Source organism: Malania oleifera, chromosome 3 (genome assembly GCF_029873635.1).
Source record: "Malania oleifera isolate guangnan ecotype guangnan chromosome 3, ASM2987363v1, whole genome shotgun sequence".
Lineage (NCBI taxonomy): Eukaryota > Viridiplantae > Streptophyta > Magnoliopsida > Santalales > Ximeniaceae > Malania > Malania oleifera.
The window spans coordinates 50992134-51064222 of NC_080419.1; the positions used below are offsets into that span (position 1 = coordinate 50992134).

The 72089-nt window shown below is 35.5% G+C and overlaps 1 protein-coding gene across 1 annotated transcript; it reads right to left on the minus strand.

The window, feature by feature from the left end:
- Positions 1–6141: 6141 nt before the first annotated feature.
- LOC131151647 (alkaline ceramidase-like) lies at positions 6142–32918 on the minus strand. Its single transcript, XM_058102927.1, has 4 exons — positions 32457–32918; positions 30418–30787; positions 6984–7152; positions 6142–6877 (listed from the first exon to the last, which is right to left on the minus strand). Exons 2-4 carry the CDS (start codon positions 30669–30671, stop codon positions 6533–6535), a joined length of 768 nt encoding a protein of 255 aa, XP_057958910.1. The 5' UTR covers positions 30672–30787; positions 32457–32918; the 3' UTR covers positions 6142–6532.
- Positions 32919–72089: the final 39171 nt, after the last annotated feature.

The following is a 72089-nucleotide window of genomic DNA, read 5'->3' on the forward strand; positions in this document are numbered from 1 at the left end:
TATCTTTCAAAGTAAAATTGACTCCAAGCTAGAAAAAAAGGGAAAAAAGTTTTATTATTAAAAAAGGAAAAAGGGAGGTGTATGTCATACTCAATGAGCAGCATGACAAGCAGCAGATCCTAGAGTCTCAGGATGCATCATATTCAACCCATAAGAATATTTTGGAAGAATCGCACGTCAGAGGACCATGCCAAAAATTGCCAAATCGTGCGAGCTAGATCCCTTGGTAGCGGTAGCAGAGGATAAAGGGGCTTTCTCTTAAGTCTTAGGAGTTTCCTATGCTTGGGATAATTCCCCTTGTATCATTTTTTTCTTGGAATAAGCACATTTTTCTCTTCTTCGTCTTAGCAATCATATGCTCAAATTCAACCCAATCTATCTCTAAAGGGGGGGAGGGTGCCAGAAATATAGGCCTGCATATATTTTAATATGTTTAAAGAAAAGTTCAGGAATAAGGGAAATAGGGCTTAATCCATAGCAGATAAGATTTTTCTCCTACATTAATTCGGCAGAAGGAATAATTCCATGGTGGGCCCTTTGTCAAAGTTCCTTGACAATAGCTTGTTCAAGTGGTGACAAAGTGGGAGGCAAATGGCATTAATGGGCTGCGCAAGATAGGTAGATGGAATATTAAATGGAGGCACAAAACATAAAAAAAAAAAAATGAAGCACAAAAAGAAAAGAAAGGAAATGTCACCATCAAGAGGTATTAACCAGATCTGAAGCCCATAGAAATTCAGCTCCCAAAAGCAAATAAGAACTTTGACTTCCAATGATGAATAAGAGAAGCACCAGGAGAAAAAAAATTGCATTAAGGAAGACGATTAAAATAGAAAACCTCCTTTTTAGTAGAATGTTTCCTCATCTAGTAGCATGATCTAAACAACCTAACTGAGGGTTGATAACCTTTACGGATGAGCAGAGCAACAAAACAAATTAGGGTCAAAAAAGAGTTAAGAGCCAACAGACTAGGAGATAAGTTATAAAACTGCAAAGCATCAAATATACAGGAATGGAAAGGCAACCTGATTCCAGCCTCAAAATAATCTATATATAAGCAAATCTCATCTGGACCTGGCTGAAGAGTCGATTTAGAACTAGAGGGTAGCCGAAGGTGAATAGGGTCTGGGATAAAATGCAAGGTATGCAGACAACTCAAGTCATACTAAGTTAAGCAATATTTATCATTTTTCACACTAACTATGATTGAAGATTGAGCCTTAGAAGGTTCCATTACAAAGGACAAGAAGCTGCTATAGAGAGAATAACAAAATAATTAACGTCTTTATTTGTTGAAGGAATAAAAAAGAAGACTCTTGAAAAGTTTCGAAGAACATTCAAGAACATGCGAAGAACATTAGAAGTATAATAAAAAATGTTCGAAAAACATTTAAAGAATATATGAAGAACAACCAAGAACATTTGAAAAACATTCAAATGAAGATTCAAACATTCAAAACATACTTCAAAGAAAAGGATAAAATAAAGGAAGAGAATTCGAGAACATACCATAGGAGAAGCCTCTTCTTTCCAATTGTAAGGAATGAGGAAGGGAATAAAGATATTTATAAGGAAAAAAATGGCATGGGCTGCGATACTATGTTGGGAAGCATATTAACTTGGAAAGGGCCCATCTAATAAGCATCACTAACAAGGTCTGAAGACGTTTACTTGATAAGCACAAATCATAATGCAACAAGAAGTGAGCAAGACTCAAAAAAAAAAAAAAAAAGGCTCATCTGATGAATACTACTCATGAGGCCAAAGACACCCACATTATGAGCATAGCTTATGAGGCAACAAGTGGTAAGCACGACTCACCAAAAATGGCTTATCTGATGAGCATTACTTATGAGGCCTAAAGACGCTCACTTGATGAGCATAACTCATAAGGCAACAAGAAGTGAGCACGACTCGCCAAAAATGGCCCATTTAATAAGCACTGTTCATGAGGCTTGAAGACGCTCACTTGATAAGCACAACTCATAAGACAACAAGAGGTGAGCATGCTCACCAAAAATTCTCCATTTGATGAGCACTGCTTATGAGGCTTAAAGACACCCATTTGATTAGCACAAGTCATGAGGCAACAAGAAGTAAGCACGACTCAAAAAAAATGGCTCATTTGATAAGCATTGCTCATGAGACCCAAAATGTTTACTTGATAAGTACATCTTATGAGGCAATAATAACTAAGCATGACTCACCAAAAATGGCCCATCTGATAAGCACATCTCATAAGGCTCGAAGACACCTATTTGATGAGCATAACTCATGAGGCAACAAGAGGTGAGCCAAAAATGACCCATCTAATGAACATCGTTCATGATGTTACCCTAACAAGGCTTAATCTTGTTTTTATAATGACAAAATATGGTATCTAATTGTGCTGTCAAGTGTGCTTACAGGTATTATAACTTACAAGCACAATAAATGATGTTTTAAATGTAAAGTCATGAGGAACACAAGTAAATGAAGAATGGCAACTGAAGAAAAGCTTGTATGAACATCAAGCTTAAGGATATGAAGACCTAGTTAATTTATCATGTGTTTTCTTAAACTAGGTTTCATGTAAGTACTTTTCAATTGATGTTTGTTATGAAACTCTTAGGATTATTTATTGGACTTAGAGACCTTCCAATCTTGAAAAATATTTTTACAAAGTCTGAATATCATTTAAAAAGTATAAAAATAAGTTTTGGAATAAAAAATATAAAGAACATTGAATTTCAGGGTGTTCAGGCACCTAAGGCTTATGCTTAGTCAACTGAATGCAAGAGTCTGAACAAACTGGTCTAGCATTGGAGAGTTTGGGCAACCGAACCTATGGTTCAGTCGACCACATGGCTACTGTCATTATAAAGTTCCAGATAGTGTTGGTTTGGGCAACCAAACTCAGAGTTCAGTCGACCAAATGGCTATTGTCATTATAAAGTTCCAGATAGTGTTGGTTTGGGCAACCAAACTCAGAGTTCAGTCATCTAAAATTCTACTATCAGTTTGAAATTCATACTTTTTAATTGGTTCGGGCGACCAAACTACTAGTTCAATCGGCCGAAGCATGCAATAACTTTCATGAACAGCAAGATATCTTTCCGATTTTGAAATATATTGTTACCAAAACTTGCAAATGAATACATTGATTATTACAAGGTTAACCATAATCATGTCAGCGCAAGCAAATACATTGATTTTTACATTGAAAATCTATTGTGTGTCGTTCCCTCTGCTAAAACCTATTTTCTGGTTTATACTTCAAGTTCTAAGCTTCCAAACCCAGAAAACAGAGTCAATCTTATTAAGTTTCATAGCAAATATTCTTTTGAGGGTATTATAGTTTATATTGTGTACAAATCCCCTCTATTAAGAGAGTTTTTCATTGTACAAAATCAGTTATTGATTTTTTTGTAAACTAACTTTTCTGGTTGTGAATCGTTGACAAGCAAGATGATTGTTCTTGCTTGAGAGGTGTTTACGCCTACTAAAGGAGAGAGGTGTCTCCACCTACTGAAGGATAGAGGTGTCTTCACCTATTGAACGGAGGGATTAGTGAAATCCTCATAGCAAGTTGCTTAAGGCAAGGATGTAGGCACGGTTGTCGAACCTTGTAAAAAATTCCGATGTCACTCTTTCCCTTATCTCCTTTACTTTTCAAGCATATTTATATTGAAGTATATCGTTTGTGTATGTTGTGAATGGTTTGTTTTGATTTGTGAATGTTGTGAATGATTTGAATATCCATATGAATCAAGCTCTGCTGAAGTTACTAATTTAATTTTGATTAAATCTGTTGATATCGTATTGTATTTATTCATTACTCACTCAAGCTCTAGCATAAATCTTAGGGTGGCTGAGCTTATTCATTATTAATATTGATTTGTTGCAAGCATTGTCTATAGTATGTGATTGATTACATATTGATATATAATTTAAGCTTTCTCATATTTAGGAATATTGATATTGGTATAGTTGTTTGCTGAAAATACTTAGGGGTGATTAAAATATTTAGAGGACATGTTAAATAAGTTTTAAAATTGAATAAGTTTTCGCACATAAAATTTTAAAATATCCAATTCACCCCGCTCTTGGGATTATACCTTAACTTTCACATGAGACCCAAAGGCATAACTTATAAGGTAACAAGAAGTGAGCACTACTCAAGTGGCCCATCTAATAAGCATGACTCATAAGAGTCCTTATACTCAACAAGTAGCTTGGCAGCTAAAAATTACCTACTCAACAAGTAGCTACTCCGCCAAAAAAAAAACCCATTACTCAGCCAATAGCTGCTCAACAAAGAAGAAGCTACTTTGTAGAAGAAACAATTGCTTGGCCAAAAGCTACCCAGTAGAAAATATACAATTACCAACTTTGTAAAAAAAATAAATAAATAAAAGCTGGAAAATCGAGTAAGGCTTAGTTAGGGCCAAACTGGCTCAGATTGAGTTGGTAAAAAAAAAAAAACAACTGATAAAAGCCAAAAATGCCTCGGATTGAGTCGTGCACCCCCAAGGTGGCTTGGATTGAGTTGTGTCTCCCCCAAGGCGACTTAGATTGAGCCTTGCTGCATAAGGACGCTTGGATTGAGCCATGCTCTCAAAATGTGGCTCACATTGAGCCAAGGCCCCCCAAAATCAGCTCAGAATGAGCCGTTTTCTCTAATTGTGGCTTGGACTGAGCCTAAGTCACCAAAACTTAGCTCGAAATGAGTTGTGTTCTCCAATTGTGGCTCAAATGGAACCGAATGCCCTAAAAATTGACTCAGGTTGAGTCTTGCTGTCCCAAGGCAACTCAGATTAAGCTGAACATTCATGTATGGTTTAGATGAAGCCAAAGTCTCTTAAAAAGGCTCGAATTGAAGTAGGTAACTTTAAAAGTAGTTCCAATTGAGCCAGATGGCACACAAAATGGATCATATTAAGGTCAAAATGTGTTTTTTGTTTTTTTTTTGCAAGTGGTCAAGGTCAAAGATCAGTCCACATTTTTTGGCCAATTTTTGATAGCAAAAAATATCTAATATCTAATATCTAAATGTGTTATTTTTTGATCTTCACCCAATGAATACATGCTTCATTTTGGAGTCCTGCTTATTTTTTTTTTTCTTTTTCTTTTTCGTATTATCATTTTTATTTCTCATAAAGGGTAAAGAAATACAAAAGTGACCTTTGAATTTTCCCATTTATTAAATTAGACATTGTGGTGTGATTAATTTTGTCAAATTACTTTAGGAATATTAAGAGCTTGTATCAAACACTTTGATGTTCGAGTGTTTCACTTATTTAGTGATTTGATTCGCTCATAACATCAATTTAAAAGCTATTTAGATCAAATAAATGCTCGTAAATTAATGGAGGAGGTACAAGTGTTCTTAAAATTAAATGCCCATGAAAGTATTTAAAATTTCTTAAATGGATCAGCATCTTCTTGGCAAAATTTCAAGGGTCGCAAGTGTTGTTTCTTGTTTGGCACTTGACAGGGAGGAAGTATAATTGATGGAGTACTCCTAAAATAGTAAAATCAAACATCTAGAGAAAATTATAAAAATTTTGGAAGGAGTACAAATCCCAAGAAAAGTCAACGTCCCTTATCTAAAACAACAATGCATTTTTAAAATAATAATAATGAGGACAAACAAAACGGATTTTCAAAATCTTCTAATTATTCAGAAAACTAATAAAAACAAAAAAAGAAGCGACTGTCCTCACTCTCTCGACAATTTGGAAGTCTTGCAATTGGACTGATCCATTTAATTAAGATATCGAATACAGTTTTTGTATCTGAAAATACCGGATGCAAAAAAACATAACTTATAAAACTCATGTTTAGCCAAATAATTAACCAGCAAAAGCCATTTTTGACAAGGAATTCAAAAGAGCCAACGGTAACTTGGAGGCGTCAAATACCACACCTGCTTCTACAAAAAGCAACAACGAGTGGGCATGAACTTTTGTCCATTTCACAGGTGAACGGATAAATTAGAACCTGGTAGTGAATAAAACGAACTCTGATACATTTGAATTGAACCAAACAAATAAAGTTGAATGGGGAATGAAATTGAATTTATCACATCACTTCATCATTCTACTCTTCTACTCCCATTGCACCCAAAAACCAAACATGACATAAACAAATGCAAGGAAATTGACCAAAAGGGGGGAAAACCCCCAGTCTACTTAAAAGTTCTCCGATCTATATATAGTTGCCATAGAAGACCCTGCACTTTGGCAAATTTAGATTGTCCTGTTTGGCAGACTAGTTCACCTATTGTCTGCCACATTAGAGAGCAAAATTGCTTCAAGAAAACATAAAAATTAAACTCTCACCGACAGCGACTACCAACAGAAACATTTCCTTATGGCACAACGTGACCTGAAACTAAATTTACAATATAAATATGACTAGCATCTAGTCATCATTTACAAACACTTTCCAACGGAAGAATGTTTCAAAAAGATAAAAGAATTTTGGCTGCTCGCTCTCACATGCAAGATGGGAAGAGAAGAGTTTTTATGTCCTCCTGCAAGGGGTTCTATTACTGAGTCTTTGGTTTCTGAATCTTCACGTATGGGAAAACCCCCATGAAGTGGACAACTTTTGGATTCTGTCCCAATTGCTGAGCACGACAAAACATTAAGAATGTGTTCGCATAGTAAGAATTGAAACCCATAAGGACATGCCATAAAGCATGACCCTGGGGGTTGAAATACCCATGAGAAACTTCTTCACAAAACAAACGATCAAAAAGCCAGCAAAAACTCCCCAAAGATATGGTTATCAAATATAACTTTGCAAGCCGCTTTGCAGACAAGTCTTCCGTGTGGATGTAGTACTTGTACATCCGAGGGGTGCAAAGAAGACAAAGTATCACATAATGTACCTTGAGCCAATCCCAAAACGAACAAGTCAGTGGACAATAGCAAATACAGCACCATAAACTTGTACATCTGAGGGGTGCAAAGAAGACAAAGTATCACATAATGTACCTTGAAGGCAATCCCAAAACGAACGAGTGAGTGGACAATAGCAAATACAGCACCATAGAGGAACAAGAAAGTGGGCATTGTACTCCGGTAGTGCCAATCTGGTGAGTACAATATGTAGAAATATAGGAGCATTTCCCATACCATTGGTGTCTCATCACTTTGTTGTTGCCTGAAAATGGCACACAAGTAAACCTCAATTAGGGATCACACGTGCTAGCATTCATTTACTTGAAATGGTTGAGTCAAACAAGGAAGTGGATTTAAACCCTATAGTTTCAACAAAAAACATGCCAAAATTTTCCCCAAGACCCACTGCCCCAGTCAGGCATGGAAAAACCAGGTGTACATTTGTATTAAACATAACAGTTAAATGCATTAACCTCCCAATTTTTTTCAATTTTGCAGTTATTCCTGAGGTTTCAGAATTTGCAGCATCCTCCCTTACGTTTAATTAAAATCACTCACTATACGGCTAGCTGATTGTTAATTGTGGTTCTATGTTTTAACTTACTAGAATGTCTTTTTTTGCCCTAAAACTAGAATGTCATTTGTTATATTAAAACTTCTTGTCTTAAAAAAGTCAAAACTATTAAATTGATGAATTTTCCTTTATACATAGTCTACATGATTTGACATTGAATTTTTCCTTTTTAAAAAATCATTATAAACTTCATACTTTTTATACGGTATTTTTACCCTTACCTTGAGAAAAATGTACCATTAGTACAAAAGGACTAATTTAAATCTTTAATAGTTTAAAATGACAATTCAAAATAATAATTTTTTATAGAAAATTATTATTTAAAAAGTTCGGAATTTTTAAAACAGACATTCCGAAAGCTTAAATCAATAAAATTTTATATAAGAGTAACATTCTCATCTTAAAGACTTAGGAAGAAAAATACAATTTATTAATGGCCAATTAAGAGTAAAGAGTTGACTGCCAAAAGTAAGGGAGTTGACTGCATGTTTGGTAGGAAAAAATGGAACGGCATAAGAGGGAATGGAATTGAATACATCACTTGACTTTGTCACGTTCTCCATTCAAAATTTTCATTTCATTCCTTTCCTATCCCATTCCATTTCGCAAACCAAACATGACATAAATGAAAAGCATGAATCCTTTCCATATTTCTCTAGTAAAGCCCTTACATTAAAGACATCACATCTAATCTACTGAATCCCGCAAGTGAAGTTCAAAAAACAAGAAGATTCTGTCAGCACTTTAACCATCTGTTTGCTCAGTAGGTGGGTGACAGCATTATCTAGAAATCTGAGAATTATGCTTCGTCGACTGGAACAAGATCACAACAATATGGCACATGCTCTAAAATATGATAGATAACCAATAAATTACATAGGTATATTGGTAAAAATATGTAATGGCACTTGTATATTTTAATATTTTATGAAGGATGTTGAAATATTTTTAAATCTAGTTGAGGTTTTAGATTAATAATGACTGAAAATAGAAATATAAAAAAATTCTCCACCTTTACTAATAAAAATATACACCATGCAGGGAAAAAAAATGAATTAGAACTCTAAATCGCTAAATTCAGCATTCTGAAATGAAGAGTACATTGCCTCAGAACACTAATAACAATTTTATTTTTTTGCTAGGGTGTTAGTGTTTTTTGTAACTACTACTATGGTGAGGCATGCACAACAACAACAAAACCAAGCCTAAGTCCCACTAGGTGAGGTTGGTTATATAAATCCTTTTCCACCAATTTATGCAATCATGAACCATTTCTTTTGACAGATTTAGGGCTATTAAATCCTTACTATCTCCTTCCAAGTTATTTTAGGTCTACCCCTACCCCTTCTACTGCCCCTCACAATAACTAATTCACTCTTCCTTACTAGCGCACTATGTGGTCTACGTTGCAAGTGTCCATACCATCTGAGTTGTCCCTCCGTTATCTTATCTTCTATAGTATCTACGCCTAACTTACCGTAAATATATTCATTCCTTAATTTATCTTTCAGTATTATACCACTCATCCATCTAAACATTCTCATCTCAACAACTTTTACTTTTTGGATATTCTGTTTCTTCGTCGCCCAACATTCTAATCTATATGGCATAGCCGGTCTTATAGCCATCCTATAAAACTTCCCTTTTAATTTTAAGGGTATTATATGATCACAAAGCACACTTGAAGTACTTCTCCATTTTACCCAACTTACTTCAACTCTATGTATTACATCATCTTCAATTTCTCCTTCAGCTTGCATAATAGATTCAAGGTATCGAAATCTACAAATGCTATTTATATCTTCATCATCAAGTTTAACTTTGTCTCCAATATTCCTCCTACTATTACTGAAATTACATTTCATATATTCTATCTTATTTCTACTTATCCTAAAGCCTCTAGATTCCAAAGCTTCTCTCCATACTTCTAACTCATCTTCTACTCTGCCCTTAGTTTCATCAATTAATACAATATCATCTGCAAACAACATACACCATGGAACCTCATTTTGAATACTCTTAGTCAGTTGGTCCATCACTACAGCAAAAGGATAAGGGTTCAAAGCAGATCCTTGATGTGCACCTATGGTCATTGAAAATTCTCCAATTTTTCCATCTATAGTCCTTACACTAGTTATTACTCCATCGTACATATCCTTAATAACATCAATATACCTACTACATACACCCTTTTTTTTGTAAAACTCACCATAGAACTTCCCTAGATATCCTATTACATGCTTTCTCTAGGTCAATAAATACCATATGCAAGTCCCTTTTCTTTTCCCTAAACTTTTCCATTAATCTTCTTAAAAGATATAAAGCTTTTGTGGTAGATCTCCCAAGCATAAAACAAATTAATTTTCTGAGACCTTCATTTCTAACCTTAATCTTTGTTCAACTACCTTTTCCCATAGTTTCATCGTATGACTCATAAGTTTAATTCCATGATAGTTATTAAAATTTTGAATATCTCCATTAGTTTTGTATATAGGTATTAAAGTTTTTTTCCTCCATTCATATGACATTTTCTTAGTTTTTATAATTGTGTTAAATAAATTAGTTAACCATAAAATTCCGTTATCACCTAAGCATTTCCGAACTTCAATTGGGATGCTATTTGGTCCTATAGCTTTCCCATTTTTCATTTTTTTTAGTGCAAACTTAACTTCGTTAACTCTAATTTTGCAAATAAATCTCATATTTTTAGTCTTTTCCTCATTTGTCAAATCTAAGTTTAAGCCTTCTATTTGGTTTTCATTAAACAACTTACTAAAGTAACTTCACCATCTTTATTTAATGTCTTCATCCTTAACCAAGACAATATCATCCTCACTTTTTATACATTTTACATTTCTTAAGACCATACTCTTCCTTTTGCTAACTTTAGCAAGTTTAAATATATCTATTTCCCCTTCTTTTGTATCATATCTATCATACAAACTATTATATGATCTGAATTTAGCTTCACTAACGGCATTTTTTGCATTTTTTCTCGTCTTCTTATACTTTTCAAAGTTATCCATGTTTCTACATTTTTGCCACGTTTTATACCAAATTCTTTGTCTTTACGGCCTTTTGGACATCTTTATCTAACCACCAACTTTCTTTTCTATTTGAGAATCTTCCTCTTGATTCACCTAAAATCTTTTTTGCTATTTTTTAACAGAGCTAACTAATCTACTCCAAAGATTATGTGTATCTATCCCATCCTCTATAGTCCAATGGTGAGACACGGCGCAATGAAAATAGGAAATAAGAAAAAGTAAAAGAGATTAAAGGATCAATCTTTACAAAAGGTAAGATTCTCAGAGAGAGAGAGAGAGAGAGAGAGAGAGAGTTGTAACTCCTGCATCCCTATCAAATCCTGCAGTCAATGTTGTCACCAGCCTAAATTGCAAAATTGAAGACAAAAGAGGGCAAGATCCCCATTGACTTTACCACCACATATTGATGTGGTAAGAATATTTCTAATTAGCTCATTTGCACCTTTTAAGCTTATGCATACTTAGATTGCTAGTGACGGCTAAGATGGACAACACCAACGAGAACAACAATCAAACCTTAAGTCACACCATGTGGAGCTAGCTACATGAATCTTCTTATGCTATTTATTCCCCATGATCTAAGACAATATCAGTCTAAGTTATTCTACATCTATCCCTCCCTCTACTACCACTTCAACCTTTTCTTTTTTGGAAAATATGGTGTACGAAGCCCTTTGGACACTTGACTAATCCTCAATGGGATAGTGGGCCCGCCTCTTTACCCTTTCGCCTCCAAGACTCTAATCCTGACATCATACCACTTTGGTAATTTCATTGAAATTTTAGTTGAAATTTATGATTTTGGGAAGTTTTAAACAAAGTTGGTTTTCAATTTTTATTTCATTTTATTTTATTTTTTGTGAAAGTTTAGACAAAATTCTTGATATATCAACTCAAATTAAGAAATTTAGGAAATTTAGAATAACTGGAAAAAAATAGCAAAATTTGGCTTTAAAAAAAAAATCATTCCTAAATAATTTAGTCGTCTATTTTATGGATTGTAAGAAGAGGGACTTGCATATGGTTCTTATTGACCTAAAGAAAGCAAATGATAGTACCTAGGGAAGTTCTTTGGTAGGTCTTAAAAAAGAGGAGGATATGCGGTAGATATATATAACTCATTAAGGATATGTATGATAGAGTAGTGAGTAGTGTTAGGACTGTGAGAGGGGAATCTAATGATTTTTCAATCACAATAGGTGTATATCAAGGTTCTACTTTGAGTCATTATCTTTTACTTTAGTGATCGATGAATTTACTAGGAATATCCACAATGAGATCCCTTGGTGTCTATTGTTTGCAGATAACATTGTATTGATTGATGATAGTAGGAACTAAGTGGAATCTAAGTTAGAACTTTGGAAAACCGCATTATAGTCTAAAGGTTTTAGAATAAGTAGGAATAAGACATAATATATGAAGTGTAGTTTCAGTAATATAAGGAGTAATAGTAGAGAGAAGATTAAACTTGATAATCAAGAAATTAATAGCACTAATAGATTTCAATATCTTAGATTTATTATGCAATCGGAAAGGAAAATTAAAGCAAATGTAATACATAGAATTAAAACAAATTGGGTAAAATGGTGGAGTCCGTCAGGCGTGTTGGACATACTATAGAGTATCCTTAAAATTAAAAGGAAAATTTTGTAAAATGGCTATAAGATTGGCTATATTTTATCATTCAGAATGTTGGACAGTTAGAAACAACATGGTCAAAAAGTAAAATTTGTTGAAATGCGAATGTTAAGAAGGATGAGTGGAATAACATAAAAGATAAAATAAGAAACAAACATATACGCAATAATTTAGGCATAACACTGGTCAAAGACAAGATAAGGAAGGGGCGGCTTAGATATTTTGGGCATTTGAAACACAGACCTAGTTTATCACTTGTGAAGAGTGAGTTAATTATTGTTTCTGACATTAAAAGGGGTAGGAATAGACCTAAAATAACTTAGCATGAGGTTGCAAGTAGGGGTGTACAAAAAATTACAAAAAAACCCAAAACCAGACCGAAACCGAACTAGAATCACAAGCAGTTTGGTTTTTTGATTTCTGATTTCGATTTCAGTTTCCAAAAATGTTAATTTTCGGTTTCGGTTTCAAAATATAACCAAACCGGAAAAAAAAAAAAAAAAAAAAAAAAAAAAAAAAAAAAAATTATTTAAATAAAAAATAAATATATAAATTAATATAATTACTTATATATATATATATATATATATGGGTTGGGGAGTGGGGGACTAGGGTTTCATATTCACTGCTCAGCCAATTGCTCTATTCTCTCTATGAGTCGCTGACACCACTAGGGTTGCATATTCACTGCTCAGCCAGCTGCTCTATTCTCTCTACGAGTATAAATATTTCCTCAGTCCCTGGTATGCCTTGTATAATACTATCCATATCTTCCCAAAATTGTCTCTTAAGATTTTCTGCTAAGCCAACTTGAGGAGCATAAGCACTAATGATATTTATTATCTCTTGTCCTAATACCATTTTGATTTTTATAATTCTATCCCTTTCTCTAATTACATCCACAACGCTATCTTTTAAGTTTTTGTCTATAATAATGCCTACTCCATTCTTATGTTTTTCTTTTCCAGTGTACCAAAGTTTAAACTCTGATTTATCGATTTCTCTAGCTTTCTCCCCCACTCACTTAGTTTCTTGAAGGCAAATTATATTAATTCTTCTTCTAATCATTGTTTCCACAATTTCCATGCTTTTACCCGTAAGTGTCCCTATATTCCAAGTTGCTAATCTAATCCTAGTTTCCTAAACTAACGTCTTTACCTGCCCACGTCCAGAATGATGTAGGAACTCTCACATATTTGACACCATACTCGGGCGCCGACACTGCGCGTCGCTTTGGGGCGACGACCTAGCCCACCCTCACCCACTTTTCGCTACACCCGAGTGGTTCAAGTGCAACCATCATACTTTTTAAATCAATATTATTTTTTATTTTTATTATTTTCATAAATATTTTTTAGTTGTTATTTGATTCAAGGACAAATGTCAGCATTGTTCAATTAGGTGTTTAATTTGTCTTAGGTTTGAAAGTATTAACCAACACTACTTTGAGGTTTTAGTTTTCATTTTTTATAATTCTTGATATCAATACCAAACGACTCCTTAATTTTCTCAACGTTTTTTTTCTTTTCATAATTTCTTAATTATATTATAAGCTTTGCATGTCGCTTAAAATCAAAATCAAAATCAAAATTTTAGTCCTCGCATTAACTCACTCCTCATTGGTGCATAGTTTGGCATACATTGCAAGTGCTCAATCAATCTTAATCATCCTTTCCATATCTTACCTCGTGTAGGTGCTATGGCTAACTCACTATGATTATGTTTATTCTTAATTATCTTTTAGAGTTGCATGCTCATCCACCTAGGATTCTAATTTTAACGACTTTTACTTTTTGGATATGTCATTTCTTGGTTCGAGGGCGGGCCTTAGATCACCGGTAAGGTGGCAACTTTGTGGCCGGTTGGTCATGGGGTCGAGTCCAAGGAAACAGCCTCTCTGCATAAAAGCAGTGATAAGGCTGCACATACTATAACGACTCTCCCCTACCCTTGCAAAGCAAGGAGCCTTGTGGCCTAGAGATGCCCTTTTTCGTTTCTTGGTTGCTCAACATTTTGATTCATATACTAAGCTATATAGCTTTTTTTTTTTTGGATAATAAAAGAAGCTACATTAGATAGAAAGAAGAGAAGGAGAAGGTACAATGTGTGGGGACAAAGAGTTTGCCAAACAAAACAAAAAACAAAAAAACAAAAAAAAAAAAAGCAAAAAACTCAAGATGAAAAAATAAAACTAGACTAAATTAACCAAGGAAACCCCTTTTCAAACCCTTCCAATCATAATTTATTGAGCTCTTCAAACTCGATAACTCTCTTTGACCCTTCATCTTTTGGCTTTTTCCACCACCCAATCACACTTCATTTCCTCTAAAATCAGTCAACTTTAAATCCATTTTATCCAAAAGATATTGAGCTTCTACCTCCTTCATAGGAATCTCCACCGGTGTAGGCAAAATTCCATCACTACGCTGTAAAATATTAACCAACCCATCATTTTCAACAATATATACTCCCTCTAAACCTTCCAGCAGGGGAGGATGAACATAAGATGAATCCCCTAGTTTGTCACAAAAATCAGAAACATAAACATGTTATTCTCAAATCTCAGCTAACATCAATCCCCCAACACAGTCGAACTCACTAGGTATAGTAACTCTCTATATCTGAAAAATACCCCCATTTCTTTATCTCCTTCCCTTTATTTGCCCCATTGCTAGCCCCAATTTCCTTTGCAAAAGAGTCTTCCACAATGCTAAATTCTCCTTTGGAATCTCTACTTATATCTTTGACACTGACTCACTTGATTTTTCTCTCTTATCATCAAACATCTTCCTCATCTCTGCACCCATACAAGCTGCCTTCTGACAAGCATAAATCTTGTTGCTCTCAAATCGGTTAAATTTTGGACAAAAAACATTCGAAATCCCCCCCGAGACAAGAACTTTTTACTCCTTTCCATCCCACCTCTTAATCCCTCTTCGACGCTAGTATCTTCTTTAACATCACAATCTTGTTTCGAAACTAAACTGCTACAATTCTGATTTTGTTCCGAAGCTTGATCATTTCAATTTGTATCTTGGAGAGCCAGAGCCGGAGCCTGTGAAAGAAGTGCATTATCAAAAAGTAAAAAGTCGTCCTTCCCACATATTGATTTCTGAATACTAAGAATGGTATTTTAGGCCGGCCTATTATTAGGATCCAGAAAGGAAGTATCTGAATCACATTGTTCCTTTAGCGTGGAACCCGAAAGATGTGGTCCTCCCTCAATCTCCACATTACTGCCCACAGACTTGCCTAAACATTGGGCCTGCTCAAATAATTGACCCAGTTTAGACAAGAGAGGCATACCTCCTTTTTCAACCATTTGGGCCAGGTACAACACAAGAAATAGACCACTCAGACCACACCTCTTTACAATCTCCTCCCCGAAAACAACCCTAGCTACCTCACAAAGACGCACAGCTCCGCCTAGAATGCTAGCTTCCTTCGCATTCTAGTCAGTTGATTCCGGTTGGTTAGTGTTGAACCTGTCTTCAAGAACCCATAATCCTTCTTCAGTATTGTACCTCCACACCTACAACACTGCTCTTTTCTTCTGACCTCCCTATCCTGATTTTCAGATAGATCTTGACTTTTGTGACCTTCACCTTCCTCTTTTTTACCTTCCTGCAGCACCTGACTCCCCAATCTGGAAAGAGAAGAACCATCTGCAGCTGCCCCTCCAAAATCCTTTTAAAATTCCTTAGCCAATTCGCTGAAATCACTCGCAAAGTGACACCACCCCTCACCCTTTGCACTGCCAAGAATAAATACTGAAAATGTCTTACCTTTCCACCCCAACCCTAACTCCAAACCCTTCCACAGCTTCGTCCACCTAATAGACAACCAAAAATGAGTGATACCCTTGCACATACATCGAAATCCCTTGTCCATCTGACCAAAAACCGACAATCCATCAGCAAACCAGGATGCAGCCTCATGCGAAAACATAATCAACCTGTTTCGGACAACATTATTCTCAATCACAAGCAAAGACGAAACCCCCTACCCTTGTCTAAGTGCAGATTGAAGGATTTTCCTTCCATCTATAGTGTTCGATTCAATATACCCTACAGCAGCAAGCTTCAAAGTAGCATATGCAGATTGTTTCCCGAGGGAGGAAGCGAGAGAATAAGAGAGAGGAACCGAGGCATCCCTGACCTTCCTGCTCTGAGCCCTGAAGATGACCTTTGAAGAAGAATATTTGACCTTGCTAGGGCTTTTTTGTGAATATGAAGCTACAAACTTGCAGCCTTGCACACAGTAGGTTTCCACTACCTTCTAAAATGCTTATCGCTGTACCAACTGGGAAGTATCGCTGCTTCTGGTCTATCTCTGTTGCAGCAACTCCTCTGGTCATTGAAGCAAAACTGGCTACCTTCAAAACCCTAGGGAGATTCATGAGAGAGGGAAGGAAAGTTGTTTTGCGAGAGAGAGAGAGAGAGAGCCCAGAAGCACTGCTAGGCCAGCGTCAGAACATTGCCACCTATCTTTGAAACCCTTTGCGAGAGAAAAGGCCCAGACCTTGTTTCCCAAGAGAAAGAAAGCACTTATCATAGAACATATTATTAGCTATAGAGCTTTTCTTTTAATTTGTTTTTAGATGATAAAACATATCTATTAAAAAGAAAACATAATTACAATGACAAGCGGATAAGAAATCCTCCAATAAAAAGCGCAAAAAACAGAGGAAAAACTAACAAATTACATCAAAGCTGCCTTCCAATCCCTTCAAATATCAGACAGCAAAAGAACCCCCAAACTACTAAAAGAATGAGCCCAAAAAGAAGCAATAAAAATAACTTTCTCCCAAAGCAATCTTGGAGAAGTCCTTCGATTTTAAAAACTCTAGCATTCCTTTCCAGACAAAGCAACCAAAAGATGGTAAAAATAGCAGTCCCAAAATATCCCTTCTCTCTCCTCCTTCCCATAACTCCGAAGCTTCACCATAAAAAAATCCTGAATTGTAGTTGAAGCTACCCAAACCTCACTAGAGTACGAAAACAAATTGTTCCACATGTACTTTTCTACATTACAATGAATAAACAAATGGCTAATAGTCTAATTAGACTAATTGCACAACATACAAATGCCTAGAATAAGGGCTTTGTAAGGCCTCCTAGTTTGTAGCATATCATTTGTGTTGATCTTATTAAGAATTAAAGTCCAAATGAAGACCCAGACTTTATAAGGAATCTTTGCTTTCCAAACAACTTTGTGTAAGAGGAAAGGTCTAGTATTTGTGGGTTTTATGAGATTGGAAAAGAAAGACTTTGAAGAGATCCTAGAGTGACCCCAATCCGAAGTTTTGGATCCTCCTGTGAATTTGGCACCAAAGAATCCAGCACACCCAATAAAAGAGTTAACTCGTCAACCTCTCTTTCATAGAGACATCTAAATTAATGGAATCCCAAGAAAGAGAGCCACCTCAAAAGAAAAGAAAACTGAAATTGGTGCACTGTGAGTATTGGAAAGTCTAAACAGATGGCACCAACAGCTCCAACGAAGACTCACCAACCCCAATGTCCTCCCATAAGTGAATTTTATCCCCACTGCCTGCTTTAAAATGAGTGAGGAAAGAAAAGACTAGCAACTTGGGAAACAAGCTTCCAAGGTCTAGCATGAGTAGCATTACCACTTCCTTTGAAATCCCATCTATTCTTTTGTATTCTGTATTTACTCTTTATTACCTGGTCAGAGGGAATTAGACTCTAAGGGAAACCGCCATAACCATTTCACCCTATTAAGGTTTCTTTAAAACCACATTACCAAAGCCCTCAAACCCCCATCTAACTTAGCCTCATAATCACATCCCAAATAACCAAATGGTCCCTTTTATTCTCACCAATATCCAACCATAGGAAGTCTCTCATAATCTTTTCCAACTACCTTAGCCACCATAGAGGGAATTTTGAAAAGAGATGAACAATAAATAGGAATATTAGCTAAAGAGGCACTAATGAGAGTGATTCTACCCCTAGTGAAAGACAAGCTCTATTACACCCCTCTAATCTATTCCCCGCTCTCAATCAATGGGTCCCAAAAAAAAATTCAATAAAGGGGCACACCCTAAAGGAAGACCAAGATAAGACAAAGGCCAAGCCAAGGTCTCACAATTTTCTAAACATCTAAAAATCTCAAGCTCCCTACTACACAAATTAATACCCACTATACCGCTCTTAGACAGATTAATCTTCGCTGAGAATTTGTCAAAGATTCAACAGAGTTAGAACCTTCTGGAATTTTACAACATTATTCTCATGGAAAAGGATAGTATCATCCACAAACTAAAGATGAGACAGCTCCATCCCCTCTCTCATATAGAAAAGCCACTAATTATGCCCAGGTCCTGGGCTCGAGAAATCATCCTAATACAAACATCTACAATCAGATTAGACAACAAAGGGGATAGTGGGTTTCCTTGCCTTAACCCTCGCAAAACACCAAACCAATCCCTAGGGCCCAGGTGCCCATTATCAGTCATTGACACATTAGCAAAGCTGAGACACCCTCTCATCCACTTGCACCAAAGACACCCAAAACATTTTTCCTGCATAATTTTATCCACAAGGCGCCAATTGACCATGCATATGCTATTTCAAAATCCAACCTAAAAGCCACGCCCTTTTTACCTCTTCTTCTTGCATTCTCTACCACCTCATTTGCTGCCGAAATTGTGTCTAAGATTTGTTGGTCTTTCACAAACGCAGATTGAGCCAAAGACAGCATATCCCCCAACACCTCTCTCAACCTCCTTGAAAGAACCTTAGAAAGCATCTTATAAACACCAGTAACCAAACTAATAGGCCTAAAATCCTTCACCCTCTTGGACCTATCTTTTTTTGGGATGAGAGAAATGAAAATAGATTTGATATTTACACACAACTCCTCCCTTATGAAACTCTTCGAAGAAATTCAGAATGTCCTGTTTCAACACATCCCAACTATCTTGAAAGAAAGCAACCGTGAAGCCAACACTGACCTTCTAACTTCCCCTATTTCAAAAAGTCTCTCTAACCACTTAGCTCCCTCATCCACAGTTGCAATCTAATCCATCCACCATTAACCTATTCCTGCACTCATCACTATACAAACCTTTAAAAAAATCAATGATCCCATCACCAATTTGTTTATCATCTCTCACCACCCTCCCTAACTCTACCTCTAACTCCTTAATAAGACTTCTCCTCCTCCTCCCGTTGGCCACCCTACGGAAAAGCCTAGAATTACAGTCCCCCTACAAACAATCCTCAACTTTTAACACCAACCCCTCTCTTCCCTTAATAGAAGCACCTCAAGATCATTATTTAGGCAAATTATTTTCTTTCTACCTTCCTCCCTCAAAAGGCCATACTCCTCCAATCTATCCGAACAACTTATCTACTCCAAAATATTTTTTTTCCCTCTCAATATCGCCAAACATTTTTTTATTCCAAATATTAAGCTTACATTTGACAAAATTCAATTTCTCATAAGCTTAAAACCCTCCCATCCTTGAACAATTTTTTTTTCCACCAAGCTCTAATAGTATCACAAAATTAAGGTTGAGAAAGCCACATGATCTCAAACCTAAAAGGTTTCAATCCCCACTTAATAGGATTAAAGTCCAAAGGTTTGGGCAATGATCAAAGATAGGCCTAGTCAACACCTCTTGCACAATATTCGAAAACAAATCTTCTCAAGCATCAGTAAAAAGGAATCTACCATTATCCAAAGGGGCATCCCTCAAACCACTATCCCAAATGAAAGAGTCAAAAGATCTCATATGGTCATCCTCAATCCCCCAAACATTCCCTAGAAGTTCTAGTAACATTGAAATCACCCCATATCACTAAACAAGGATTGCAAAGGCCATACAAACTAGCCAACTCTCCAAAAGAACTACTCCTCTACGAGAGTAACGTTGGGCATAAACAAAAGTAAACCACCAATCCCCAACCCCCGTAATCTCAAGTAGCACAAATAAAGAGAAGGAACCTAATACGCAATCCTTACAAGACTCAAGTCCAATATCCCAGGCCACGATTTGACCCCTTGAAGCCCTCTAGGAGGGTAGAGACACCCAATCATTAAATCTATAATCCCAAATAGTTCTAAAAACAAAGGAGTCAACCTCACCTAATCTAGACTCTTGTAAAAACAAAATATTAGGATTCACTCTATTCACCAAGTCTCTAACAACTCTTCTCTTATCTCATCCCCTTCGACCTCTAATGTTCCAGGACAAAATCTTTATTTGGTTACAATATTAGCCCCCAAGCACCTACCCCTTTCTCATTGTTCACTAAGGTCCCTAATCTAACTAATTCGCTACTCAATTATTAGCTTTTTTCCTTTCCTCTTCCCCTCCATCTTAAGCCTAACCATGGTCTTAAATTTCCACGAAATTGTCGAAATTTCCGTCGAAATTTCCGATTTCCGTCACCCTCGAAATCGATATGGCAGTCGATTTCTATCTTGCATAATTTTCGTCGAAATCTCAATGAATCATCCGAAATTTATCGAAATCTCAAAATTTTAGCGAAACTTGTCAAAATTTTAACTATACGATGAAATTTCGTCAAAATTCAAATGAGAAATTTAGGAGTGAAGTGAAATTTCTATCTTTATTTATTTTATCGAAACAAAAGATTATTACAAGTGTTTTTGAATTTATATGAAAAAATAAACTTACAATAACATTTTATTTACCATTCATGTCTAAATTATCATTATTTGTACAACAAATAATATTTAAATGATTTATGAATTTCATTTGTATTAACTGAATATATTTAATGTACATTATCCTGCAAATATGTTTGATACACATACTATTTTACAACTTTTCCACCTCATACAAAACATAGATGTATTTAATTTGTAACATATTAGTCCTAAAACTTATAATATTATGTTTGTTAACCATTTCTAAAGTTTCACAAAGAATTCCGTGCTTTATTACAAATTTCTGTTATTTTTTCAAATCAAAATCGAAATTGACATCGAAATCGAAATTTTCATCGAAATTTTCGTACTTTTGGAGCTTCGAAATTTGAGTCGAAACCGAAATTTAAGACCTTGAGCCTAACCAAATCCCTAGAGGGAGCTATCAAGGAAAAACCCAAATCACCAAGAAGTTCTTGGGCCACCTCGTTTTCTCTCTCATCCCCCAAAAGATCAACAATATTTTGGTTTCCCTCAAATTCTAACTCCTTATGGAACTTCAATAAATCAGAGTTAATATGGGAAAACAGAAAATTAGAAGGGTTACCTGCAGAAGTTGCAATGTTCACCAAGCTTGCTCCTTGATTGCTGCTTCCCAAATCCTTATTTGATGGATTGGTATTTAGAAGAGAACCAAATGGTTCAAATTTTTTGAGAAAGCTAGAGTCTTCAGTAGTTGTGGAGAGACAGGTTCCCTATGAGTTCTTGGCAACATTCAAACCTTGATTTCTCGAACCTAGACAAAGTTTAAGATCTGCTAATGAAGGAGACCCTGAACTTAAGCTTGTGACAATTTCTCCATCCTATAAAAAAAATTTGTGCCTCTAGCCTTGTCTCATTCTTCATCTTCTCTCCTCAATTTATCAACTAGTAATTCATCGGCTTCAAGATCAAAAAAGGATGTTAACTCTTCCCCATTTTTGTAAAATTAAACAAATCATCCTTCTGATTCCATGAATCCACAACCTCTTTTCACTTTTTCCTGTCACGAAAACCTTCCTTTTTATAGCTATTCAAAACTCGAGATTGCTTTCCTATTCTCTCAAACACAATCGAGGCCTCTTCCATCTGATTGTTTGTTTGCTGTGTCTCTGATTCTCCCTCCTCCCTCTTGTTCCCCAGTGTCTTCTTCATCAACCTGTAATTCCTCCAACTAGACCATCGATTTCCTTTCCTTCTCATTCTTTTTTCCTTCTCATTCTTTTGGGCCCAAAAAAAACTTCATGTGAAGAAGAGGGCTCCAGCCCACTGAAATGTACAAAAGCCCAAATACCTCCAACCCAACAAAGCCATAGTCTATGTGAATTTCCATTTGGGCCTTAAAAGAGCCCATATGCTCCAATCTTGTTTTAAACTCTTGGCAATAAGTTGCTCTCCCATTATTGGGCTTAGAATTTGCTGATTTACACCCACCAAAATTATTCACTTTGGACCAATTAAATGTAGGCCCACTATAATTATTCTTTATAGTCCATTTAAAACAAATGTCTTCGTCTCCCCTAAATATACCAGGATTGCCCCAAAAGTATTCCCCTATAATTATGCATATTACATTGAGAATATCCAGAATTCCAACACTGAAATCTCTCGCCACTCCTCCTATTCAAGGTACGGTCAAACTTTCCTAGAATATATTCATTCCTTTATTTTCTTTCTTGGATTCCTTTGCTGGAGTTCCTCCCAATCTGCTGTCCCTTGCCAGAAACATTCTGACCTTTTGCTTCTCCTACCTCCGGGGCAATCTAGTTACTCTCCCTGAGATGCTGTTCAACATTCCCAGCAACACATATTTGATACAACTTTTCTATAAGCAGTCTCTTCTCCCTTATGAATTTCCTTCCACAATTGCATGATTTGTTGAAGTTGTTGGCTCTCAATCTTAGCATAAAAAAATGGTTTTGTGCACTAAGGGCCTTTATCCATGGGTTCTTGGTTTTGATAAAGAGAAAACAGTGTAAATGTGTGGTCAGCCAAGTCCTTTCTTCTGTGGACAGGAAAAAATATGGTAGAACTGTTTTCCTTTCTTCTCTGTAATTAGAAAAACTCGCCACTGTCTGCAAAAGAGAAAAAGCTTATTGCCTGACCAGCAATTGACCTCCTGCATTCTACCACCAATCTAAACCTATTCAGCTTAACATCTTCATCGGGGGAGTAGCAAAATTGTTTTTCGACTTTTTGGAAAAGCAACTTCACCAGAGGATCATAGATAAATCGTGTGTCAACTTGACATCAAAGTGACTTTGCTGTAGATGCAGAGAGATATCAACTTGAGCAAATAACTTCACTGGAGGATCAGATAAAAAATGTTAGAAAAATGTATCAACTCAACTGTGACGATAAAACATGTTTGAAGCACCTATCCAATTTAGCCAAACCTACTTTAATTCAATGTACAATGTACCACATCTTCAAATTGTCTATCAATTTGCATAATAGATCCCAAGTATTGAAATCTACTTGAGCTAACAATTTTCTAACCATCAAGTTAATCTTTTCGCCAATTTTCCTCCTAAAATGACTAAAATAACATTGGCATATTTTGTCTTCTACTTTTCTTAAAACCTCTAGATTATAAAACTTCTCTCCTAGTTCCAACTTAGATTCTATTCAACCTCTAGTTTCATCAACATAAACCATAGAACCTCATTTTGTATATTCCTATTAAGGGGCTTTTGGTAAAATTCAGTGTCAAGCATGGTTTTAAATTTCCATGAAATTGTCAAAATTTCCGATTTCCATCACCCTAGAAATTGAAATGGCAGTTGATTTCTGTTTTACATAATTTCCATCAAAATATCAACGAATCATCCGAATTTTAGTGAAACTTGTCAAAATTTTAACAATAGAATTAAATTTTCTCGGAATTCAAATGAGAGATCTAGGAGCCATGTGAAATTTCTCTCTCAATTTATATATTTTTTATTGAAACAAAAACATTATTACAAGGGCTTTTAAAATTATATGAAAAGAAAAAAAAAAAACTTGCAACAACATTCTTTATCAAAGCATTCATGTCTAAATTATCATTATTTGTATATAAAATATTTAAATAAATTAGGAATTCCATTTGCATTAACGGAATATGTTTAATGCACGTCATCTTACAAATATAATTGATACAAAAATTATATTACAACTTTTCGACCTAATACACAACACAGATGTGTTTTACCTATAATATATTAATCCTAAAACTTATGTTATTACATCCATTAACCATTTCTAAAGTTTCATAAAAGAATTCCATGATTTATTACTAAATTCCATCTTTTTTTTTTCGAAACGAAATTGAAATCAAAATAGAAATTTCTGTACTTTTGGAGCTTTGAAATTTGAGTCGAAATCAAAATTTAAGACCTTGGTGTCAAGTGCTAAACACTAAGTCTCAATCTGGTTCTATAACCAAGGTCCAAATTTTCGCTTGAAAAAGTCTCTAAATCATCTTAGTTGCTTTGTATATAATATCTCAATATGTGCTATTTTCTAATTTTAACCCTCTAAACTGTTTAGAATAGAACTATTTGGTAAAATTAAAGGGATGGCTGCATAAACCTCCCTGACTCTTTCCAACACTCCACTGGCCTCTGCGCCATTTGGAAATCCCACACCAACTGGATGGACTGTGTTGCTGTCTCCTCCGACAACTCAGAGATCCACTACTTTGTTCGCTGCGATATCTTTGTCTAGCGCAACACTATCACCTACCCTTGAGTGGATCCACGGCCTAAAGGACATCCTCTAGCCGCCCACTCCCATCATGCCAATGACCCCTCTATCAAGATTGAGGCCACCTTCTTTGACCATGAGAAAATCAAGCATCTCATTGAGCCAAGTCCAATGATCATCCCCCAGCATCACCATCCCCAGCCATAGCCTTGGTGCTGCCCTGGCCTCCTCTATCACTACAATATTGCTGAGATGCGCGTCAATGTTGCCCAAAATTACAGCGGGTCCAAGACCAGGATTTTGATCACCATCTTCTACTTCTCCAGCCCATATGTGGGCAACCTCAAGTTCGAGAAATGGTGTGGTGAGCTCGTGGTGAAGGTGCTGCAATGTTCACATGCACAATTGTCATCAAAATACCTACTTTGTTGGAGGCGTTGGATGACCAGCGGCAAAGGCCTCTCATGTGCAGTAACAATTATGGGAGGGAGATAAGATTCCATTTGGTTCTTGAGCTTTTTGTACTTTTCTTTTTATTTTTCATAAGGGGTAATGGAAATAGACCTCTGAATTTTTCCACTTATTGAATCAGATCAGAATGTGTCAATTTCGATCAAAGCAATTTAAGGAACTAAGAACTGCCACGAATTCTTTGATGTTTTGGTGAATTGATTCGGACTTTACCTTTATTAAGAGGACAATCAAATCAAACTAAAGGGCCCCTAAGTTCATTTATCACTGAAGCAAACATACAAGGGTTAAAGCAAATCCTTGATATACACCTATTATGAGGGGAAACCCCCTAGATGCCCTATGTGTAGTCCCAACACTACTCATTACTCTATCATACGTATCAACACCTATAAACCTACTAAATCTTTTTTTTCAAAGAACCCAGCATAAAACTTCCCAAGAACCCTTTTATAGGCTTTCTTCATGTAAATGAAAACCATGTGAAAGTCCATCTTTTTTTCCCTAAACTTTTTCATTAATATTCCTAATATATATATACAACGTTTGTAGTTGATCTCCCTAGCATAAAGCCAAACAGATTTTGTGAAACCTTCATTTCCAATTGTTACCTTTATTCAATTATCCTCTCAGATTCATTGCATGATTCCTAAGTTTAATTCCATGATGGCTATTACAATTTTGAATATCACATTTACTTTTGCACACAGGTATTGAAGTGTTTCCTTCATTCATCTTGCATTTTTGCAATCCTTATAAATTTATTAAATAAACTGGTTATCCATATCATTCATTATCACACAAGCATTTTCAAAATTCAATTGGGATGCCATCTAGTCCATTAGCTTTTCCATCTTTCATCTTGGTTAACACATACTTAACTTTATCAACTCTGATTTTGCAAATAAATCACATTTTTTAGCATTTTCCTCACTTGTCAATCCTATGTTTAAGCCATCTAGCTGGTTTCATGAAATATATTATTAAAATAAGTTTGCCATCTTCTCTTAAATCTTCTATTTTTTAGTCTCTTCTCTAGCTCGAGCAAGTTTATAAGTCCTTTTCCCTTTTTTTTATACATCTGATACTATTATATGCTCTAAGTTTATGTTCAACAACTTTTTCTACATCTTTTTTTGTCTCTTTATACTTTTTCTACATCTTTTCTTGTCTCTTTATACTTCAAAGTATTCCACATTTCTATATCACTGCTAGCTCGCAAACCATTCTTTTTTGTCTTAACTGCTTTCTAGGTGTCATTACGCCATTTCTTAGTATCTTTACTAGTCATGCATCTTCCTTATATTCACCTAAAACCTCATTTTCTATCTCTTTAATAGTACTAGCTATCCTATTCCAAAACAATGCATGTCAATGTTATCTCCTATTGTCCCATCTTATATCAATTTATCTTTACATTTTATCACATTTAAGTTTACCTATTACTTTTGTTGTATTGATCTCCATTACGCATGCTCACTGTTTTGTAATTGAATGTTCACCTGAAATAACTCTACAATCCTTACGTGGTAACTGACCTACCTTCGCAGTCAAGAAAAATCTATTTGACTTTTATTTTGTTGATGCTTGAAGGTTATAAAGTATTCCTCTCTTCTTAAAACAATCATCATTATACAATCAAGTGGCATAGCAAACTATAAGATCATATCACCTCTCATTTTTATCTCCATATCCATGTCCTCCATATATCCTCTTCTAACACCTTTATTATCCTATCAGGTTTAACCAAAACCTGTCACTAGACTGGAGCAATTAACATCTCATAACCGGAAATGAAGTGAACCAATACTGATGGGTAAATAATATATGTAAATAACAAGAAATACGCACATGCACACTAAGACAGTCAACACACCAGCTTCAAATTATTTGATCGACTAATAAGCTTAAATAATATTTTAGAAAAACAAGTCATACAAATTTTATTTAGATATCCGTTAGTGATTTCTTTGGCTTTATTTGGTTAAAATAAGTGATTTCAACCAACATCATTGTAATATTTATATGGAATAATTGTTAAATATTATTTTTGTTCCATACATATACACCTGCATATAAATAATATATATTTTATGAGTCAACATCACGGTTTGACCCACTTATCCGACCAGTTCAACCCACCCAATGACTCCACAACATCAGTCATTGCCTGGCTTTTAAAACCAAGGTCTTTTCCAATTTGTCCATTCAAATTGACTTTCGTGAATATTTTCTCACTCCTTGATATTTCATGTATAACATCATCCATATTTTTCCAAAATTACATTTTAAGGTTTTCTGCTAAGCCTATTTTAGGAGAATAAGCACCACTAGCACTAATTGTCTCCCATCCTAAGACTATCTTGATTTTTACGATTCTATTAACTCTTGTAACATGTACAATACCATTTTTATATCTGTCTACAAAGATGCCTACACCATTCTCATGTTTTCTTTCACGATATATCAAAGCTTAAATCCTGATTTTTCAATTTCTGTATCTATTTTTCCTTACCCGCGCTGTTTCTTCAAGGAAAATTATGTTAAATTTCTAGCTCCATTTGTTTACTAGTAAGGGTTCATACGTTCCACAATGTTGATCTAACCCCAGTCTCTTGGGACTAGCTTTTTTACTTGCCCATGAGAATGATGCAAGAAACCTCGCATATTTGATGCAATACCCAAATGCTCACACAGTGTGTTGCTTTGGGGTGACAATCGGGCCCATCCTTAACCATTTTTCACTGCACTTGGGCAGTAGAAGTACGTAGGGGCCACCATAGTGGATGAAAAGGATTCACTTCATAGAGATTTGAAAAGTTTTAATTTGGTGGTCACCTACCAAATGTAACCCACCACCTTTACTTAGGCTTGGGGCTGACTGTGCGTGGAAAGAATTAAGGCGTAGTTACCCCCCCCCCCCCTGTGGCTTTTCAAAAGGACCTTTTAAAATGGAGCTTTTGATATTATTTTAAAAATGTTTGGGCCCCCTGTTAAAAAGTAGCTGTTAGAAAGAAAAAAACTAGCTTTGAGTGTTTGGTAAAAAAGTTGTAAGGTACCTAAAAGTATTTAAAATGACTAAAATACATATGTATTTTTAGGAAATATAATTGATGCATTGATTTCTAGTCATGCCCAATAACCACTTCGGCATGCCCACTCGCTGCTTACTAGGACACAGCATCTTGCAAAAATGCAAGGTAAGGCCACGTACAATAGATCCATCATGGGCTGCCCCTTCCCTGGACCCGCATACACGGGAGCTTTGTGCACCGTTTTTTTTTTATAATTAATGCACTGATAGTTTTGTAATATTTGAAAAAAATTAAGGACAACAATGGAATTGAATAATTTCTTGGAGAAAAAGTTAGCTTTTAACTTTTAAAAACTTCAAATCTATAACTTTTAAAAGCTCACCAAAAAAGCTAAAAGCTGGCTTTCAAAAGCTGAAAAAGTTGTTTACCAAACATGTGTGACGCATCTTTTACTTTTGAAAAGGAAAAGTTGAGGCAAAAAAGGGGGGCCAAACTCACCCTAAGATCCCTAGCTTGGATGGACAAAATATTTAATTTGAGTATCCACTAGAAAATTATAAGATGAGCACCAAACCAAAACTCTTTAAAACGAACAGGAAAATAAAGGTATTAGTATATGAACAGTAGTTGTAATCGTTAAACATTTCATAAAAATATAAATGTAAAACCTTAAACTTCATCACTGTAAAAGAAATTGCACATCATATGCAAATCAGTCATTTCAAAGTCAAATTTCATATCATATTCTTTTTTAAACTTTTTATTTTGAAAAACAAAGAATTGTATTAAAGGAAGAAAGAAGTTACATATCATAATCAGCATCATCCTCATTAAAAACAGAGTGTCACAGCACCTGATAAAAAAACTCAATGTTGGTCTGCACATGATTCTCATTCAAGTTCAAACCATCAAGAGCCATAACCCATGTTCTACAAACATTTCCATGCTAACTGCGTCAAAAAGTTATTGCCTCTGTCACTTTTTATTCACGGCCTTCATCATATGGCTAACCACTGATTCCATGTTGTACTCCTTTTGTTTGGTCCCAAAAGGGGACCTTACACATAGCATTGAATTCCTATATGGCACAATTTTAACCCTATTCTCCACAATTTGACAACAACCTTACCATCTTCTTTTTGTCAGACAGCTTTTTAGGCTCGCCTCTTCAAAATCCATCCTTCTTCATAATAGATGACTACTTACAGCACTTGCAGTGAATAAATTTCAAAAAAATAAATTCAAATTATAAGTATATAACAATTCTACACAGTACTTGGAGCAACAGGAATTTACTATTAGAATTGGGCTTGAGACAGTAGAAAATTGCTTCTAGATTTAGCATGTTTCTCTTTTCTTGAAGCATGTATCCTGAAGAAGGCTCAAACAGAAAAGTTACCACTTACAACTCTAGATAAATATTGTTTGTTCTGCAAGTTTATTTCACATTTTTGAAAGGGTAGAATTCATGTATTATCACATCCCCACATCCCCCCGGCCCCCAAATTAAGTTTGCCCCATTTTCCCACTTGTTATCATATTCAAAAAACAAAAGGAAAAAAAAATGGAAGGCTGGAACAGCAAAGACCCAAAAGAGTAAAAGGCAACCTAACAGCTGGAATAAAAAGTACAAACCTGTCAACAATAATGATGAGGATAAACATGTCAGCTTGCAAAAGTGTTCTCTCTAATAACGGCAATAAGCATGATGGAAGAAGCAACGGAATTTGGAGCTTCTAAATTGCAAAGGTGCTAACTTCTGTTTATTATCATCACTGTAATGATGGCAATAAGCATGTGCAAAAGTGTTCTCTTTAATTTGTTTACAACACTCATTAAAACGTGAAATGTTACAAAACACATTTTCAGATACTAAATGCTGATGCTCTATGTTAAAACCCAGAACCACATAAGTGAACAGAGTTTCGCAAACAATATTCAAAAATCTTCTGCATACAAAACTTTGAAATATGTTGTGTATGCACATATGTATCATAGGGTTATCTAGAAAAACATACGTTATGCACATTCTGCTAGCATCAAGAGATTTCAAACAAATGATTTGTACAAAACACAACAAAGATGAAAACTAGTGAGCTCTATATGGATTAAGAATCAGTCTTTAAGATGGCAACACTGGAGGAAAGGGTTTTTTCTGTTTTATTTTCTTCATTTTGTTTTCCCTTTTACTTTTGCCCTGACAAGAAGGGGATCAGATGAGTTTGATATGAAAGGAAGTAAAGAATTTACCCCTCTCAAGAGAATTATGAAAATACAAATAAGATCAGGCACAACCCTAAAAATAAGTTCTATTTTTGTGGCCAACTTGGTCATCAAAATCTACCAAATACGCAATTCAATACCACAGTTGGCTAGAAGACAGAAATACTTACACATGTTGCAAAGTGGCATGGAACAGCATGCTTCCAATGGCAAGTATCATATTAGATATATGAAGAACACTAAATCTTTTCTCAAACCGTTGTCTCAAGGCATTTATAAGGCCAATGAGTGCCAAGAGAATTCCAGGGATATTTGATATGGTGTTAAAAAACTCAGCAATGTAAGAAGAGTGTGCATAATTCTTCTCACACCACTCAGTGGTAGAAGTGACAGGCCCCCAGAAACTGGATATTCCATCTGCCATTCTTAAATATATTGCCAACTTCTGAGCTCTGAATTCACTCAAAGCACTGCACTTAAAATCTTGCAGGGTTCATAAGATTTCCGATTCATGTTCCTGAGAAAAATAAGCTGACAGACCTACATAAACATGGAAACAAAATGAACAATCAACTTGATTTAGGGTAAAGAAAGTAATTCTGCTCGGATAAAACCACTTGATAGCCGAGATTTAGCGAACACTTGGGTTGAAGCTAAATCAAACAAAGTTATTTAACAATTAACAAGAGAAATTTTCAAACTAAAGTTCAAATCAGATGACCTAAAAAGGAATGTGCAAGCTCATCAATCTAACAGGTAACAAATGATATACAACAACATGCCATCTTTCAACTGAACAAAAATAATGGTATATGCTAAATAAATATTCAAAAACAAAGCTTCAATATAACGATTATGACCCAATTAACGTCGAGGATACTATTAACGAATTGCATAGGCTGAGGCATAAGAAAGATCTTAAAAATATTACTTCAACAATAATAGTGAGCCCCAAATCAAGTTGAATGGAGAAAATGGATACATAATCAGCATTACAGTCGGTCAAAGTTTGGTCAATGCCTGATGTATGAAACAAAGAAATCTGCTTTACTAGATTGTCCCAGTAACATTTGAGAGCGGGCAGATGGGTTTTCACAGGCCTAATATAGTTCTACACGAAAAATGACATTAAGATATTGCATTAAAATGATCAAAAATTAAACCAACTAAGTTAGAAATAGGAACCATACAATAATTAATTCAAGTACATGATTACTACGCATCTCTACGTTACTAGTTTAAGAAAAGTAAAATTTCGGCACATCTAGAGCAAGAAAATGTCCTTTTGTCATGATGTTTTTTCACATACTAAATGGCAAAACATTTTACTAATATCACAAGCTCAAAGTATCATCAACATTACAAGGACTGCCAAGCAATTTTTTCTGGTGTTAGGTCGTTGGTACATTTCAAATGCACTATTCACACAACTAAACCCTGTGGCTGTTAAAGCACATTCATATCATCAACCAAACTCACATCCACATACTGCCTACCTTCAATCTTGTACCAAAATGAGTACCATCATCCCAATTAATATCAAAAGGGTCATTCCGACTTGAGTTCATAGAGGCTCCTAATACACTGTACAGATCACCAGTATAGCTTGCATTTGAGTTCACATGCCATTGTAACACTAAGAAATTTTTTCGGATAATTTTACTCAAAACTATCACTTTACTCCCTAATAAATAACAAAAAGCAACAACAAAATAATCTTCCAATCCCACACATGGACACAGCCACATATCCAAGTGTCCTAAACCCTCAAAACCCTATTGTTCCAATTGTCTTGGTAACACCACTTTAAATCCCGTCTGAAGATTCTACGCATGGAGTAAAATTTCCCAAGTTAACTTCACATTAAGCAAATCCGATTGGAAAAAAAAAAAACACACACACACACACAACCACAACACAACGTATTATAAAAATCTCTGTCCACATAACACACATTATGCCAGATTTGCCAATGGTCGAATTCCACTAGAAAATGTATCCACAAAAAAAAAGGGGGGGGGGGGTGGAGGGGTGTGGGAAGCAAAGAAAATAAAAGAAAAGACAGTAACGTAATTCTCTCTGATGCTTCATAAGGATCACAAAACAATTGTTATCTCAAAAATGCAAGGAATAACCAAACACATCAGTATTTCAAAAAAGTTGAGCAAAGAGCAACCATTAAAAGCAGAATGAAGAAACAAAAACTAACCTTCCGAAGCAGATCTGCGCTGCCGGCATTATACTTTTCCAATTGATTTGTTCTCTCAAACAGTGATATTTCTCCGCAAGATCTCTCTCTCTAGAATATGGGCTCGTAGGAGGGGTGGGGGGAATTGCAGAAGCAGATTTCGTGGGAAGTGCGTGGGCTAGGCGTGGGTCAGCATTTATGAACTGGCACGTGCGAGGGGCCGACTTCGTGTGTAGAATATTCGCCGTTGGATTGGATTTACAAAACGAAACTTCGGAACCATGTTATTCCGGCGTCGGCAGAGAATGAAGCTTGCGTGTTGCCCCCACATTCGCCAGGCAGACAACCGACACGCCTCATTTCGCTGAAGAGTAGATTTATTCCTGACAAGAGCGTAATTTGGAGTCGACTCTGTTTCACACATTAAAAATTTAGGTCTTTCTCAATGGACCATAGTCCTCCGATCGGTCCCTCCAACCCAACAGGACTCATGAAATCTTATCATGAGTTTTAAGGTATACTTTATTTTAAATGATTTCTTTAACACAATCCTTCTCATGGATTTTCAAATGGGGAACTATTAATCACTTATTAAAAATATACTTTTCTGATTATTAAAAAATATTTATTTAAAAATAATTTAAAATTACTTATTATAAATATTTTTGTAGCTACTTTTTCCAGGAAAATAACTTCTCAGAAAAATGTTTATTTTTTCTTAAAAATAATTTTGAAAAGTACTTTTTATTTTAAGTATAAATCAAATGTTATTTATTGACATAAGTATATAAAATAAGCATTTTTAAAAGTATTTATTTTTTAAGATGTTACAAATCGGTCTCTAGGAGTATCTAATAAGTAAGGGGAACCTAAGTAATAGACCGCACTGCCCAATAAAATCATACTAGTCCTTTCTCTTAAGACTTCCAAAAATAGAGTTTGAAATGACCTAATTTTTTCTTTATACTAACTGCACACGTTCGTAATGTGTGTGCTTTGTGACTTTTAAAAGGTATTTATTTATAAAAGTAGTTGTTTACAAAATGATATTAATAGATTATCAACCCTCAATTTAAAAATAAGTAATTGTTTAGAAGAATTGCAGATTAGTAAATGAATTTGTGATTAAAAGATGAATTGGATAATACTCATATGTTCTTCAATACTTACATATTGATTGTATAATTCTTGTACAACTTCTCAAAATATGATGGTAATTATTCAGTTAAGATAATTGTCATAAAAAAGAGCTTGTTAATGAAAAGTGAATTACGTGTCACTAGAAGTAACTAAGTGGAGAATTGCCTAAAAGAGGCGTAAACTAAACACTTTAGGCGAGGCACAAATTGCTTGTGAGATGGAACCACTTATCACTAAGGCGACAAAGAACACAAAGTCACCGGGTGATAATGGAATCACCTACCACTTAGGCGACAAAGATTTTAGTGTTCGGGTTGTATTTAGATTGGATGGTTCAAATTAGTGGATTTCAACTCCAGGTTGGTGTCAAATTTGGGTCGCTTTCCCCCAGTTGGGTCAAGTTGACTTGCTTGGTAGAAAAAGGAAAGGAAAGAAAAGAAAGGAGAAAAAAAAATAGAAGAAATACATATTGAAAAGGGGGAAGGAAAGTGTTTGGTTCAAGCATTCTTGAATGCTATGTCGTTCTCTTTGTAGATCGAGAGCAGGTGGGTTGTGGAATGAGTGGTATCATAAAAGAATGATGATGACTTATAACAATAAAGTCGAACACATATAATTTCAAGCAGGGGAGCTAGTCTTGAAGAAGATCCTATCCACAATGACCCGTAAGGAAATTAGACCCCTAATCATAAAGTGTAGAGATCCGAACTCGTAAAATAAGAAAAGCATAAAAAGGGGAATTTTGCAGTCTTTGTTGACGAAGCCAATGTTCTCGTCGACGAAGTCAATTCAGTGCTTCGTCACCGAAATTCAGAGTCTCATTGACGAAGAGATCCCAACCAACAGGAAAAATATCAGGCTTGGGTTCGTCGACGAAGGAGGAGGTTCGCCGACGAACAGTCTTCTATGGTTCGTCGACGAAGAACCCATTCGTCGATGAATTTGACCGGGTCAAAATGCCTATAAATAGGATTTTTCATTGCTTAAGGGTTAAGAAACCCAAAATTCTCTCTCTCTCTCTCTCTCTCTCTCTCTCTCTCTCTCTCTCTCTCTCTCTCTTAGAACCGGCGAGTTTTCTCTCTCTCTCTCTACAGTTCTTCATCGTTCGTCGCCCGTTTCGACAATCGGAAGTTACTACGAGGATTAGGGAGCTAAGATCTACAGTACTAGTTGAGCAGATTCTTGGTTTCGTGAAAATTCAGGATTTGGATTTTCTTGCGTTTCGGTTTCTGTTTCGAAATTAGGTAAAGGGATTATGTTTAATGTAGTGTTTTAATGTTTTTGATCCGATGGAAATAGTTATGGAATGGAGTATTTATGTTTTCAGTTGTTCTTTTGAAAACAACTGTTCGAAATGCTTGTTTTCGAACCTAGGATATACGATATGATATTTTGAGTAGAAATGAACGGTGGAAAGTTCGGTTTGATCCTATAAACCATTTATTCAGTGTTTTCTATGGTTGCCTACGGGCTATGTTTTAAATATGGAAAATTGAATGGCATGTGAATATGATTTTTAGAGTGATGGAAGTAACAAGATGGGTATGTTTGTGTAATACTAAACTATTTTGGGAATTGCAAGAACTTTATGAAAGGGTCGAGGTTGAGTTTGTATTAAATGGCCGAGTTCGAGTTTTATGAAATGTGTTTTAAAGTACAATTTTAATTACCTAAATTGAACGATATGCTTTAGGAAACCTGAGAACCCAGTGTTGTGAGCACGGTACCTTTGCTAAAGAGAGTTGCACCATTTGACCGCGTGCACCCACATTTACGAGAGTGTGGTGTTGGGTGGTCCTAGCCAATTGACCTTTGTAGAGGTAGTACCCTTCTAAGAAGTGGTAAGGCAATCGGACCCTCAAGTGGTTTGCGGAAGCCTGCCGTCGGTGAATCCAGGGAGTTGAGTTGACTTGGCTTGGGTTGATCCCCCGGGTTTTTGTCCAGCCTTCGGGCTGCACAACCCTAACTATGGGGGTTTATACATGGCGAGTAGTTCCAGGGTATATCTTTTATGCATATATGTATATTTATGTAATGATATGATTATTTTTAGAATTGTTTTATATTGTGAGAAATGAGTATTCATATACTATGTTCAGTAAAAGAGACATGTATAGTGATTTTGAAAAACACTGAGATGCATGCTGACCACACACACTGTTATTAACTTAATCTTCCTTACTAAGAGGTGTCTCACCCTGTTGTACAACGTATCTTTTCAGGGAATCCCAGAGATCGAGTTTAGCAGGATCCAGGGGGTGGAGACTAGTTTAGTTACTTTTTGTGAGTGTCTTCAAGAACTCGGATATAAGTAGTTTATGTAGTATGCCTTCGGGCTTATATTATCGGTTGAGTGGACCGATTTAGTTGACTTACTATTATGAGATATAATATGTGTATGGAAAGAACCTTGATATATATTGTGATTTAGACTCTGGTAATAGAATGTTGAGAATGTTTCATTTATTCCGTTGTATATCGTATGTGATATGATGGTATCAGGTACTTAGACGTCACTAAAGTAGCACCCCGGGCCCACGTATCTGGTTGGGGCGTTGCAAGTGGTATCAGAGCCTAGGTTTGCTAGGTTCTGTAGACTTTGACGGTCAGTGTTAATTACCAGAGTATAGGTTGAGATAAGTTAAGAATGAGAAGGGGTAAGATAGGTCGGGTTTTAGTCTAGAGGCTTGGAAACGGAATTCTGTCGATGGTCTTCTGTATTTTTCTTGGAATGACGATTTCAAAAAAATCATGGTAAATCCACTGAAGGTTTTGGTTCTAGGTTGAAGGACTGGGCTCGGAAAGTATGTACATCATGTTATCATATGTCTAGGGTCAGATATTTTAAAAGTTTTACAATAAAGATGTACATGTGGGTCCTGTAAACTACAAACTTATGTGTTCTATTTATTAGTCATTCCATATTTGTTTTAACCATGATAAATATGGAATTTCTAAATCAGGTCATATCCTATCTTCAGGATGGATGCTAGGGGAAAAGGGAGTCATGACTAGAGGGGACAATCACGTGGATACCTCCAGCAGTGATGATGTTGAAGCTTTGTCCGTACCGTGTAGTAAAGCACGGCAGACCAAGAGGAGTTTCAGAGAGATTCCAGGGAATGAAGTCAGTTGGTGGCTGATAGTGGCTGCAAGTTCCAACAGTTCTCATGGACGAATCCGCCGGTATTCTCGGGAGGATCAAACCCAATCGCGGCGAAGGACTGGGTCCAGGAGATGGAGGAGCGGTTGAAAGTGCTGGAGTGCACGGAGGAACAGAAGGTACGTTTTATCGCCTTCAAACTGGTGGGGGAGGCAAAGAGATGGTGGCGATTGGCAAATCTGGTAGAGGAGCAGCGTCTAGGGTACATATTGGTTTCCTAGAGCCGATTTAGGGAGGTCTTCTTCAACATATACTTCCTCGTTGTCACCAGAGAGGTAAAGGTGGAGGAGTTTCTACATCTGACACAGGGATCCATGGTCGTGCAGCAGTATGTGGTCAGATTTGGGGAGCTATCCTGATTGACTCCACATATGGTCCCGGATGAGCCAAGGAAAGCTTGGATGTTCGAGAGAGGACTGAAACACGCCATACGTGCACAAGTGGTGGCGTTGATGGTCTAGGGCTTTACGGAGCTGGTGGACAGAGGCATGGTGGCTGAAGCCAATTTACAGGAAGGGGAGAGAGAGGCAAGTCAAAAGAAGAGGCCTTTATCTCAGAGCTATCGGTCCAGTACTGGTCAAAGCTACTAGAAGCGATCGGGTAGTTTGTCGGGCCAGCAACAGGCGTCACAACCGCAAACAACTCAGGGAAATTCTCAACGCCTTGCCTGTCCTAAATGCAATAGGATTGTTGGCCTAACAAGGTCTTTCAATTGGTTTTGATGATAACAAACAAAGGACTATTTAACTTGGAAAGGTTGAGTTTTTTTGTTTCAAGAAATATGGATCAAGTATGGTTCAAGTAAAGCTCAAGTATGGTTCAACTAAAGATCAAGTGTGGTTCAAGTGAAGATCAAGTATGAATAAAGTGTGGGTCAACTATTCAATGATCCAAAGATAAACTAAGACATTTGCAGCTTAAGTAAAGAACTTCAAAACCAAAGATTGAGGAAGATGTCAAGCTTGGCGTACAAAGTTCTAGGAAATATATTGTAAGTATTTTAAAAGTTAAATATCGTTTAAAATATGTTTTTGAAGCTTTTCCAAGAGATTATGAGGACCTAAAGACCTATTTAAGAATATTGAAACAAGTCTTGTAAAAATCAGAATAAGAGAACAAATTAGTTTTAAAGAAGAATATTTTCTAAAACAGGTTCTTGGCAGATCAGATGATTGAACTTTTCAGTTCAGATGACTGAAGTAGCAACTTCAAATGACTGAACTTCATGTTCAGACATCTGAAGAATTACTTCAAACGTCTGAAGAATAAGTATATACGTCTAAAGATTTTATGGATCAAAACAGAAACAGGCAGTAGCAATTCAGACGTCTGAACTCGACACTTCAGACATCTGAACCTGGCACCTCAGACGTCTGAACCCTCTCTTCAGACATATGACTTTGTGTCCAATTCAATTTTTAAAGGGTTTCAGGAACTTCAGATGTCTGAACTCGAATCTTCAGACTTCTGAATACTGTTTAACGGGAAAAATTTTTAAAAATCTATTTTTTAAAATTATAGATGTTTGAGCCCCAAATTTTCTAACAACTTAGGAAACTCTCTAAGGAAACTCTTGCAACAAGGAAACTTACTTGGAAGCCTATAAATACATGGTTCTTGTAAATCAAAAATATACCAAGCATTGAAAATCTCTCAAGCTCTCTTGTTCTCAAAGTCTCACCTTAATCAATCTCTTGCAAGCTGAAAGTATTGTGGTTCTGATATTCATACTCGTCAATTCCTGAAGAAAGATTACTGATTTCTCATATGGAGAAAAGGAATTTGGTGAAATTATTGTTAGGCTTCAAAAGTGTACTTCTTTCTTGATATTTATCTTTTGAAGTACATAGTTTAAATTTGTACTAATTTGCTCTTTGTGTGAGCATCTCTTGTACACCAGCTTTTTGATATCTCTCTTGTAGATTTTGGATGATTCCAGGCTGTTGGATCGTTGACCAAACAAGGGTATATTTTTTGGAGAAGGCGAGCTCTAGCCTTGGCCAAGGAGTGATTGTGAATAGGCGTTGTTCTAGTGATACGAGAGTTTCACGTGTGAAAGCAGTACCAAAGGAAGGACTGAAGCTGGCGGATATTCTAGTGATACGAGAGTTCTCAATGTCTTCCTCGATGATTTACCAAGGTTACCTCCAAATTGGGAGGTGGAATTCGCTATTGAGTTAGCACTGGGGATGGCACCAATCTCCAAGGCGCAGTATAGAATGGCTCTAGCAGAGTTAAAGGAGCTAAAGGAGCAACTATAGGAACTTTTAGATAACAATTTCATTAGACCGAGCGTATCACCATGGGGAGCACCGATGTTGTTCGTGAAGAAGAAGGATGGGTCGATGAGGATGTGCATCGACTACAAAGAGATAAACAAGGTAACTATAAAGAACAAGTACTCATTACCACGTATTGATGACCTGTTTGACCAACTGAAGGGAACTTAGGTTTTCTCTAAGATCGATATGTGATCTGGGTATCACCAATTGAAGGTGAAGTTAGAGGATGTATCGAAGATGGCCTTTCGAACCCAGTATGGCCATTATGAATTTTTAGTTATGATGTTTGGTTTGACAAATGCACCTGCAGCATTCATGGACCTGATGAACCGAGTATTCCACAAGTACTTGGATTGGTTTGTGGTAGTATTTATAGATGACATCTTGGTCTATTTAAGGAGTTCCGCAGAGCATGAAACTCATTTAAGGCTAGTACTCCAGGTACTTAGAGAGAATAAATTGTTTATTGTTGGCCTAACTAGGCTTTTCAATCTTGTTTTGATGATAACAAATGAAGATGTTTTAACATGTGTTGTTGAGTGACTTTATTTCAAGATTACATAACTATACACTCATGTTTGTCATAAAAGCAAACTAGAAATCAAAGCCAAATCAAGTGAAAGCTTCTCCGAGTATTGAAGCAATAAAAGACAAATAAAAAAGCTTAAAGGCTAAGTGGGACTCGAAGTCAAGATGAACATCAAGAGACTTGAAGACTTAGTACTTAAGAAGTCATATTCAGTAAAGTCGTTTGTAAGTACTTGAAATCAAATATAATTTAGAAATACGAAGCTCATTAGGGTGCAAAGACTTAGAGATTAGTTTTTGAAAACCCCGGAAAATGATTTTGTAAACTTACATTTGAGTCTTTTAAATTAAAAGGGTTTACAAATCAAAATTGGAAGTTTTTGGAAAAAGAATGGACTGGTCAACCGACTAACTAGAACACCCTAGAATGGCTCAACCGACTGACACAAGCTATATGTCTAAAATCTGCCCAACCGACTGACCATTATAAACTAGGATCAATCAGCCGACTGATAGGAATACAATGGTTAAATAAACTGCCCAGCCGACTGACCAAATGAACTAATCTTACTTAGCCGATTGACAATGTCCAGTCGACTGACACTTTTTGGATGTGGTTTAGATAGCCGACTGACAACTTACTGAATTTAATTTTTGGCAGATAGAAGGGTCTCTGCCACCTATCCAGTCGACTGATTTTGTGAAATATACTACCCAGTCACCTGTCTAGCCAACTGACTCCACGAGATTTCAAATTTTTAAACTTTAACGAGAAAATTTTAAAAATTAGTTTTTCAATTATGAACGTTATAAAAACTTGGTAGACACTCCAAGTAACTTGGGGAACAAGGAAACTAATCCTAAAATGCCTATAAATATTCCCTTAATCCAAAGAATTTAATTACCAACTAATCACACAACACTCTTGCATTCAAGCTTTCAGTCTCTCTTAAAGTTCTCTATTGCTCACACTCCATCTGGGAGATAACTTCTGAAATTGCTACTGAATCATCAACTTGCGGTTCTAACACTGAATTTTCTCAATCACTTAATGAACCCTAGGTGATCTCTATACTTGAGCTTTATACTTTCTTTATTATTATTTGATTGAAGTATATTCTATGCTGTAACTTGTACAACTCCACTCTATTTTGAGAGTTTCATTGTTCTCAGATTCTTGTAGCCTTCTCGTTGTATTTTGACGATTCAAAGTTGATTTGGATCATTGTACCAAGCGTGGGTTGATCGCTTGGAGAGATTTCTCTTCCTGAAAAAGAGGGATTATTATAAAAGGCTTGCTCTGCCCGGAAAGAAGCGTACATAGTGGAATCCTTTGGTGGAATTGACCAAAGGCGAGGACCAAGGCTGGGGATAAGCCGAACCTTGTAAAAGTTGGTGTTCTTCTCATCCCTACTCTCTTTAATTTCTGCACTATATATATTCTTGTGTATGCTAAGTGCAAGTTGCATGGCTTCAAAACAAAATTCAAAGAATACTCTTGATTTTAGAAAGTACGTTTCAATTAACTGTTTGCGGAAACCCACAAGGGAGTACGTTGGTTAATTTTCAGAAATCTTAATTAAGAGAAACACAATAAAATTCAATCCAAAGCAGGGCTTGCAAATAAATACAGGGCTGCTACCAAAAGCTAAAAGCATCAAAATTTTGAATGATTGATTTATTTTCATATTGTAGTTGATTGGATTGTATTTAACTTTCAATACTTTGTGGTGTGGTTTGGTTGTGATCATAAATTGATTGATTTACTTACATTCTTGTTGTTGTATTAAAACAAGTAAGAAATTGAAAAGAATTTAAATTTTTTAATTAACCCAATTCACCTTCCTCTTGGGAACACTATTCTAATTTCATTTACTAAATTCAAGAAATGCAAATTCTAGCTTGAGTAGGTTACATTTTTGGGACATGTAGTGTCCAAAGAAGAAGTATCAGTAGACTCGGGCAAAGTAAAGGCAATAGTAAACTAGGTGAGACCCAAAAACGTTCACGAGATCAGAAGTTTCTTAGGTTTGGCAGGGTACTACTGCCGTTTTATTGAGGGCTTTTCTAGGCTGACAGGTCTGTTGACATAGCTTACGAAAAAGAATAGTAGGTTTGACTAGACCAGTGATTGTAAGCAGAGCTTTCAGGAGTTGAAGCATCGTCTAGTTACGACCCTAGTGTTGACCATTCCATCAGGGGATGGTAGTTACTGATTTATAGTGACGCGTACCAGAAAGGACTCAGGTGTGTTTTGATGCAACAGGGTAAAGTTATCACTTGTGCTTCTTGTCAACTTAAGGAGTACAAGAAGAACTACCCTACGCATGATTTAGAATTGGTAGTAGTGGTGTTTGTACTAAAGATCTGGTGGCACTACCTTTTATAGTGAAAAATGTAAGATCTTTACTAACTATAAGAGCCTCAAATACTTCTTCACTCAAAAAGAGTTGAATATGAGGAAACGTAGATGGCTTAAGCTAATTAAAGACTACGACTGCACCATTAGTTACCACCCAGGAAAAGCTAATGTGGTGGCTGACGCGTTGAGCTGGAACTCAGGTTTTATTAGTTGTCCTACAACATTAGATCGTGATGGATCTGGAGAGGTTGGGGGTAGAGTTGGTGGACGAAGATCCACAGGCGTTCATCGCTAGTTTAGTTGTTGACCCAACCTTGTGAGAGAGAATCAAGACAGCTCAGAAGGAAGACGCGAAGTTGGTAGAGGTCATGAAAGGAGTGCAGAATGGATTGAAGCTGGATTTCAATGTCTTTGTTGATGGGATGTTGAGATTCCATACTGGATTTGTGAACCAAATGACGCCGATATTAAATGGGTCATTCTAGAGAAGGCTCATTGCTCTCTCTATACTGTTTATCTAGGAAGTACGAAGATATATAGAAACTTGCGAGAATCATTTTGGTGGAGTAACATGAAGAGGGAAATTGCTAGATTTGTGGAGTAATGCCTGACATATCAGTAGGTTAAGGCAGAGCACCAGAGCTCGACAAGACCGCTACATCCACTTGACATCCCAAGGTGGAAGTGGGAGCATATCTCGATGGATTTTGTGTCAGGATTACCTACAATGATGCATGGGTAGAATGCCATCTCAGTTATAGTGGATCGGCTGACAAAGAATGCGCACTTCATTCCTATCAGAGTCAATTATTCCATGAATAGGCTGGCAGAGTTATATGTGCAGGCGATAGTATAACTTCATGGCATCTATGTTTCTATAGTTTCAGACCGAGACCCACAATTTACCTCTCGGTTCTGGAAGGGTTTTTAGGATGCCATGGGATTGCAGCTCACTTTCAGCACCTCGTTTCACCCGCATATGGATGGATAATCAGAGAGGACCATTTCGGACCTTAGAAGATATGCTGCGGGCGTGTGTGCTAGACTTTGGGGACAGTTGGATTCGGTATCTACCGCTCGTGGAGTTTGCATATAATAACATCTACCAGGCCGGTATAAAGATGGCACCATTCAAGGCATTGTATGGTCGCCGATGTCATTCTTCATTATACTAGGATAAGGTAGGAGAGCAGTAGGTGTTAGGACCGGAATTGATCCAACAGACCTCCGAAAAGGTCGAGCTTATCAGAGAAAGGGTTAGAGCAGCTCAGAGTCAGCAGAAGAGTTATGCGGATACTTGCCGACGGGAGTTAGAGTTTGAGATCGGGGATAAGATATTCTTGAAGATTACCCTAATGAAAGGGGTGATGAGGTTTAGGAAGAAAGGGAAGTTGAGCCCTTGGTACATTGGGCCATTTGAGATCGTGGAGAGGATACGTCCAGTTGCTTACCGGGTGGTATTGCCCCCAACACTATTCAGAGTTCATGACGTGTTTCACGTATCTGTGCTGAGGAAGTACGTGCTAGACCCTTGGCATGTGCTTAGTTATGAACCTCTAGAGATCGGGGACACATTATCATATGAGGAGGTACTGGTTCAGATTCTGTACCAGAAGGCACAACAATTGCTTACTAAGGAGATATCTTTAGTGAAAGTATTGTGGCGGAACCACGCAGTAGAGGAGGCTTCTTGGGAGTTAGAGGCTGAGATATGCCAAAAGTACCCACAACTCTTCGGAGAGGGTTAGCTCTAGACAGGTGAGGTAAGTTGTGTGGTTACTAGTTACTTTCATGTATTTGAGAGAGAGATTAGTATAAAAGTGTGATTTAATGAGACCTTATGTTGTATCCACAGTATTCCTCCTCCATAAGTGAGGGTATGTAATAAACTTGGGTCGGTGCCGCTATGTGAGTGGCTGCCGACTTTTCTGTAGAGCTGAGTTGTAAGTTAGAGTACTTTCGGTATCAGTTAGCGAATTTCAAGGACAGAATTCTTATAAGGAGGGGAGATTGTAGAGACCCGAACCTGTAAAATAAGAAAAAGATAAAAAGGGGATTTTTGTAGGCTTCATTGAAGAAGCCAATGTTCTCATCGATGAAGGCAATTCAGTGCTTCGTTGCTGAAATTCAGAGTCTCATTGATGAAGAGATCTCGACTGATAGGGAAAATATCAGGCTTGGGTTTGTTGATGAACATTCTTCTATGGTTCGTCGACGATGGACCAATTCGTCAATGAATATGACCGAGTCAAAAGACCTATAAGTAGGATTTTTCATTGCTTAAGGGTTAAGAAACCCAAAATTCTCTCTCTCTCTCTCTCTTAGAATTGGTGAGTTCTCTCTCTCTTTCTACAGTTCTTTGTCATTCGTCGCCTATTTCGACGATCGGAAGTTACTACGAGGATCAGGGAGCTAAGATCTACAGTACTAGCAGAGCAAATTCTTATTTTTGTGAAAAGTCAGGATTTAGATTTTTGAGTATTTCGGTTTCTATTTCGAAATCAGGTAAAGGGATTATGTTTAATGTAGTGTTTTAATGTTTTTGATCCGATGGAAATAGTTATAGAATGGAGTATTTATGTTTTCAGTTGTTCTTTTGAAAACCAACCATTTGAAATGCTTGTTTTCGAACCTAGGATATATGATATGATATTTTGAGTAGAAATGAATGGTGGAAAGTTCAGTTTGATCCTACAAACCATTTATTCAATGTTTTTTGTGGTTGCCTATGGGCTATGTTTTAAATATGGAAAATTGTGTGGCATGTGAATATGATTTTTAGAGTGATGGAAATACCAGGATGGGTATGTTTGTGTAATACTGAATTGTTTGTGGAAATACTGGAACTGTTTTGGGAATTGCAGGAACTTTATGAGAGGGTCAAGGTCGAGTTTGTATTAAATGGCCAAGCCCGAGTTTTATGAAATGTGTTTTAAAGTACAGTTTTAATTACCTAAATTGCATGATATGCTTTAGGAAACCTGAGAACCCAGTATTGCTAGCATGGTACTGTTGCTAGAGAGAGTTGCACCATTTGATCGCGCGCGCCCACATTTACGAGAGTGTGGTGTTGGGTGGTCCTAGCCAATTAACCTTGGTAGAGTTAGTACCCTTCTAAGAAGTGGTAAGGCAATCAGACCCGCAAGTGGTTTGAGGAAGCCTGCCATTGGTGAATGCAGGGAGTTGAGTTGACTTGGCTTGGGTTGATCCCCCGAGTTTTTGTCAAGCCTTCGGGCCGCACAACCCTGACCACGGGGGTTTATACATGGTGAGTAGTTCTAGGGTGTATATTTCATGCATATATGTATATTTATGTAATGATATTATTATTTCCAGAATTGTTTTATATTGTGAGAAATGAGTATTCATATACTATGTTCAGTAAAAGAAACATGTATGGTAATTTTGAAATACACTAAGATGCATGTTGACCACACACACTTTGATTAACTTAATCTTCCTTACTAAGAGGTGTCTCACCCCGTTGTACAACGTATCTTTTCAGGGAATCTCAGAGATCGAGTTTAGCGGGATCCAGGGGGTGGAGACTAGTTTAGTTACTTTTTGTGAGTGTCTTCAAGAACTCAGATATGAGTAGTTTATGTAGTATGCCTTCGGGCTTATATTATCGGTCGAGTAGACCGATTAGTTGACTTACTATTATGAGATGTAATATGTGTATTGAAAGAACCTTGATATATATTGTGATTTAGACTCTAGTAATAGAATGTTGAGAATGTTTCATTTATTCCGCTGCATATCATATGTGATATGATGGTATTAGGTACTCAGACGTCACTAAAGTAGCACCTCGGGCCCATGTGTTGGGTTAGGGCGTAACATGAAGGAACTTATGTGATGAAGAAGGGATTCTCAAGGGGAGCTTTATTCTTGGTGGATATGGATAGTGATGATTTACCTTACCTTGTAAACTTTGTGTAGCTTTGGTGCAATCCTAAGAGGGGGGTGAATTGGTATTTAAAAATTTTATCCCCTAGGTCAATCCACTAACAATAGTATTACACAAGCCTAAGGTCAATCTAGTGCTTGTAAAATAAATCAATGTAAATATACAACGGAATTTAAACTACAATAAAAATTTAATCAAACATGCACAATAAAGCAGTAAAGGAGACGACACCAAAAATGTTATCGAGGTTTGACAAACTGCCTATGTCCCCACCTTGGCTAACAAGCACAAGGATTACCACTATAAGCTCACCTAATGGGTGGAACGACACCTAAACAACCAGATCAATTAGCACAGGGCTGACCTCAACCTTTACAACTAGGTCAAATTAACATAGAGTTGACCTCAACCTTTACAATCAATCCTTCTGGGCTGGATTATCGCCCCCTCAAGCCACGCCTGGAATACAACAAATTTCTCAAACAAATTTGCATACAACAACTATGCTTCTTAACTAAGCAAATTATGTACCAAATGTAATCAATCAAATGCACATCAACTATATAGAATATGTAAGCTCAGTGATGTGAATATTTTTGCAAACAAAACTTAACAAGATGTGATCCTTAGAATGTTCACGAGTGTTCTAAACAAGTTATAACTTTGAAACAAGTTATATCAAATCTCAATAACAAATTAGGGTTTCAAAGATGCCAATAAGATAATCAAATTATCTCAAAAGGTTTCCTTCAATGAAATGAGCGTAAGAGTAGCTTGAAAATATTGTAGCTTGTAAAAAAATTTTATTTTGCACAACAAAATCAAGTTATAGGAATCTTGCAATGACAATACAAAGATCCTCAAGCTTATGAGTTTATCCCAACACAAGATTTACTATATTCAAATATGTGGGATAAGTTTTGCTAAACTCCCCAAAATAATATCAAACAATTAATCAAGCAAATAGGAGTATGAGCAATCAATACTAAGCAATAACCCAATATAGAACTCTCACAAAGCTTAGATATATCAAGGGAATGAAGATTTGAGAGTGTTTTGAAGTAAAATGGGCAGTATGAACTTTTGGAAATAGAGAGGATTTTTGCTAATGATTTTTACTAATCTATCACTAATCCTCACAAATGAGCACATATATATAGACCAAGGCCTAATTATGACCGTTTAGGACATGTAGGGCATTATTAGATTTGTTTTAAATTAATTTAGAAAAATTAACCCTATTTTAACCCTTTTAACCACCGTAAGTTATTAAGTAACCCGAGAGGTTTCGGGTGGCTGAACTTTAGTTCGGTTGCCCGAATAGACTTAGCTCAAAAATGCATTTTAAAAGATTCAGTAGCCCGAGTCTAGGTTCGATTGGATGAACAAAAGTCAAAAACCATATGTCTGTGGTTCGGGTGCCCAAATATAAGTTCGGTTAACCGAACTAGCAAGTTTGGTCACCCAAGGCCTTTTTGAACGCAAAGGTTTGGGTGCCCAAGTTGGTAAAAAGTGCTCTGACACTTGTTCGGTCGCTCGTGGATGGTAAGTTCACTTCTGGTTCGGTTGCTCGAAGCCAGGTCAAACCGCTGACTTCCTAGCGGTTTGAGCGCCCGAGGTGTTTTGAATACCTGAGGTTCGGTCACCTGACCTCTCACAATTATGCCAATTATGTTCAATTTCATTTCAAGTTGATCCCCTGATTGTGAATGTGAATGGGGACTATGTTGTGCATATGTGTAGGGACCTAAGGTCTTTTCTAAAGCCGTTTTGAGATAGTCCCAAAAATCCAGCGTTAGTCAACTACCCTAAGGTCCTTTGGCCCCCTATGGTCAAACTACAGTCTTGTTGAGCTTACAAAAACCTACGTGCATGATATGCAGAGATTATTACAGACCAATATAGATTATTACAGACCAAATTTAAAACATAAATTCATTTGCAATAAGAATCTTCTTCTTCTTCTTTCTTCTGCTCTTCGAATTCTCTATGGAGTATGTCAAGAGTATGATCTTTAAGTCTTTCAGGTTTCCAACAATCCTTTCTCATGTGTGTGTACTGAATTAATGACCTGTTCAAGTACTAGGCACACTCATTAATGATATGCAGTTTGTCATACTCAAAACCAGGGATTGGACTCAAAAAGTCAACAATCTTCCACTTTTTGATGATGACAAACACATTATAGCAAAATGAGGTTTAGCCTAAAAAGGCTCCCCCTAAGAATATGCATAAAATATAAATAAGTAGTAAAGTTCAAGCATATCTAAGACAGAAGACATTTCAAATAAATTATGCATTTAATTTCAGCATTAAAGCACAGACACTTATGCATTTTGCTCAACAAAACTCTCCTGCTTTTTGCATCACCAAAAGGGTTAAACTAAGAAAGATTTGATTTATTATAAAAGAAGTCTTAGCTTAAAATAGCACCCTACCTTTCTAAAATGATTTTCATTTTGTTAAAAAAAATTCTCCCTCTTTTTAATGTAGCATTTGGGTATGAACAGTTTTATAACCTAAGAATATGTCATTTTAGCACACAAGCAAGAAAACAATATATGTTGCATGTAAAATCAATTTCCTACCCAAAACAAAAATATGTAATATAAATAGATAAATATATATCTCCCTTATGATTTTAAACACATGCATAGGAGCAGTGCTTGCTGAAAAAGAAACTATAATTTAAAGATCAAGCAAGTGAATTTTTCTAGTGATCATTTAAACACAAAACAACTTTATGACAAAAAAAAATTACAACCATATGTAGCTTAAAGATAGACAATTTTAAGTGCAAGATCGTATGGCAAACTTTGAAATAGTTTGTGGCAAAACAATATATTTCAACTTTAAGATTTTCAATGAGATTAATGCATTTGAGCACATGTCACAATGCAACTTAGAGCACATTTAAGCTTTAAAAAAATAGGCGAGCAAAACGAGATTGTGATTTTAGCCTAAGGTCCCCCCTATGAATTTGAGTACATGCTTAGATGAAATAAACTACTTATACTCATCAAGAATTACTTTCATTTAATAGGCCAAGTAGTATAAGCAGTCAATCTAAATCTTTTAAATCAACTATACTGAATATTTATTAACTATATTTATCCCTTATTAGTATAGTCGTCCCTATAGGTCAGAAATGCATCAGAAATAGATATTAAGGCATAGCTATAATGTTCATAACGGTTTAAGAACTGGATATGATGTTCAAGGTTCTCTAAAGAGCCTTAATATTTCAAAAGAAATGAAGCTGATGCATATGGGTCCTTTATGCTCTTTTCTTAAGGATGGAGCTGAGCTCCTCTAAATATGTGATAATTATGTAAGGATGAAAGTTTGATATTTCTATATAAATTTTCACTCATCGTTTCAAAAACATTTTAACATTTTTATTATCATAATCATCTTTGTACATGGATTTGTTTTGGGAAAATTCCACCAAAATTTTGGTAGCATGCCGTATGTAAATTGGCCGTTTTCACATAAAACTTGTACCTAATAATGAGTTGTTTTCAATAGATAAATCATATAAAACAAGCAACAACCTAATATCCACAACTAGCATGCAAATTATATCACTGCATCTGCCATGCAAGAGGCTTTCAACACAAGCATGCTTTCTAGTAATTCAATCAACAACTCATAAAAGAAATGAACTATCCAACATATGACATGGTCAGTAATTAACAATGGATAGTTATGAGATTAGTGCAGAGTTGTTCTCACAAGAGCATACAGACATATAAGCATAAATAAAAATTGAGAGCATTTTAATGTATATAATCATGAAAGAATATATGCTCCCCCTGAGTTATGCGATCAACTCATTTTATGCTTTTTCTTTCATCTTCAAGTTCAATAACCAAGAGTTATAATATTTTCAATGATTCTGGCTTGACTTTGAGTTCTTAGGCTTAATAGACCAAAAAGTCACAATGAATATTTCTTTGAGAGTTCTAAGCCTTTATTTGCCTATTTTCTTATGAATTACAATACATGAGAGGCCTAAGTTCAAATGACTTGTCTTTCTTATTGTTCATGCATAGGTTTCTCAGTTATTGCATTTTCATATATGTTGAAACCAATAGCAATCATATTAGCCATTTAACTTAATTCCCAAAGCTTAAGCTCTAAAGGATTTGATTTAATGTTTGAGAGCTTATGAAAGGAATTTTGGATTAATACTCTTGAAAGATTAAAATTTATGTTATGTTCAAAGAGTATTCATTATGAGTGGACATGATGTGCTTAACTTAAGATTTGTATATTCAAGTATGAATTAGGCATTGAGAATAATATGTCAGACACAATTGCCTTGTCCATTTGGAAGTGGATTTTCATTCAAGTAAGTTATAGCCAATGTTTTCATCTTTTATCCAATCATTATGATATATATTATTAACCCTATGGGTCATACCCTGTTTTGATAATGAAAATACTCAGGTATTTAATGTCTGCGGAGTTGATATGCAGGTTTATTTGGACAATATCATATGATGGAACTCGGAGACTCGGAGGAAAATGAAGACCCTTGTTGAATATTCATTGTTGTAATTTATATTAAGTTTAATTCGGGTCTGTAATATTTAAGTAGGAATGGTCTGTAATAATTGGTGCATATCATGCATGTAAGAACTTATAAGCTCAAGACCATAAAAAGACCTTAGGGATGGTCAACCAACGCCGGATTTTTTCGGTGTCCTAAAAAAGACCTTAGACTGACCCTAAAACCCCCTATATTACATAAAAATATACCCTATCTTCTTAAATTTAATCATCATATGAATATGGTTTATATACAAAGGGATTAGGACTGAAATGCACCTAAAATGCATGTTCGATCGACCGAACCAGAATGCATGAGGAGCATTCGATCAACAGAACTGGTCTGGGGTCAACAGTTTGACCACACTACGGTCGACTGAACCTATCCAAAACAATATTGCCTGGTTGACCGAACCTCCCCGGGTCAACAAGTTGACCACTCGATCGACCAACCAGAAAATGAACTCCAATGCTCTGGTCGACTGAACATCCTCGGGAGAAGCCCAACCGTTCGATCGACCAAATTGCTCGGAATTGGAAAATCGCCTTTGACCATGCAAGTCCGGTCGACCATCCCTTCAGTTCAAATTTCTCCCGATCAACCGAACATCCTCGGGAGAAGCCCAACCGTCCGGTCGACCAAATCGCTCGGAATTGGAAAATCGCCTTTGACCATGCAAGTCCGGTCGACCATCCCTTCAGTTCAAATTTCTCCCGATCAACCGAACCTAGCCACTTGGTCAACCGAACCTTAAGTTCGGTCGACTGGTGCTCTAGGGTTGGCGAAAATTACCGAGGTGAAAAACGCTGTTAAATTTTATTAACCTTACTTAAACCTTTTTCAAAATGACCAATATGTCCCCAACGACTATAATTCTTCCCATTTCTATATATAGCCTTTCATTTGCAAAATTCAGGGGTTATTAGGGTTTTAGATTAGCAAAAAATTCTTTTAAAATTTTATTGCCCAAAATCTTTCCTACTTTCATATTCTTCATACTCAAAGCCATATACTCTTTCATTGATCATTCTATTGCAAAATCCTTTTGAGAAAGAGTATCTTGAGTTATTCCATATAGTTCCTACATGCTTATACTCTCATATAAGTGTATTGATTTTTTATTTTAGTGAGAGTAAGCCTAGAGGTCTTCCCAGTGATTTAATTCATAAATTCATTTGTGGGGAACCTTCTTAAGCTTGTGAGTCTTTGCATTCTCATTGCATGACTCAAAATCTTGTCTTGTGTTGTGAAGAAAAATATTTTTGACAAAACTTGTTTTTAAAAAATATCTCTCGTGGTTGAACTTTTGAAAATCTTGTTTAAGATATTTGATTGAGCTATTGAAATCTTTGAAACTATTTTTGTGGTTGAAATTATTATATGTATAGTGTTTCAAAGATAGGTTGCCAACACATATACTCTCACACTTTGATTGTATATTGACATAATACTGAGAGTAGATACACATATCTGCACTGAGCTTAGAGTTCTTATTGTGTTTGAGGTGCATTGATTATTGCTTGTGCGTAATGGTACAAATCTACTTATATTAGAAGCATCGTTGATTGTACACAAAATTTGTATTCATTCGGTTGTATTCCAAGCGCAGCCTGAGGGGGCTGTGATCTAACCCGTAAGGATTGGTAGGGCCTTCTCTGCCCTGCAAGGAGAATTTTTAAAGGTTGAGGTTAGCCATGTGCTAATTGACTTGGTTGTAATTGGTGTTGCTCCACCCTTTAAGTGAGCTTTAGTTGAATTCTTGAGCTTGTGAGCTAGAGGTGGGGACATAGGCAGTACTGCCTGAACCCCGATAACATATCATGTGTCTCCTATTAATTTCCCTTACTTTATATTTTTGCACATGCATGTTATATTCGATTAATTGTGAATATTGTGCATGATTTAATTTATGCATATTACTTTTATATACGCAATTGATATATGCTTAGGAAGTCCCTAGGTTGTGAAATACTGCTAATATCTGGTTAAACCTAGGAGAAATTTTTAAATATCCAATTCACTCCCCTCTTGGGAATACACCAATTCCAATAATTGGCTTGTGGCATTGACTTAAACATTTTTGCTAAAAGATCGAGATGGCTCAAATTGGTGTATCCCCATTCGGAGAAGGACAGTCACCTTCTAGGTCTTTTGTATTTTGTGGTGTTGATTACACTGTCTGGAAAATTAGAATAAGCATATTTATAAAATCAATGGAATGGAGGGTCTGGCAGGTGATTGTCAAAGGAATTTGTATGCCTGTAAATGAAAATGATATTACTGTAATGTATGCGGATTCATATGCCATGGACATGCTATATTGTGCTTTAAACTCTAATATTTTGCTTGAGATTATGGCATGTACAAATGCGAGGAAGATCTGGGTTGAGCTGGAAAAGAGATATGGAGAGACCTAGGAAAAGGAAACCATCACTCCAGAGATGTCATGTTCAGATGATCAGGGAGTGATAAGTGATAGGGATAATGTATCAACAGAACATGAGATATATGATTCTTACTCTAGCCCATTTGAGGATTCACTTGTTGAATGCTGTGTTGCTACATGTGCTGAATCATTTATTGAATATTGTGATAATCTTGTTATTGATGCACGTGATGATTCTTGTGAAAAATGTTGCAATATATTGTATGATGAATCATCTGGTATTCCTTGTGAAAATACTATTATTGTTGCTGAATGCAATGATTCATGTGAAAATTATTGTGTTAATTCTTTTGATGAATCACGTGTTGAATTGATAATTGAAAGCATGCCTTTGTGTGAAAAACTGAAAAATGCTTTATTGAAGATGAATAAGTTTCTAGTTAGAGTGAACAAGAAGAAGATATCTTTCAAAAATGAAAATGAAAGGATAGCTCAACAATTAGAAAAATTGAAAGAATATCATGCTATCCTTGAGAAGAAAAAGATTAAGAAGGTCTTGAAAATCATCTGCTTAGAAAGAAAAACTGACAATTATTCTGAAATAATTTTCAAATCTAAGAAGTATAGTTCAAGTAAACCCTTAGGAGTTGAAAGAAATAAATCTTTTGAAAAGGGTTCATCTTGCGAATCCCATTGTCATGCCTTTACTGAGTAAAAACATATTATAGAAGCATACTCTTTTATTTATATTCAATACCTGCTTATTTTGCAAAAATATGTGGCACGTGTGGTTTAACTGTCTATTTAGAAGTGTAAGAGGCATAGAAAAGGAAATGAAATGGATAATTAGCAAGGCAAACCCTGTAGGACCTAAGGAAAAATGGATTTAAATTAAAATTATCAAATTAGTTATTTTTCTCCTTAGAACCTAGGACTAGATTTAGGGGGTAGTGATGATTAAAAGGCTAGGAAGTGGTCTATGCTTAAAATTCCAAAACTTAGTATTTGCATTCTCTATATACTATTTTTCTATACTAAGATTAAAATCTACTTTCAAAAATGGAAAAAGCACTTTTGCTTGGTAAACAATTCAAATTGCTTAACTCTCGCTTAAATATGGATATCTAAAGTTAAGCATACTTTGTCCATTACACAAGTTTGAGTTTTAGGAAATGAATCCTTCTATTTTATACATCTTGTCCTAAAGTCATCTTTGAATATGAAATGCTTAAATTAAAATCAAGTCATCACTCTAGGCTTAAGGCACTATTGATCATAAATGACTAATATATATTGAGTGCTCATCATAAGACATCCCTTCTACTCTCCAACTTGTATCCTTGCTCATAATTACAATCATATATAAAGGATACAATCCATTGTCAAAAGAGCTGTATTCAAAAATTCATATTCTCATATATGCTCTTTGCCCAAGTTTGGACATGATTACTTCCACGAATATATTTTTGATTCATGTTCACTTGTAACGAATACTCTTTTGAACTTAATAGAAACTTAACTATTTAGAGTATTTGTTCATCCTATACTTCTTTCACAAGCTCTCAAACCTCAAGTCAAATCCTTTAGAGCCTCATATCTAAAATGAAGTTAAATGGCTAATATAATTTAGGCTTCAAATCTAGATAATGAAATGAAATTTGAAAGAAACCTTTGCATGATCAGTTAATTTAAAAGTCATTGTAACTTGTGCCTCTCACATTTTGAAGATCATAAGAAATGAGGCAGTTATAGGGTTTGTACATTGAAAGAATATTGATTGTGACTTTTTAGTCCTTTGAAGCCTATGCATCTAGAGCCAAGTTTTAATAATTGAAAATCTTAAATCTATTGGCAAAAGATTTTGAAAATGAAAAAGGCATAAAATGGATTAGTGCATAACTCAGGGGGAGCTTTTCACTTTCATGGACATAGCAAATTAAATGCTTTCATAATTGTATTTTGTGTTTACAAGCCTTATGAGATCTGAACTGTGGCTAACTATCAATTGTCATTTATTGTTCATGTTATCTTAATGGATGGTATATACTTTATATGTATTATTGATTATACTACTGGATTGCATGGTTATATTGAAAGCCTCCTGCATGGCGAATGCAGTTGATGTGTATTGCATGCTGGTAGTAAATATAGGTTCTCACATGCTCATACTGAATTATTTTGAATTGATTGCTTGAATCTATCAGGTTTTGGTGCATGAAAATTTGGGAAATGTCCTATTTACAAACAACATGCTGTCGAAATTTCTATAAGAATTTTACCAAACCAAAACCTTGTGTTAAAGATGATTATGATAAAATTAACGTCAAAATATTTTTTAAAAGGATGAGTGAAAACTAATTGAATATTAAATTTTATCCTTACATAATCATCCAATGATTAGGGGAGCTCAGCTCCATCCCTATAGAAAGCACATAAATGACTTATATGCATCACTTTACTTTTTGAAATATTGAGGCTCCTCTGAAAATCCTTGAACATTATATCCTGCACTTGAAGTTTTATGATTTGTTATGAAATGTTCTTGGGTCATGAACTACATAGTATGCCTTAATATACATTCTTTGATGCATTTATGGTCTATAAGGACAACTATACTAATCAAGTGACAAATGTAATTGACAAATACTCAGTATAGTTGATTTTAAAGATTTGGATTGATGGCTTATACTACTAGGCATAATGAAATAATTCTCTATCTAGTATAAGTAGCTTATTATATCTAAGCATGAATTCAAATCGATAGGGGGAGCATCCAAAATTAAATCCTATTCTATTATGTTCTCCAGTATGTTTAGCTTAGACCTTGAATGAATTCATTGTGGTATGCGCTTAATGGTTAGGATTTTATTAAATATTTTAAAATGAAAATATATTGATTTGCCACATGTTGCTTGTTTTTGCCATATGATCCTTGCTGTAATTTGTCTGATATCTTTAGGATCATTGTGGTTGTGGTTTTCTAGTTATATTGTCGTATGTACTTCATTAACAAACCAGAAAATTTACGCTTGCCTATTTTGAATTAAAGTTTCTTTTTCAGCAAGCATATGCCCCCAGTATTTTTTGAAAATTTTAAGGGGATATATTTTTATACATATATATATCTATATATATTTATATATATACATTTATGAAAGCAAGAATTGAACTTATATAGAATATATTTTATGCCTTGCTTGTGTGCTTAAATGCCTTCATAACTTGTGCTTTCTCTGTATTAAAATTTTAAGTCAAGAAGTTATATTTTTTTTTTGTTTAACAAATTTACAAAGGATGTTGCATGACTAGTCCATTGGTTATACATAAAATACATATGAACTAGTTAGATCGTCTTGATGCTCAAACCTATACCTGTTATCATATGCCGTGTTTTTTAAACTCATATCTTCCACGAGTTTTATGATATGTTTCAATTGTAATGGTTTGTGCATATTTATGGTCTAATTTTGTTTTCATGTCACTTAAATCTTTACATGACCAGTTATACAGTTTGTGTGCTTAATTACTACACCTGTTATGACGTGAAAAATTTTAATAATTGGGAAAAATAATAGATGAAAAAGATAAATAAGGAATAAAGGAAAAGAAATTGTAAAAGGGGTACATGCAGGTGCTTGTTGATGAGCAGGGATTTCTTGTCGACGAGAGATCTTCAAAAACTCGTCGCCGAGTAGGTATGTCTCATCGACGAGGATTAACCGAGAGGGTTTTGGCTGTTCTGAAACTCGTCGACGAGCTCACAACCTTGTCGACGAGTGTTCTTCAGTGGTTCGTTGACGAGTCTTATCTTCTCGTTGACGAGTCCATGTGGTAATAGCTTTTATAAATTGAACTAGGGTTGCCTCCACACGAAGGAAATCAAATTTCCTTCGATTTTCTCTCTCTAGGTCGTATTCTCTCCCTTCTCTCTAGGAATCTGGCTCGGATTCAATTCGAATCAACGATCGGAGGTCACTACTGTGTTTTAGGGAAGAATCTCTTCACGTCTAGCGGATCAGTTTCTTAAACTGGGCTTTTTGGGGAATGCTCCTAAGTAGAGGAAAGTGCCTAAATTCTTGGTTTTTGGTTTTTATAAGTTTATTTAAGGTTTATAAGTAGAGAAAATGTAGAAATAATAGCTTATGTGGGGTTTATTTAATTAAACTAGGATTTTTGAACTAAGGTTCGGGTGAGCATCACAGGCATCGGTTTGGGATACCTATTGGTGTAATTTGAGGATTCAGGTAAGGGGAAAATTATATATATTAAATCAGGTTTTTTTTGAATTAAATAAAAATGGATTATGTTATATATGTATATATGTTTTCATGTGGGTATAAAATGCCAACCATGTAAATTATGTTTTTTAAGCTTAGGACTGTTTGTTTAGCTATGTATATGTGAAAATGAACCAATGAAAGTGAATAATATTTTTAGGATAATTATGTAAGAAATGAAAGGTATTTTTAGTATATAAACGTTAAATGTTGGTTGGCTTATTTTACAAGCAATGTATGAACTTTTTTGCAAAACTGTGTGGCATGAGTAGATGGTAATGTGGTGTAAACTTATGTTATATGTATGAGATGCAGGTTATGTAAGAAATACAATGATAATGAAATGTATAAGCACTATGTTGTTTGTGTTTGATAATGCAACTATGTATGCAATGACAGCTATAAGGAGCTGTAGACTAATTGATGATAGTTAAAAGGAGCTGTGTTAGCAGATTCTAGAACATATCTATGTGGACTAATTGATGCACAACTAAAAAGTGTTGTAGTACAAATGAATGAAATGAAAATGAATGAAATATAAATGTGAATGAAATGGATATGAAACATGAAATGTGAACGATGTAAAATGTTAAAGGTTACGTAAAGTGAAATGCCAATAAATGCTAAAGTTATGAACATGAACAATTATGGAATGTTAAATAACGACAGATAGAATAATGTATTATGGTATTATCAAGTATGTATGTTAATAAAACATGTTACTTTAGGGTGGGGCAAACGCTTCGCCTGAGGGCTTGTTGAGAAAAGTGAGTGCACTAGTAGTATCAGATGTAGGAGTAGGTTGCATAATGCACTAGGGTAGAGGGAAACTACTTATATGAGCGGGTAGATTTCCTTATTCTTGGGAGCCTTTGCTAGTAAACCTTTGTATGAACTGTGTGAGTACAAGATTAATCTGTTACTTGAGGGCTTACTGAGTAAGGTGAGTGCTTTGGTATGCTTCAGTTGTGACGTTTGAGTTGCATAATGTATCAAAGCAGAGGGGTGCTACTTGTATGCGTAGGTAATCACTCCTATCCTTGGGTAGTCTCATGGGTAAATATTTGATTGTGTATGATTAGGTTCAAGAAATGATTTCATAATATATGTTAATGGTTTACAAATGATATTAAAATGTTGATTATAATCTCATGTTGACCACATGCTGTTTTTAATATATATATTGTTTCTTTCCCTTATTGAGATGTGTTTCTCCCGATTACGAATTTATTCTTTTCAGGATCACCCCATGAATGAGTTTAGAGAAGCTAGAGGTTGATAGCATTTTTGGGGTTCTAGGAAGAGAAAAGGGTATAAATATTTTTGATGATACTTGGGATGTATATAAGTTATGTTTTATGTTTTAAATTTTCTGGAATTTATGGATGGTTATGGAACCTACTGGTGTTGAGAATACTAAATATTTTTGGAGATATGTGTATATATGGGAATACAGATGATGAATGGTTATTTATGGATTACAGATAGAAATAGTAAACTCTGGTATTATTTATTATTATGATTGAAGATAATAGTTATGTTTTCTGCTGCATATGTATGATTTAATAATGGATTAACAAGATTTAATCAGGTATAACGCACCAGATCAGGTTTAAGGGTTGAAGGTGCTACATGTTGGTATCAGAGCAATGATTTTGAGATTTTGAGAACTTAGGAAATGATTTATACCAGAGTATAGGAAACAGTTAGGATAGGGATACTAGATGAATAGGTTAGGTATTGAGAAGTAGGTTTGGTGTAGGGAAGTATAGGATTTTGTCTTATAACTTGGAGGCAGAAATCCCTTGGCGGACTTCTGTAATTTTCTAATTCAGTCGATGGTTTAAGAAAACCATGGCAAATCCATCAACAGTGATGTTTCTTAGCTGAGAGATTGGTCTTTGTATGGAGATTTTGGATTTTTATTAGATTTAATTTAATGATTATGTTGTTTAGGGGTTATGATAAGGAATTCTTATCACTTTTTTGTCCTATTTTCAGGATGGACTCTGGAGATGAGAATATAGAGGCTGAAGGAAGGGAAGGTTTAGACACTTCCAGTGAAGAGGACATTGATACCTCCAAGGTGCTGCGGGGTATAGTCCGCCAGGTTAGGGCAGAGATGAAGAAGGAACCAAAAGAACAAAATTGTCCACCTGCAGGTCAGGGCTGCAGCATTAAGGAGTTTATGAGGATGAATCCTTATACCTTTGTAGGAGGACCTAATCCAGTGGTTGCAGAGAATTGGGTACAGGAAATAGAGGAGATCATGGTTGTACTCGACTGCACGGACGAGCAGAAGGTCCATTATGCTGCATTCAAGATGACTAGAGAGGCTAAATTCTAGCGGCTTTCTACAAAGCTGCTAGAGGACCAAAGGTTGGAAAAGACAACTCTTACCTAGGAGAGATTCAAGGAGCTATTCTTTGACAGGAATTTTCCTTCGTTTATTAGAGAGGAAAAGATTGAGGAGTTTACTAATCTGTCCCAAGGGGAGATGACTGTTGCAGTATATGCAGCGGAATTTGTGGATCTATCACGCTTCGCACCATTTCTGATTCCAAATGAGGCAAGGAAGGCCATGAAATTTGAAAAAGGCCTAAGATGCTGAATATACGAGCTGGTGGTGGGGTTTCAGGTTCAGACTTTCTCAGAATTAGTTGATAAGACTTTGGTGCTGGAGAAGAGTATCTAAAGCAGCACAAAGCCTTCAGAGTAGAAGAAGAGGCCTGCACCATCTAGTTTTCAGGCCGAGGTCAGTCAGGGATCATGGAAGAAAGGAAAAGAGGCAGTGGACTCCATATGCCAAAAATGTAATAAAAGGCATAGGGGCGAATGCTGGTTTGGCACTCCGAATTGTTTCAGGTGCGATAAACTAGGGCATATCAAGAAAAATTGTTAGAAACCATTGCCTATGGTATCTATTCAGAACCAAGATCGGGGGAAACAGCAGGTACCACTTGGAAGAGGTGCTCCACCCCGACTGCATACACTTCAGGCTGAGGAGGATGCCATCAGAGAAGCAGGTATGAGATTATATAATTTTATTTAATAATAAATGATGTCAAGTTTTATATGATGATGATATTATTGATGAAGCAAAGTATATGGTGATATGTATATGTTGAACTGTATCACTTGATGAATTCTAACAATGTGAAAGGATGATTAGTAGGAAAAAATTTCGAGGACGAAATTTCTTTTAGGAGGGGAGAATGTAATGAACCGAAAATTTTAATAATTAGGAAAAATAATAGATGAAAAATATAAATAACGAATAAAGGAAAATAAGCAAAAAAATTTATAAAAGGGGTACATACAGGTGCTCGTCGATGAGTAGGAATTTCTTGTCCCTGCTCATCGACAAGAGATCTTCAAAAACTCATTGCCGAGTAGGTATGTCTCGTTGATGAGGATTAATCAAGAGGGTTTTGGTTGTTCTAAAACTCGTTGACGAGCTCACGGCCTTGTGGACGAGTGTTCTTCATTGGTTCGTCGACGAGTCTTATCTTCTCGTCGACGAGTCCATGTGGCAACAGCTTCTATAAATTGAACCAGAGTTGCTTCCATGCGAAGGAAATCAAATTTCCTTCGATTTTCTCTCTCCAGGTCGTCTTCTCTTGCTTTTCTCTAAGAATCCGGCCCGTATTCAGCTCGAATCGACAATCGGAGGTCGCTACGGTGTTCTAGGGAAGATTTTTTACACGTTTGGCGGATCAGTTTCTTAAACTTTGCTTTTTGGGGAACGCGCCTAAGTAGAGGTAAGGGTATGGATTCTTAGTTTTGGGTTTTTATAAGTTTATTTAAGGTTTATAAGTAGAGAAAATGCAGAAATAATAGCTTATGTGGGGTTTATTTAATTAAACTAGGATTTTTGAACTAGGGTCTGGGTGAGCATCACAAACATCGGTTTGGAATACCTATTGGTATAATTCGAGGATTTAGGTAAGGGGGAAATTATATATATTAAATCAGGTTTTTATAAATTAAATAAAAATGGACTATGTTATATATGTATATATGTTTTTATGTGGGTATAAAATGTCAACCATGTAAATTATGTTTTCTGAGCTTAGGACTGCTGGTTTAGCTATGTATATGTGAAAGTGAACCAATGAAAGTGAATAATATTTTCAGGATAATTATGTAAGAAATGAAAGGTAATTTTAGTATATAAACATTAAATATTAGTTGGCTTATTTTACAGGCAATGTATGAACTTTTGTGCAAAACTGTGTGGCATGAGTAGATAGTAATGTGGTGTAAACGCATGTTATATGTATGAGATGCAGATTCTGTAAGAAATATAATGATAATGAAATGTATAAGGACTATGTTGCTTGTGTTTGATAATGCAACCATGTATGCAATAACAGTTAAAAGGAGTTGTAGACTAATTGATGATAGCTAAAAGAAGTTGTGTAAGCAGATTCTAGCGCATATCTATGTGGACTAACTGATGCACGGCTAAAAGGAGTTGTAGTACGAATGAATGAAATGAAAATGAATGAAATGGAAATGTGAATGAAATGGATATGAAACATGAAATGTGAACAATGTTAAATGTTAAAGGTTATGTAAAGTGAAATGCCAATAAATGCTAAAGTTATGAACATGAACAGTTATAAAAGGTTAAATAACGACAAACAGAATAATGTATTATGGTATTATCAAGTATGTATGTTAGTAAAACATGTTACTTTAAGGTGGGGCCAACTCTTCACTTGAGGGCTTGTTGAGAAAGGCGAGTGCACTAGTAATATTAGATGTAGTAGTAGGCTGCATAACGCACTAAGGCAGAGGGAAACTACTTGTATGGGTGGGTAGATTTCCTTATTCTTGGGGGCCTTCACTAGTAAACCCTTGTATGAACTGTGTGAGTACAAGATTAATTTGTTACTTGAGGGCTCACTGAGTAAGGTGAGTGCTTTGGCATGCTTCAGTTGTGACCTTTGGGTTGCCTAATGTATTAGAGCAAAGGGGTGCTACTTGTATGGGTGGGTAATCACTCCTATCCTTGGGTAGTCTCGTGGGTAAATATTTGCTTGTGTATGATTAGGTTCAGGAAATGATTTTAGAATATATGTTAATGGTTTGCAAATGATGTTAAAATGTTGATTATAATCTTATGTTGACCACACGCTATTTTTAATATATATATTTTTTCTTACCCTTACTGAGTTATGTCTCACTCAATTACAAATTTATTCTTTTCAAGACCACCCCGTAAATGAGCTTAGAGATGCTTGAGGTTGATAGCATTTTTGGAGTTTTAGGAAGAGAAAAGGGTATAAATATTTTTGATGATACATGGGATGTATATAAGTTATGTTTTATGTTTAAAATTTTCTAGAATTTATAGATGGTTGTGGAACATACTGGTGTTGAGAATGCTGAATATTTTTAGAGATTTGTGTATATATGGGAATACAGGTGATGAATGGTTATTTATGGATTATGGATAGAAATAGTAAACTCTGGTATTATTTATTATTATGATTAAGGATAATAGTTATATTTTCTGCTGCATATGTTTGATTTAATTATGAATTATTAGGATTTAATCAGGTATAAAGCACCGGACCGGGTTTAAGGGTTCGAGGCATTACAAAACCAGTCATTGCTTTATACTCCATGAATTTGTCTGTGCTATGAAATGTGTGACTATCATATCTCTTGCATGATTGATAGTTATATTTATGTTTTGAGAATACTGAACTGGAGTAAGTCGTTGTGGATTTCTTGTAAATATATCACTCAATTAGGTCACTTGTATACATACATGTTTTTGGGAAATACTCCAATTTCAAACGGCATGTTGGCAAATTTTATTAAAACTTTTCCAAACCATATCCCGTATATGAATGATATTTTCCTCTTATTTGCCTATATATATACTTAAATGTTTATCTAGGCCCTTTTTGCTGTTGTTAAAAGGGGGAGAAGTAGAAAAATATTTGTCATCATCAAAAAGGGGGAGATTGTTGACCCTATGAGTCATACCCTGTTTTGATTATGACAAATACTCAGGTATTTAACATCTGCAGAGTTGATGTGCAGGTTTATCTTGGAAATCATATGATGACACTCAAAGACTCAAAGGAAAATGAAGACCCTTGTTGAATATTCATTGTTGTAATTTATATTAAGTTTAGTTCGGGTCTGTAATATTTAAGTAGGAATGGTCTGTAATAATTGGTGCATATCATGCATGTAAGAACTTATAAGCTCAAGACCATATAAAGACCTTAGGGATGATCGAACGATGTTGGATTTTTTTGGTGTCCTTAAAAAGACCTTAAACTGACCTTAGGACCCCCTATACTACATAAAAATATGCCCTATCTTCTCAAATTTAATCATCATATAAATAGGGTTTGTATACAAACGGATTAGGACTAAAATGCACCCAAAATGCATGTTCGGTCGTACGAACCAAAATGCATAAGGAGCATTCAGTCAACCGAATTGGTCCGGGGTCAATTGTTTGACCACACTACGGTCAACTGAACCTGGCCAAGAATACTATTGTTGGTCGACCAAACCTCCCCGGGTCAACAAGTTGTCTTCTTGGTCGACCGACCAGAAAATGAACTCCAATGCTTTGGTCGACCGAACATCCTTGGGAGAAGCCCCAACCGTCCGATCTACCAAACCACCTAGTTCAAATTGATCCAATCGACTGAACCGCGCGAAATGGAAAATCGCCTTTGACCATGCAAGTTCGGTTGACCATACCTTCAGTTCAAATTTCTCCCAATCGACTGAACCCAGCCACTCAGTAAACTGAACCTTAAGTTCAGTCAACCGATGCTCTCGGGTTGGCGAGAATTACCGAGGTGAAAAATGCTGTTAAATTTTATTAACCTCACTTAAACTTTTTTCAAAATGACCAATATGTCCCCAACAGCTATAATTCTTCCCATTTCTATACATAGCCTTTCATTTGCAAAATTAAGGGGTGATTTGAGTTTTAGATTAGCAAAAAATTCTCTAAAAATTTTATTGGTCAAAATCTTCCCTACTTCCATATTCTTCATAGTCAAAGCAATATACTCTTCCATTTATCATTCTATTGCAAAATCCTTTTGAGAAAGAGTATCTTGAGTTATTCCATATAGTTCCTACGTGCTTATACTCTCATATAAGTGTATTGATTTTTGATTTTAGTGAGAGTAAGCCTAGAGGTCTTTCCAGTGATTTAATTCATAAATTCATTTGTGGGAAACCTTCTTAAGCTTGTTAGTCTTTGCTTTCTCATTAGATGATTCAAAAGCTTGTCTTGTGTTGTGAAGAAAAATATTTTTGACAAAGGTTTTTTTTCAAAAATATCTCTTGTGGTTGAACTTTTGAAAATCGTGTTTGAGATATTTGATTAAGCTATTGAAATCTTTGAAACTATTTTTGTGGTTGAAATTATCATATGTATAGTGTTTCAAAGATAGATTGCCAACACATATACTCTCACACTTTGATTGTATATTGACATAATACTGAGAGTAGATACACATATCTGCATTGAGCTTATAGTTCTTATTGTGTTTGAGGTGCATTGATTATTGCTTGTGCGTAATAGTACAAATACACTTGTATTAGAAGTATCGTTAGTTGTACACAAAATTTGTATTCATTTGGTTGTATTCTAGGTGTGGCTTGAGGGGGTGGTGATCTAGCCCATAAGGATCGGCAGGGCTTTCTTCGCCCCGCAAGGAAAATTCGTAAAGGTTGAGGTCAACACTATGCAAATTGACCTGATTGTAATCAGTGTTGTTCCACCTGTTAAGTGAGCCTTAGTAGAATCCTTGAGCTTGCGAGCTTGAGGTGAGAACGTAGGCAGTATTGGCCAAACCCCAATAACATATCGTGTGTCTCCTATTAATTTCCCTCACTTTATATCTCTGCACACGTATGTTATATTCGATTTATTGTGAATATTGCGCATGATTTAATTTTCGCATATTACTTTTATCTGTGCAATTGGTATATGCTTAGAAAGTCCCTAGGTTGTGAAATAATGCTAATATCTGGTTAAACCAAGGAGAAATTTTTAAATACCCAATTCACCCCCTCTTGGGAATACACCAATTCCAACATATATATATATATATATATGTGTGTGTGTGTGTGTGTGTGTGTGTGTGTGTGTGTGTGTGTGTGTTAAGTTTAAATTGGTTATTTTATCTGAGATTACATAATGGCTAGATTTTCTCATGTTCTTAGCTTATAGTGAAAGTGTATATTGAATGCACATACTAAGATTTAAAATTTTAAGCATAGACCACTTCGTAGGCCAATAGACATCACTCCCCCAAAACCTATAACCTAAGGAAAGCATTTATGTAATTCGAATTTGAATTCGTTCATCCTTAAGTCCTAAGGAGTTTCCCTTTTTGACAACCCATACCATTTTTCTACCTTTGATTCTTGATGGGTTAGGATAATATGGTTCTTTGACTCTCCAGACCTATTTGGGTTTCACACCTTTTCTTTTAATTGGACAATCAAATTTTATGTGCTCATTCTTTTTACACAAGATACATGTAGTGTGAGTGTATGGATTGCAGGAGGTACTAGCATAATGTTTGATTCTTTTACAAAATACCCCATGTATAGGTTCTTCCTTTTCCTATTTTTAATTCCATTAAAACCTATACCTTCTTTATCTAAGGTCATATTTTGTGAACCTAAGAGTTTGTCAAAATTTTCTTTACCTCTAGTGAATGTATGGATGATCTTAGACTGGTCTTCTATTTTCTTTTCTAGATCTTGAATTTTTGAGTTCTCTAGACCTTTGCAAACATTCTGAAGTTTCATAAATTCTTTAGTCATATTATTTGCTTTATTTTCAAGATCAAGGATATGAAGATCCTTTTCATTTTCAATTGTGAGTTGGGATCTTACGTCTTTAAGCTCTTTTTGCAGCATAACATTCTTGTTTTCCAAATTCATGATTTTCGAATCCTTTTCTTCATTAACAAGAATTTGTGATTCAAGTTCTTTCAATGATGCCTTATTCTTGTTTTTTAAAACAGTATAGCGTTCAAGTGTTTTAACAAGAGACTTATGAGTACTAACATATTCAACTTGCAATTCCTCATAAGAGGACATGCTTTCACTATTAGAACTATCACATGATTCAGAATCAGATGCATCACAAGATTTATCACATGAACCATTACATGGATTATTTGATAAAGCTGAAGGAGACGAATTTACCTCATCGTCGGTCAAAGCAATAAAGCACTGCTTTTCTCCTTCATGACCTTTTGAGCTGGAGTCACATGGAGGTATAGACTTTTCATGCTTAGATGCTCCATATCTCTTTTCAAGTTCCTCCCATAATGCTTTAGCATTTTGACATGCCCTTACTTCACGAAATATATTAGTATCTAAAGCATAAAATAGAATATTCATGGCATCAAAATTTATTTGAATTAAACTCATATCGTTATCATTCAGCTCAATTTCTAATTTGGGGATTTCAAGATTATTGACAATTTTCATAGGTACGATATCCCCTTGAGTAATGACTCTCCAAGTTCTCCAATTTAATGATTTTATAAAAATAGTTATTCTAAGTTTCCAATTAGAAAAATTTTCACCAGAAAACATTGGAGGGTTTATAGAGAATCTACCCTCACATGATTGGCATACACCAACACGAGCCATCATGATCTTTTACTAAATAATGTTTAAGTCTAAGTGACGAGACTCTGATACCAATTGTTAGGTTTGGTGCAATTCTAGGAGGAGGGGGGGGGGGGGGAGGTGAATTGGTATTTAAAAATTTTATCCCCTATATTAATCCACTAACAGCAGTATTACACAAGCTTAAGATCAATCTAGTGCATGTAACATAAATCAATGTAAATATACAACCGAATTTAAACTGAAATAGAAATTTAATCAAGCATGCACAATAAAGTAGTAAAGGAGACGACACCAGAAATGTTATCGAGGTTCGGCAAATTGCCTATGTCCCCGCCTTGGCTAACAAGCACAAGGATTACCACTATAAGCTCACTTAACGGGTAGAGCAACACCTAAACAACCAGGTCAATTAGTGTAGGGCTGACCTCAACCTTTACAACCAGGTCAAATTAACACAGGACTGACCTCAATCTTTACAACCAATCCTTCCAGGCTGGATTATCGCCCCCTTAGGTCACGCTTGGAATACAACAGATTTCTCAAACAAATTTGCGTACAACAACTATGCTTCTTAACTAAGTAGATTATGTACCAAATGTAATCAATCAAATGCACATCAACTATATAGAATATGTAAGCTCAGTGATGTGAATATTTGTGCAAACAACACTCAATAAGATGTGATCATTAGAATGTTCAAGAGTGTTCTAAACAAGTTATATCTTTGAAACAAGTTACATCAAATCTCAAAAACAAATTAGGGTTTCAAAGATGCTAATCAGATAATCAAACTATCTCAAAAGGTTTCCTTCACTGAAATGAGCGCAAGAGTAGCTTGTAAAAAAAAATTATTTTGCACAACAAAATCAAGCTATAGGAATCTTGCAATTACAATGAAAAGATCCTCAAGCCTATGAGTTTATCCTAACACAAAATTATTTTGCACAACAAAACCGCTGACTTCCCAGTGGTTTGGGCACCTGAGGTGTTTTGAACACTTGGGGTTCGGTTGCCCGACCTCTTACAATTATGCCAATTATGTTCAATTTCATTTCAAGTTGATCCCTTGATTTTGAATGTGAATGGGGATTGTGTTGTGCATATGTGTAGTGACCTAAGGTCTTTTCTAAGGTTGTTTTGAGTTAGTCCAAAAAATCCGGCGTCGATCGACTGCCCTAAGGTCCTTTGGCTCCCTATGGTCAAACTACAGTCTTGTTGAGCTTACAATTACCTACATGCATGACATGAAGAAATTATTACAGACTGATATATATTATTACAGACCAAATTTAAAACATAAATGCATTTACAATAAGAATCTTTTTCTTCTTTCTTCTGCTTTTTGGATTTTCCATGGAGTATGCCAGGAGTATGATCTTTAAGTCTTTCAGGCTTCCAACAATCCTTTCTCATGTGTGTATACTGAATTAATGCCCTGTTCAAGTACTAGGCACACACATTAGTAATATGCAGTTTGTCATAATCAAAACGAGGGATCGTACTCAAAAAGTCAATGCTTTGATATTTTTAAGAAGTAGTATGCTTAAGTGATTGTACCCTAATTTTTGAGAAAACCAATGAAATGTTTGTTTTTAGTGAGTTTTATGTGCAATCTATTTTCTTTTTATTGTGAAATCATAACTAAAATAATGGATGACCCTCATTTGGTCGACCAATTATCCGTATTGATCTTTGAGTAAATGAAGTTACTATTTGTCAAACTTTTTGAGCCATAAATCTTACATCAATCCACTTCTTCATAAGTTATTTAACCAAAATTTACCTTGGGTTAGGAGCCCTAGTACATGCTAGTTCATTTAAAATAAAGAAGAAGACTAAGAGGAAGGGATGTCATCTTTCTACTATCTAAAAAATAAAAAATCATTGTCAACCCAAATTGAGCTTATAATAGATAATTCTTTTTCAAAAATCCTGTCAAAAAAGATCACCCCCACATTGGGGCAGTTTTGAGGGTATTGATGGAAAAGGAGTAAAAATGAAAGCTAAAAAGAGAAATGAAAAATCAAGAGCATAACAAAATATGGAAATTTTACTCACAAGTTGAAGAGGTTAAGGAAGAAAGAAGAAAGTGCCAGGTGGTGAATAGAAAAGAGTGTTGGAAAACCCTCACAAAGGTGATCTTTTGACCAATCTATAACCCTAAATTGAAAGAAGTTTAAGCCTTATTTTCTTTTTCTTCTGTAACCTATAACGTTAGCCCACATGATGATCCTAAATCAAAGTCTTGACTAGATCAACATATTTATCTTTATCTCAAATGAATCAAAAAGAGTTTGAATTACATAATGACTTGATCTTGAAAAGGTATACAGGCAGCTTGCAACAACAATGGAAAATTTGATCAAAGCACAACGTATACTAGGGGTCGGGGCAACATTTTAGGGTATTTGATCCTAGTTGTCTTTCATTGTCTAACCCTAAACCTAGTCAATGTTTTGTCACGTCTCTTAAAGACCATCTTGAGGTTTTGATTCCAGTCAAGAGCTTAGTTTGAGAGCTGAGAGTTTGTTTGAGGAGAAATTTTGGTTTTTGGGTTGTATTAAGATTTGGTGGTTCAAGTCAACTTATAGGTAAGGCATTGTTGGATTTTGGGTCTAGATTGGTGCCAAATTTGGGTCACTTCCCTCAATTGGGTTGGGTTTTATTGTTTGGCAGAAAAGGAAAGAAAGGAGAAGAAAAGAAAAACAAAAGTACAAATTGAAAAGGAACGGAAAGTGTTTGGTTTAGGCATACCTGAATGCTTTGTAGTTCCTTTTATAGATTCAAAAGCAAGTGGGATATAAGAATGTGTGTTAGTGGTTTACTAACTTTAGCCATGATCATTTGAAGGAAGCTCGATAATGGTGGAGATGGCTATAGTGGGGGAAATCAAGGTTAGTGCCTATGGTGGTGCTGCTTTGCAAGGAAGATGACAATAGCAATGATTAAAGTCCAATCTACTGGTGTCGTGTCGTGGCCAACCAAATGGTCGATGGGGATGCCACATGCAGAGGTGACTGCTATGGAGTTGTGCTACCATCGTCGTAAGCAAGAAAGAGGCAAGAGTAAATATGTAGTTGAGATAAGTGTTATAAATTTTTTGTCTTTTTAAAGGTTGGATTTTAAATTGGTAAGAATTACATAAAAATCCCAAAAATGAAAACAAACAGAAAGATATATAATTTTTTTTTTCATAAGATGTTAAGATGTAAAAAAAAAAGGAAAAAGAAAAATGTGTTAAAAAATTAAGTAAAAAAGAAGTGATAAAAAAGCTTTTAAAAATGATTAAAGCATTTTAAAATTTAAAAAATGATTGGGGTGTCATAAAATTTTCAATCCCAAAAAGAATGTTTAAAAGATAAAAAGTGATAAAAATATGTTCAAATTCAAAAATGATGATGGGTTATTTTAAATTCAAAGAAGGAAGAAAGAGAAAAAAAGTTTTAAAATTAAAAAAAAAATGACAAAAAGGGTTTAAAAACAACAAAATAATAATAAAGAGTGTTTAAAATTTAAAAGTGGCAAGTATAACTTAAGGTCCAAAAATCATAAATTTGTTTGAAACACAAAGAAAAAAAAAATTTTAATCTAAAAAACATGAAGTGTTTGAAAAATTGAGAAAGTAGCAAAACATTTTTAAATTTTTTTTAAAAAAATGGCAAAAAAAAAAAAATGATACAATTAATAGAAAAATCACAAGAAATAAATCCCACAAAAAAAGAAGATTCCATTTGAAAATCTCGCTAAAACAACAAAAAAAATGCATAAAAATATTTAATATTAGAAATTTAAAAAAAATGGAAAAAAACCTTATTATCAAATCATCTTTGATATGGATTGTTCCTGGTGCGCATGAATACAGCACACATGACTTGATATTAAATCTCTGGTACATGTGTTCTAGGAATAATTTTACTGGTAAAATATAAATTGTTTAACATATATACAGTAAAATTTATTTTAGAATGAAAATAGTACGTATATTGTTCAAACTCTCAATGATTTTTTTTATTAGCATTAGCATAAGTTGTTGACAATATCTAAGCACGAATTCAAATTGATAGGGGGAGCATCTAAACATAAAATCCTATCTTGTGTTGCTCACCAACATTTTTAGGCTTAGATTTTTTTTTTTGAATTTTCTGTGGCTTGTGCTTAAATGTGATAATCTTATTAAAAATCTTGATTTAAAATATATTAGTTAGTTACAATGTCTTAGGTTTGATATATGATCCTTGTCTAAAATTTCCCGATATTTTTTGGATTTATATGGTTGTTTTTCTAGTCATATCTTTTTGGAATATGCTTAAATGTTAAACCATAAAAACATTGATTGCTTGGTCTTTCAATTAAAGTTTCTTTTTCAGTAAGCATAGCCCCTAGTGTTTATTGAAAATCATAAGGGGATATATATTTTTGTACTTATATATTTACAAACTTTTAAAAGTAAGAATTGAGCTTATATAGAATATTTTTTATATCTTACTTGTAGCGACCCAGAAAATAATAGCCATTAAATAATAAGAGAGAGGGAAATAGGTGGAAGGAAAAAGAATTTCAAAAATGGAATTAAGTAGGGTTCGAGGACAAACCCTCTGGTCTTGTCGAGAACTCCTTCACTGGTTCATCATACACCACGTGTCTCATCAACAAAAATATATTGAGAGTGGTGAAGTCGGGGCTGAAGTTCGTCGACAAAGGTTATAAGCTCGTCAACGATCTCTCTTCTTGGCCTCATTGACAAGGTGACGTGCCTCGTTGATGAATCCTGGTGTATAAATATGCCAAATTCAAGTTTTTAGTGAGAACCTGCATGCAAAAATCCTCTCTCTCTCTCTCTCTCTCTCTCTAGAATTTCATCTCCTCTACCTTCTCTCTTCAATTCCATCTTCGTTCTTCACTGGTTCGACGATCAGAAGCAGCCACGTTACTCGTGGGAAGATTCTCTTCAAGTCTGCTAGAGTAGATTGTTGGTTAGACCAACTTGGGCACTATCCCAAAATTTGGGTAAGTTGGTTATTTTAGGTTTTATATGGTATTTGGTATTTCTGGACTGAAGGAAGTGTAGTAGATGGTATAATAGTGAAGTTTTGTTGGAAAAAAAATGTAAATTTTAGGGTGTTGAGATGGGAACACCATGGGTGTAGATTTGGTTTAAATTATGGGCTTCTCAGTAAGCCAGGTAAGGGGATAAACAAAGTCAGCATTTTTCATGAAATTATTTATTATTATACATCATTTATTTTCAGAAAAATATGTATAATATGGAACTATGTTTGGAAAATACCGTTGTTGAGCAGGGAATGGTTTTAATACATTTTATCAGGAAATATGATTTTAGTTCAGATTTTATGTTAGAACATTACTTACACTTGTGTGGCATGAGTATGATTTTTTCAT

Bases quoted from the DNA above. Each gene is read 5' to 3' on its own strand.
- LOC131151647 (XM_058102927.1), bottom strand. From the start codon at position 30,671: ATGGCAGATGGAATATCCAGTTTCTGGGGGCCTGTCACTTCTACCACT. The intron at 7,153-30,417 runs GTAAGTATTTCT...TGCCATTTTCAG, and splicing joins CATGCCACTTTGCAACATGT to GCAACAACAAAGTGATGAGA. The intron at 6,878-6,983 runs GTACATTATGTG...GATTGGCTCAAG, and splicing joins GTTTTGGGATTGCCTTCAAG to GTACATTATGTGATACTTTG.